At 37.9% G+C, this 62161-nt stretch overlaps 9 protein-coding genes and 1 long non-coding RNA gene across 13 annotated transcripts; 4 read left to right on the forward strand and 6 right to left on the reverse strand.

The window, feature by feature from the left end:
- Positions 1 to 1894: 1894 nt before the first annotated feature.
- On the forward strand, positions 1895 to 3085 carry LOC112293238 (18.1 kDa class I heat shock protein). The gene has a single exon (XM_024542436.3). It carries the CDS (start codon positions 2152 to 2154, stop codon positions 2737 to 2739), a length of 588 nt encoding a protein of 195 aa, XP_024398204.1. The 5' UTR covers positions 1895 to 2151; the 3' UTR covers positions 2740 to 3085.
- Positions 3086 to 6053: 2968 nt separating this feature from the next.
- Positions 6054 to 11122, forward strand: LOC112293183 (uncharacterized). Of its 2 annotated transcripts, none has more exons than XM_024542348.3 (11): positions 6054 to 6482; positions 6950 to 7021; positions 7354 to 7487; positions 7695 to 7823; positions 8236 to 8481; positions 8677 to 8889; positions 9080 to 9309; positions 9507 to 9748; positions 10154 to 10353; positions 10527 to 10652; positions 10798 to 11122. In XM_024542348.3, exons 2-11 carry the CDS (start codon positions 6994 to 6996, stop codon positions 10894 to 10896), a joined length of 1647 nt encoding a protein of 548 aa, XP_024398116.1. In that variant the 5' UTR covers positions 6054 to 6482; positions 6950 to 6993; the 3' UTR covers positions 10897 to 11122. The 2 variants fall into 2 exon arrangements, with proteins under 2 accessions (XP_024398116.1, XP_024398117.1); XM_024542349.3 differs by having other exon boundaries at positions 6079 to 6268.
- A 4428-nt stretch (positions 11123 to 15550) lies between these two features.
- LOC112293184 (translocon-associated protein subunit alpha) lies at positions 15551 to 19276 on the reverse strand. The gene is made up of 8 exons (XM_024542350.3): positions 19138 to 19276; positions 18027 to 18179; positions 17549 to 17599; positions 17205 to 17293; positions 16913 to 16987; positions 16436 to 16639; positions 16248 to 16325; positions 15551 to 15961 (listed from the first exon to the last, which is right to left on the reverse strand). The coding sequence occupies exons 1-8, from the start codon at positions 19214 to 19216 to the stop codon at positions 15854 to 15856; spliced, it is 837 nt and encodes a 278-aa protein (XP_024398118.1). The 5' UTR covers positions 19217 to 19276; the 3' UTR covers positions 15551 to 15853.
- A 5700-nt stretch (positions 19277 to 24976) lies between these two features.
- LOC112293151 (uncharacterized) lies at positions 24977 to 27074 on the forward strand. Its single transcript, XM_024542300.3, has 6 exons — positions 24977 to 25156; positions 25266 to 25320; positions 25803 to 25853; positions 25968 to 26059; positions 26420 to 26497; positions 26698 to 27074. The coding sequence occupies exons 1-6, from the start codon at positions 25092 to 25094 to the stop codon at positions 26828 to 26830; spliced, it is 474 nt and encodes a 157-aa protein (XP_024398068.1). The 5' UTR covers positions 24977 to 25091; the 3' UTR covers positions 26831 to 27074.
- Positions 27075 to 27203: 129 nt separating this feature from the next.
- On the reverse strand, positions 27204 to 28509 carry LOC112293150 (UPF0643 protein PB2B2.08). Its single transcript, XM_024542298.3, has 3 exons — positions 28217 to 28509; positions 27737 to 28050; positions 27204 to 27620 (listed from the first exon to the last, which is right to left on the reverse strand). Exons 2-3 carry the CDS (start codon positions 28016 to 28018, stop codon positions 27402 to 27404), a joined length of 501 nt encoding a protein of 166 aa, XP_024398066.1. The 5' UTR covers positions 28019 to 28050; positions 28217 to 28509; the 3' UTR covers positions 27204 to 27401.
- A 1091-nt stretch (positions 28510 to 29600) lies between these two features.
- LOC112293454 (putative GTP diphosphokinase RSH1, chloroplastic) lies at positions 29601 to 38311 on the reverse strand. 2 transcript variants are annotated; one of them, XM_024542890.3, is made up of 23 exons: positions 36215 to 38311; positions 35888 to 36081; positions 35236 to 35406; positions 34997 to 35062; positions 34704 to 34796; positions 34410 to 34541; positions 34217 to 34318; positions 33998 to 34075; positions 33819 to 33890; positions 33562 to 33669; positions 33372 to 33469; positions 33124 to 33184; positions 32912 to 32974; positions 32770 to 32826; positions 32549 to 32650; positions 32242 to 32439; positions 32002 to 32133; positions 31596 to 31754; positions 31313 to 31399; positions 30778 to 31216; positions 30518 to 30579; positions 30308 to 30376; positions 29601 to 30154 (listed from the first exon to the last, which is right to left on the reverse strand). In XM_024542890.3, the coding sequence occupies exons 1-23, from the start codon at positions 36237 to 36239 to the stop codon at positions 30014 to 30016; spliced, it is 2709 nt and encodes a 902-aa protein (XP_024398658.1). In that variant the 5' UTR covers positions 36240 to 38311; the 3' UTR covers positions 29601 to 30013. The 2 variants fall into 2 exon arrangements, with proteins under 2 accessions (XP_024398658.1, XP_024398657.1); XM_024542889.3 differs by having other exon boundaries at positions 35236 to 35430.
- LOC149987638 (uncharacterized) lies at positions 36815 to 38340 on the reverse strand. The gene is made up of 3 exons (XR_016507069.1): positions 38305 to 38340; positions 37941 to 38034; positions 36815 to 37043 (listed from the first exon to the last, which is right to left on the reverse strand). It is a non-coding gene; the product is annotated as an uncharacterized LOC149987638 (long non-coding RNA).
- A 1378-nt stretch (positions 38341 to 39718) lies between these two features.
- LOC112293455 (uncharacterized) lies at positions 39719 to 42308 on the forward strand. The gene is made up of 5 exons (XM_024542892.3): positions 39719 to 40486; positions 40671 to 40916; positions 41199 to 41280; positions 41490 to 41707; positions 41893 to 42308. The coding sequence occupies exons 1-5, from the start codon at positions 40050 to 40052 to the stop codon at positions 42011 to 42013; spliced, it is 1104 nt and encodes a 367-aa protein (XP_024398660.1). The 5' UTR covers positions 39719 to 40049; the 3' UTR covers positions 42014 to 42308.
- Positions 42309 to 47077: 4769 nt separating this feature from the next.
- On the reverse strand, positions 47078 to 49255 carry LOC112293504 (protein yippee-like At4g27745). The gene is made up of 2 exons (XM_024542993.3): positions 48654 to 49255; positions 47078 to 47628 (listed from the first exon to the last, which is right to left on the reverse strand). The coding sequence occupies exons 1-2, from the start codon at positions 48780 to 48782 to the stop codon at positions 47401 to 47403; spliced, it is 357 nt and encodes a 118-aa protein (XP_024398761.1). The 5' UTR covers positions 48783 to 49255; the 3' UTR covers positions 47078 to 47400.
- Positions 49256 to 51728: 2473 nt separating this feature from the next.
- LOC112293503 (F-box protein At2g26850) lies at positions 51729 to 55005 on the reverse strand. Of its 2 annotated transcripts, XM_024542992.3 has the most exons (7): positions 54887 to 55005; positions 54406 to 54541; positions 53510 to 54184; positions 53208 to 53287; positions 52927 to 53105; positions 52689 to 52763; positions 51729 to 52402 (listed from the first exon to the last, which is right to left on the reverse strand). In XM_024542992.3, exons 3-7 carry the CDS (start codon positions 54083 to 54085, stop codon positions 52215 to 52217), a joined length of 1098 nt encoding a protein of 365 aa, XP_024398760.1. In that variant the 5' UTR covers positions 54086 to 54184; positions 54406 to 54541; positions 54887 to 55005; the 3' UTR covers positions 51729 to 52214. The 2 variants fall into 2 exon arrangements, with proteins under 2 accessions (XP_024398760.1, XP_024398759.1); XM_024542991.3 differs by lacking the exon at positions 54406 to 54541.
- Positions 55006 to 62161: the final 7156 nt, after the last annotated feature.

The following is a 62161-nucleotide window of genomic DNA, read 5'->3' on the forward strand; positions in this document are numbered from 1 at the left end:
AATAGCTTCATTAAGTGTTTGAGGATTAGATAATAATAATAATAATAATAGGTCTTTCATATCATTCTTTAGGTCTCGAATATAATTGATTCATAAAAGCTTGTTCATTCTAATTAATATAACAAGCTAATTACCTAAAATCAAATACATAAATTGTTATAGAGCATGACATTTCACATAATGAACAAATCTTTGTTGTCATCTATTAGACCTTGTGATGTTCTATAAATGCCTATGCAAATACTTCTAAAAAAGCTTCAAAGTTGTTCAAGATTAGAGATTTCTTTTCAAAGAAAGGAGCAAATCAAGATAAGGCTTGTTTTATAAGCAAGGCTCTAAATAAATTAACTTTTAATTCATTTGTTGAATATTGATCAAGTTGTAGAAAAATTATTAATAGAATTTGGTTAACTAATCATCAAAACTTGAACCATGTACCATCAAACTTTTCTACAAGTCTAATCCAAGCCTCCTAATATTATTAAATAGGTAAATTTTCTTATTGTGATACATGTGCCACTACCTCTTTGGATGTAGTAGCTTGAGAAAGTCGTTGCATCACAAGCTGAACTGCTCCAAGTCTTGCATCATCATAAAAACTTATAAAAAAATCCTTCAATTTTAGCAATTTTCTAAGATAAAGCATCCAATATATTCATGATAGTATCTAACTTGGACTCAAGACACTCAACCATACTAACATTTTCTCTTTCAGCCATCTTGAAAGATAAAAAGAGAGTTTTTATCTCTTTGTAGAGAGTACTTTGCAATCTCTAAAGCGCTTAGATGCTTTCAAGAAGATGAATAATCCACTTTCTATCAAAAAGGATCAAATTCTAATATTGATAAGAAGGCAATTTTGACAAATTATTACAATTACAATATATATGAGATCAAACAAGAAGTTGAATAGAATAATTTCAACAAGAAAGGTGATAAGAATTTGATTAAATTAAATGAAGATAAGATCAACACAAAGAAAGGTGAAGTAAAACTCCAAGAGATATATTGTCGAGATTGAAGATCTCTTTAGCTTTGACTCTAATATATATTAGATATTAGGAAGCTTCTCGAAAAGTTTTTGTGTTGCTTGAAGACGAAACAACCTTAGAAAACCTCTTTTAATGGTTTAGATATCTTTCAACCTTAAGAAGCATTATTTAGTAGTTTAGATATCTTTCAACCTTAGGAATCTTTTAATAGAATGAAAGATATCTATACTAGGATAAAACACACATTTATTATATGCATATATATATATATATATATATATATATATTTAAAATATTTTATATATATTTTTATACATTCTTTTTTAATATCTCTATGAAATCATAAAATTTTATAAATTTCAAATGAAAAATAAAAAAGTGAAAAAAATAATAAGATTATAAAAATATTTAAATTATTAAAAAATAATATCTTAGTATACATTTTTAGAATATCTTAGTATATATTAATAGAAAATATTTTTTATTTTTGATAAAAAAATATATGTATATTTTTCAAATTTTTTTAGAAGTAGAAAAATCAAATAATATACTTGATTCAAGACTTTCATAATACAATAATAATTATAAGTGTCGTAAATATTAACATAAGGAACTAAGAGATAAAAAATAAAATAAAAGAGGTATAAGATATCTAATTAGAAAGGACACAACAAATGGCATGAAATAGCCACGCGGAATGACGAATACTCATGCAGCCATGCAGCGACCCGCATCCATGGAAGCCGTGCCGTGGATTCCTGCTGTGCGCACTGACCGCCCTACAGCTTCACCGTCTAGAAGGGTCGGCGCCACTTACCGACGGTCGCCCGATCATTCCAGACTCTTCACCCCCCTTCTAGTCTGTTCTAGAGCGTCAGAGTCTAGAACGTTCAGCCTCATAAGTAGTGTATAGAGGCCTCCGCTGCCTCCACTCTCCTCATACCTCCACTCTCCTCTCCTCATATTTTCTCATCATCGATCTCTCGATTTAAGATTTCTGTGATTTCTTCATTGCCGTTTCCTTCATATTTTGCTCTGAATTCCCTAGCCTTGAGCTAGTATCGCTTCTCTAGTAGCAGATCATTTGTTGCCGGTAGCCCCTCTGCTCGCAAATCGTGGAGTGATTAGTCACCTTTCGGTGGATTCTTTGCGCATAACAATGGCACTCTCATCATTCTTCAACCGCCGGAATGACTTGTGGAGCATGCCCGACCCAATGGATATCATTGTGACTATCTTCGACGATTCTCCCGCCAGGTCGATTGCAAGGGATGCCCATGCCATGGCGAGAACCAATGTGGATTGGAAGGAGACCCCGACGGAGCACGTGTTCAAGGCTGATTTGCCTGGGTTGAAGAAGGAGGAGGTCGTGGTGCAGGTCGAGGACCATAGAACCTTGAGCATTAGCGGGCAGCGCAAGAAGGAGGAAGTTCACAAGACAGATACTTGGCATCGCGTGGAGCGTAGCAGCGGGAACTTCATGAGGAAGTTCCGGTTGCCTGAGAATACAAATTTGGATCACATCACGGCTGAAGTGGAGAATGGAGTGCTGACGATTGTTGTTCCCAAAGTGGAGAAGAAGAAACCTCAAACGCGCAGCATTGAGATTGGTGGTCACGATGAGCAATCGGAGCAACAGGCAGTAACTCATCATGATGAAAAGGCCCCCTCTGGAGTTGCTGTACCGATGGAGACCACCGATGCTACCCCAGATTCTAAAAGCACCTCATCAACTGAAGAGAAATGAAGTCGTTTAAAGGGGATTGTGAGAAATCCAGCGTTTAGCAGTGGTTTGAAGCGTGGCATATGTGCATTGAGAATCAATAATTAGCAGCTGTGTACCCTGAGCATAGTGAAGAATCCGCACTATACCCCCAAGAATGCGCACGGTGAAACGAGAAGTCATGAGGTTTTGTTTAGTGATAAGCGCAGTAGTCATTAGTTTGTGTGCATGTGAATGTGAATAAATGCTCGAGCATGTAAATATAATGAGCTCATAGCGACAGTATTTTTATTTACTAATAGCCTACCAAGATCTTCAAATTTACATGGCTGTGATGTAACTTTGTTCATAATTAAATCCCGTGAACGCAGCGTAAGTATTTCGACTTTGTCATAAGACATATCATGCAAAGAATAAAACAGAAGATAAGACATCTTTCTATTGGTTTAATGAATCCCACTTCCCTTCCACTTCTGAGGCATGCAATCCTTCTCATTTTACTTTAGAAATACACTCAATATTCATTCAATTGATCTACAAAGCTAAGCGCTCAGCAATTATAATACACACATTCAAGCAAATTGATGTGAGCAGTGAAGCGGAAACTAAAAGAAAAAGAAAAAGAAAAAATCGACTAAATGGTTGTAATAAAATCATGGATGGTGCAATTACTAAATCTGTGCCCAAGTATGCCAGAGTCAGCCACGCCCATCCATCCCCCACCCCCCCGTTTTGTTCGAAGGCCCTGACGACGGCGACAGCGACGGTGAACGAGGTGTGGAAGATCGCCGTCTGGCATGGTGTCATCAGCACAGAGGCGGGGATAGGGGCTCCGGTCCAGCATACTAGTCTATGACCGAGCGAGGGGAAAGCACAACGTTGACGAATGTCATCCTCTTCCCCATTGAATTGCTTCTCCATTCATTCTCCCTCTCACTTCTCCCTCTTCTTGTTCTGAAAAAATTAATAATAATGTAGTTTTTTTAAGGTAAAAATTAAATAAAATTTAAAAATATCATTATTAATTTCTAATACTTCAATTTTTTAAATTTCAATGAATTATTAGTAATTTTGGAATGTTTCTTGTTACGTGTGAAGTTATTGTGAATTATAATTTTTAATTTAAAAAATATCACATTGATTATTTTTAATTTAATAAAATTTTAAAATATAAACACAAAATACAATGAAAAAAATTAAAAATTCATAATAAATAATTTGATTCCTTCAATTCTTTCGATATTTTAGATTTGGATATTTAAGCATTTAAATATAAATAAATTGTTGAGCCAACCTTGACAGCTAGCCAATTCACCAAAAATCTTAGCAAACTAACTATTGTTAAAGCCAACTAATTGTCATGGACATATGCATTAACACTAGTATTTACCTAGATAAAAGAAGTTATGTAGAAATTATTAAATTTGAAAATATTTAGTAGAGCAACTTCTCAGAAGCTTCATATACACAAATTTGACTTTCTGAGTGTTTGTAGGTGCTTGATAGGTTGAAAAGTTTGCCAACAAGTTTGCCACATGTTGCACATATTGATTACTTGCTTTACAAGTTAGCCATGTAGCACACATGTTGGAAACTTGTCTTGCAAGTTAGACACATGTTCCACATCTTGGGCATGTGTTGAATGACCTATAAGATATTGTGATGTAGTTCTTTAGTTAGATATATATATAGAGGCAAGATTGAGGCTTTCCTCATTGTTTTCAATTTCTTTCTTGCTTCTAGTCTAATTTTAAGAGTTTGTAGTTTTTTTTTCTTTGAATTTCTTATTGAATATATACACTTTCTCATTTTCTTTGTGGAATCTTTATTTTGAGACATATTTTACTTGTTTAATTACATTTTTCAAGTTCTTGTCCTTGACACCTATTTCTTAAGTTTCTATTCGACAATCTTTTAAATTTTTGGCTTGTTGTTGTATGTATTATTTTTATTGTTGTATACATATATTTGATACTCTATGTATTTGTTGTTTTGTGTTAAGACAATATAGATAATTGTAAGACTAGTAAGAGACCATTTGTAAGTAGTTGTGCAGATATTCTAATTGGAATTGACAATGAATTAAGCAATATATATAAAAAAAAAATAGTATACTTATTTTTAATGATAATCTAACCAAATATGTATGTAGTATAATAGTTTTTTGAGCAAAATTCAATATAGAAGTTAAAATCCTTATTGTAGATATGGAACCATTTAGAAGTTATCTATAGTCACTCATATGCATAGAATGTTGATCAAAAAATGCTCAATTTGTTTTAATTATATGCCTAATTGACTTTGTAATTTGTCCATCATTTTAAAGTTATTTATAAGATTGATAAAAAAGGTGTTATTTCTCAAGATCATACATAGAAAAAAGTTATCTAATATTAGAGGTTATAATTAGTATAGTATCATAGATAATGACCAAGATGCCAATTATCAATATTAATGCTTTGAATAAAAAATGACAAATAATTATTTGTTGCTATTGAAAAGTCATCATTTAAGAATCTTGTAAAGACATTCTACCAACCTTAAAAAGTCTATTGTTGTTGCATGCTAAGAAAAGTACTTAAAGATGAATTTACTACTACTATTTTAAAATTTTATTTATTATTAAATAGTATCACTTCTTATTTTGAGTTCATTTTATAGTATTAGACATCAAGAGTATTTTAAGGCTATAGTTCTATCACTACCTAATAATTGAATAAAGACTAAGAGTTGTATTAGGTAGTTGTAGCATTCAAAACTTTCCACTTCTATATAATGCCATAATTATTGGTGATATTATAAATAACTTACTACAAGAATTTGGCATGATGATGTGAATTATAGATACTACCAATAGCGGCATTGAGATGCCAAATGCAATAAATTATTCTAGCAAAATATCTATGATTTTTTTATTTATTTATTCTATGTGTCATATCATCAACTAAAGAATAAGTACAAAATCCTTCTAATAAAAATAATTATTATTTAAAGTAGTTAATTTTTATAATTTTTTATAATTCAAACTAAAAATAATGTGTATAAAATCTTGTCCAATTTTTTCAAAACATAATAGTGATGGTTTAAGGCAAGTTAAAATCATGACAATATTGAGGTACAAAATGATTTTTATAATTTATACTTGCATGTTTAAATAATTCTATTAATAAATTTGATATATTATATTTATAATAAAATAATATATTATATAATATATGTTTATTATTTTAAAAAATCTTCAAATTATTTCTCAGATTTTTAATAATTGATTTAAGAATATTGATATTTTTTAAAGCTCACCCCCCCCCCCAAGCAGGCGGAGAATGCAACACTTGTCATAGTCACCAACGTTGCGTTGCGCTACGCACTGAGCCCACTCTCCTCGAGCTCTGTCTCTCTCTGCCTCGTTCCTTCGATTCCATGCCTCCCGTCAATTCCAGCTTCGATTTCGTTTGTTGCGCGCTTGATTACAGTCCATTTCATCGTCGTTTCTGCTGTACCAATCCTTCTATTGCAGAGTTGTAGCTTTTCCCGTCGTGGAGGAATTTTTCCGGTGGGTTTTGGTCGGTGTTTGGTAACGGTTTTGCCGCCTGAGTCAATTGTGAATTGGTTTTGATGCTGGATGTTGTGGTTGAATTTCGGATAAACCTGGAGGAAGATTGCGTGTCTACTTGTGGCTGGTATTGGCTTTGACGAATTGGCATTCGGTGAGGTTGGAAGTTTCGGTGGAATTCTTCATCAGTGTGTCTTGGTGCTGGAATATCTAGGTACTTGGTTTCTAGGGCTTTCCAGTTTAATTGTGTATGTGGTATACTTGCTATAATTTTAGGAATAGATTTTGGAATTTAACAGCGGCGATCAGTCTGTCCGTTCAATGTATGAGGTTAGAGATTCAGTACTTAAATTTTGTAGCTACGAATGTTTTCAACTGATTCATACCTGGTTTAGTGGTCGAATGAGTGATTTAAATCCTAAGTTCTGCTTGTCTGCATTTTGGCATGGTATATTTGAACCTGAGACTGTCCCTGGCTACCTGATGTGTCTTCCCTGAAAAATATTAGATTTGTCGAATTTGTTCTTCATTTTTTCAGTTTTTCTGGTTTCTCGGTCCTAGATGTAAGACATTTTATCAAAAACTAATCAAAAAAGCACAAATTTATATATATATATATATATATGCATTAATTTTTTATTTCTTATTTTTATTATTACTATTATTATTATTTTGTGACAGAGATTGCAGTATCGCCTTTGAGGTGGTTTCAGTCTTAACGCATTATGGGAAATTCCGAATCCTCCAGTGCAGGTATACTTGGTATCCAGCATGAATCAGAACCTTAGTCTAGATGATGAATTTGCTTTTGCATCCCCGACAGGCTCAGGTCATACTGAGCTGCACGTATGAAGTACTCCAAAGAGTATTTTATGACTTTGCAGATGACATCTTCCGGGAGAAATCTCATACTTCATCATTCATTCTTGTTCCACTTCATAATCTAAAACTCAGTGTGGTTTAAAGCCTGCGCTTACATTGATTTGAGTTTACAACAATAATACGAATAGTCCGCTCATCGTTGTAAATACCACTTCTTGTAAGCTTCCATTCGTATAACTGATTAAAAATGTGTGCAAGAGCAGGGGGTGAAAGCCAAGAATACACTCAACTTGAAAGAAAATTGCAATCTGAGCTGACTTATCTTAAGCGCTCTTTCGCTCATCTGAGTACCTTTAAAGATGGCAATCAACAATCTATTCCCCTTTCGGCACTTGAGGCAAGCCCTAATACTTTGTCTGTTGAGTGCGAATACTGCACACAGATGTTTCAATAATTTTCTCTCTAATCAACTGAGTAACTCACGGCCTTTACATTTTTTTTAACAGTTACTTTGATATCCTCTTAAAATTCTGTAGCAACCAGCTTTAAATAGAACAGATGCATGCGTAGACTGAATTTCATTAGCATGGAAATGGCTGTGCAGGAGGTTTTCAATCTGGCTCCACTAAATGTTGGCAATGTGCCTTCTGCCGATAATTCCTCCCTTCCATTGTTCATTTCGGAGATTGGACCAGCCATTATTCGAACATTTTTCATCAGCAACTCGGGACAAGTAAGAATTTCCGAGTCTTCTTTTTAACCGCTGTAGGCTGCTAGCTTCTTCCTCAATTTAACGATTTTCTCCCATGTGTACTTCATTCCATCTCCTTTACCCACACCTTATTCAATTTCCATTTTTTTGAACTTCATCGATTTTCTTTTCTCTGATGAGCTTAAGAAAATATCATTTTTTGTATAGTCCTGATATGGCATGTCCAACTTCCCATTAATGTCGCTTGCTAATATTATCAAAGTATTTTCCGCTTACTATTTCTCTCCTCATAATTTGAAACTGAGCCTGCAATGAAAAGCTGAAACTGCTGCCCTTCTGTTATGATGATTACGCCGGATTCTTACATGCTAACAGCAGATCACACTGGGAATGCTTATGTTTTGCTGCTCCTAAATTGTATTCATGCTGGCAGGTGGACTGGCCTCATTTTCTCTCAGGCTTTAACATGTGTTGTAAGGAAGGATTGGGTGCAGTCAAGTTGAAAATGCTCTTTGCGGTGTTTGTTAAAGGCAAACATGACCATGATTTACTCCCTAAGCTACAAGTTGATGGAGATCAAGATTTAATTGGGTTCGTCACTATGAGCCAGCTGCGAGATGTTTTCTTGCTTTGTTGGTTACTTATGTGTCATTCAAGACTCGATAACGTGCAAGATAAGGTTTGCGCTCTGATCTCACACGTTTGAGGATTTCATATTGGATTGTGATATTGGGGACTTAGATTTTGTGACCATTCTTGGCGCTTCATAGAGACCTATTTATTACACCTTGTATCTCTTAACCGCTGCTTAATACACCTGCATTGATATCCCTTAAGAAAACTGGTCAGCTATTTAAACATCCGGGTTTGACAGGAGGTGCATGTGACGCTTCCAAATTTGCATCCTCTACTTGCTTCCTGCTACGCTACTGCAAGTGAGGCGCCCGCTGAGACAGATTGGAAAGGCGACGAGGAAATACCAGTGGAAAAACTCATATCTTGGGTTCTAGCAACTATTCCTGGTATTACAGATTGCTTTGCTGAATATGTCAAAGCTCATCTGCAGCGACTCGGTTCAGAACGAAAGGTGTTCTTTACAAGCCAGTTCAATTTTCCTCATGCTGCTGGTTTCTAATTACAGTAATGACAACTGTACCTGTTTTAGTTTTTCTTGATTTCAGTACGTATGAGTAAGTGCATACATTGTATGTATATGTTCTTAGTTCGTATTGCAATTTTGTGAAGCTACTTCTGATAGTATCATTTTTTGAGTTCAGACTATCAAATCGGAAGATAAACCTTCACCACAAGCCACAGGAGTAGTGGACCAAGAGGGAAAAGCGTTGGGGCATTCACGAAATGGAGAAGCTGTGGAACCAGGCCTGCTCACATTGGAGACAGCATGGGCTGTTGGGCTGTCACAAAGGGACTCTAGCGGTTCAGATCTTGTTACTGCTGCCTGTGACCTAAGTGGCTCTTCTAATAGCCATCCAACACTCTTGTATAGGTACTTCTAACCAATGTTCACATCTAGGGTGATTTTGAACCTTGTTTGTTCTAAAATCTGTGAGCTTGCATTGACTTGTGCGGCGAAATACCTGGAGCTAAGTCTTAGGAACACACTTATAGTACGGTACTTGTAAAACTAGAAGAAAATGCCACACGACACCTTCATAAGATGTTTTTTTTAACTTTGTGTTGCAGATCTTCCAGCCATGGAAGAGGACTCAGCCGATTCTGGACACGTGTGGAGGGCTACAAAGCCTCCGTGTTGATGTTGATCTCAGGGACTTCTATAGGCGGTGATAACGATGAACTCACTGGAAAAAAATGGGAAGTAGGAGCTCTGGTTCCAGGAGGATTTGAAAACAAGGAGGTCTTTTATGGAAGTTCTGGCTGCTGCCTATTTGCGATTTCGCCGCTTTTTCTACCCCTGCGGTCAACTGGTATTCTTTTATTCCATTTTGAGGCATAAACATAGAACTCGTAGATCCTTATCTAGATTGACATGTGCAGACTGCTCTCAAAAGTATCACAATTTTTTGTCCAAACTGCGTGCTTTTTCTGAGGCGACATGACCTTTCCTTTGGTAATAGTTTCAGTCACCATCTTTGCACGTTTAATTTTGAACAGCGTAGTCCACGAGGAAAATAACGTATAATTTTACTATCCGGTTGCTGGTAATCAAGAGAACCAAATCTGTAATAAAAACGTTTCTTCTTGCTTCCAACTGGATTATTGGTTACCCGAATCTGCTACAAATTTAAGAGCCCTAACTTCGAATCTCGTGCAGCCCATTCTATTTTTCTAAGTGTTTATGATTCACTTAACCCTTATTTGCTGACTTGTAGGTAGGGAGACCAATTATGTCTACAGTCACAAGCGTACTCCGGGAGTTGCATACGGTTCACATCCAAAACCAGAGGGAGTTGGTTTTGGCGGTTCAGACGGAAAAGAACGTTTGTGGTTAGATGATGAGTTTTTGACTGTCACTGTTCAGCATCATGCGCTGGATAAATCTTATCATTCTGGGGCGCTTATTCCAGGCCAGGTAACTAGGCTCCACTATGATTTTCTCTCATTATCTACTGTATGCTATATTGGAAATACTTTGGAACGATTCATTCTCCCTTAAACGTTCTGAAAGTCGTGCACAGACCAGTGGTCGGCTTAGTAAACCAATTATATATCCATTTAACTGATAGCTCGGTTCCTTTTGGACAGGGTTATTTGGCTGTGAAGGGCAGAGTCAGCAAAGTCGAAGTCTGGGGACTCGGAGGATTTAGTGCTGATGAGCAGCAAGCTGTATATCAACACAGAGAAAATCTGTTCTCTGAGCAAAGACGGAAGGTACATCATTAGTTTTTGAGTTACAAAGCGAATTCGAATATTAAAGAATGATATTTCAATATTCCTTCACAGTTATGAATGAAGATATTATGTTGGTATGATATCCTCTCTCGTAATCGGTTATTTATGATCTGTTCGATGGCAGGTTGACTTGAAGAACTTTGGCAACTGGAAAGATTCACCTGATGCAGCGATGATGGATTTGATGTCCGACCCCAACAAAGCGGCAAGAGAGGAACGTTAACATTGTCTAGCGAATTGTAAATGATATCATATGAGACCAGTTACACCACTTGGATTCCGCTCAAGCTTGCAGATAACCAAATGAAATTGTCTATTGAGCTGGTGTGAGACACGAATATCTACGCCTTATCTGTTGAACCACCGTATGTGGGTCTGAATATCATAGTGCACTCAAGGGCATTATTGTAGACGTGAACTGATTCGAAAAGAAACTATACATTGAATCATGCTCTGAGTACCTTTTGACTTACAACTTTTCAGAAGTTTTGTTTGCACAGCTCTCAGCGTCGCGCGCAGGATTTACAAGACAGCAAAACAAAACATGCTCGGACGCTAGGACTAGATCGTATCAGAATGCCTACAAACCCTGGCCTTCAGAATAAGAACGAGAGATTCATACCTTTAGAATCCGAAAACACTTCTCACATCGAGCATCGACATGCGCACCGAGGAGGATCTAGAATCCCACGGGAATCCCTACACGACCTCGAAGCCACGGTGGAGGGGGCGGCAACGGTCGAAGGCCCTGCGCCATGGCCGTGTCTAGATTCCAGAGCCCGGCGCACACGGCGTGGAATCCACAGCCAGGCAGGAATCGAACCAGCTCGATCGACCCCATTCATTTCCTCCTGGAATCTGGCCTTCGCTGCTTGCTTGCAGATCCACCACTGCAAGCAAGCAGAGGAAGTCACGGCACGAGGAGAGTATCTTTGCAGAAAATCGACGACGACGACCATCACCACGCTGGATGCAGCGCTGTGGGTCCCGAACGCTGTGCATTGTTTGGGTAGGCGGCCATTTGCTTAACTGGGGATCCGTTCGTTCATGGTTGTCGTGAGGCCATTCGTTTCGAATCCACTGTACTGTTGTGTCCTTTCCGGTACGGGAGGACGATTAGCCTAAACACAGCACTTTCGTCGCGGGAGGGAATCACGCGCGATATGCCTTGACTCCTGACGCCGCCCTCAGTTGCAGCCTGCTTGATCTGAGACTTTGTGCACTGCGACGCAAGGAGGCCCTGATCAGATAAGTCTTGCCAGGGACTCCACTGGACCCCGGCATTGTGTAGAGATTTGTTTTGTTTTGCATCCCCGGTTGTAAAGTCCCAAAAATTCTGGAGCTGGATTTACTTTGACCATCGAAGCTTGACATCGAGGGCCGGGCATTCAGGGTTAATAATTAGTCGCGTAGATGAGTATGTCAGGTTGCACGTGCATTGCAGGGTAAGAAGTGGCCAAGTTTCTGACTGGGACTTGTTGACCATGTTGCTGTCTCCGAATGCGCTAGAAGGTGCCAGTTTCAATATCATACATTCGCGGCTGGGATGAAAAACAACCGCAATTCCGCAAGTTCTTCCCAGATACGCGTCTGGATACTATTGGGAGCGACTCCTATGGGTGCACCACTTGCAATACTGACGACTTCGAAGTGCGGAGCAGGCGAGGAGCTGCGAATTCGTGTGTTTGTTTGTTTTGAGGTACCTGAGTCCACTATGATCAAGAGCTCGTCTGGGTTGACTCGGAGTCACGGGTACGCCAGCTTTTGGGCTTGCAGAGGTGGGTTAGGGCGAGGGTGTTAATGAGATGGTGTGTTTATTAGCTTGAAACCGGCCGATATCGTACAATTTGATGATTTTGGTGACAGCGAAGAGCGAGTGAAGTCCGTTTCGAGGTGATTCCAAGCGGGTTGTACAGGAGAAGATTTCTGGTGTTAGAGGTTGGACACTGAGTTGCAATCACGTCACGCATATTAATGATTTGAAGAGATGGATAAGTGTGAGAATACGGTTGTGGGCGTAGCTTTGAGAGAAGCGGAGCGGGGCGCGGCAAAGTCAGGGAGGGAGGCGAACTTGGAAAGGGTGCTTGAATATGCGCAGAAAGAGATTTCATCGTCGAGTTTGAAGTCATTGTGGCAAGACGCCGCGGAATTTAGAAAAAATTCCAATGACCTGCCGAGAGATGTCTACGAGCGTGCAAAGCGAAGGATGGAAGACGCGCTGGGTCTGCGGGGACAAGCCGTGGAAGGACACATTGTGGGGCATGCGCTAATGCGCGGTTCTGAGGGTGGGTGTTTGAATGTGGTCCGACGGCTGCGGAAGGGCCAAATGGAGCTCAAGTGTTCGGTGCTAGTTCCCCGGTTTCTCGCTTTCGCGATGCTGAAGGCCACGGAGCTCGGCAACTATGAAATTGTGCAGGAGCTTCTGCGGATGTCGAACTCTGCGCACCTTGCTATGGTTGGGTTTGAGCTCGCCAACAAAGTGAAAGACGACGGCTACCCTTACACCGTTGTGAGCTTGACGAAAGACTGGCAAACAACTGTCCGTCACTTCAAGTCCTTCCTGCCGCCGGCGACTTACGTGCTGTACTCCGACAATCTGGAGCTTCGTAGATCCGGTTCGGATCAGGAACCCGTGCACGAAGTCACTAGGTCGTGCTACCAAATGTATTGTCTCTGGCGGTTCATGGTTGTGGCGGGGGCCAATGGCCATTCGGCTGTTTTTCAAAGTTTCCTCAAAAAGAGGGAAGAGCTTATTCGAAGCGGTGGTGCTACGAGAAGAAACTCAATGGGATATGAGCATCCGAAGGTAGCGGAGGTAAGTAAGCTGAGGAGCAAGATAGACGAGGAATTTTTACGCTACACTATGAAGATGACGGCGAAACTGGGACGCGACATGCTTCTGTGCGAGACTTACAGAGCTATGCTGGGAAACGCCTTGGAGGACGCGAAGAAGGGTAGTGACGCGGCATGGCAATGCACTGGTAGAGCTCAATTCGGGTTGTGGGAGATTGTGATGGAGGCTCCAGTGCTGCTGATGGAAGTCGAGGGATCATATCAAGACGCTGACAAGAAGAAGCTGATGAGAAACTATCACTACATCAAGCCTATTATTCCGCAAATCATGAAGCTCAACGTGCAGTTCAAGGTTATCATCGACGTGCAACCGAATTACATAGAGATGACGGTGGGAGTGAACCATGTGCGCGTGACGGTCGACAATCAATGTTGGGAGGAGTCGCAGACGGGGCACTTTCCTACGCGAGTATCCTTGGCCGTGACCCCAGTTGCGCAGACTTTGACATCAGTGACGATGACGGGCTCCTCCACGAACACCACTTACAAAGTCGGAGTGGCCGAGAATGTACGAATTGGAGTACAAGCTACGCTAAAGGCAGCGCCCACGGCTGGAATTTCGTTTCAGGCTGGGAAATCGACCATTTCGAAAGTGGAAGGGAAACCATGGCGGATGGAGCAGCTGCCGGCGCACAACGAGCGGGGCGGCAGCTACACTTGGACTTTGCAGAACCTTCACGGGGCGACCTTCGACCGCATGAGCCCCATGCTGCAAGAAACTAAGAAGTCTATATGGCAATTCGGAAAGAGAATCCCCGTCAACCCGTTGCTGGTTCTTCCTTTCGGCACAAATGGCGGTGTCAATTTCACCGGGACCGAGTTCGAAGACACACTCTCCTGGAGATTTTCCAACGATATGGAGAACCAGGACGTGCAGTTCAACATTGAGGGCCAAGTCCACACAACGCACATCACCCAAGATACATTCTGGGAGACGCGAGTTGTGCCATTCGAGGTGAAGCTGGAACAGAAACTCGAGCCATGCGGCGATCCCGCAGGTGCTGACAAGAAGAAGAAGAAAAAGAAAAAATAGTTCATGTTTCAGCCTCCCTTTCACTCTTCTCTGGCTTACTCTCGGCTGTGGCTCCACATTTCAAGCGCCTAAAAACTGACTCCAACTTGTCCAGTCACATGATCTTGCCAGAATTCGCAGTCGGAATTCTGAAATCTCATTGTTGTTACGATATGTTGGTTGAGTTATGACTGGGGCAGGAAGTATTTCGAGGGTGGCTCACGGAAGTTCTGCTGTGTAGAGGGCCGATTAAATTTCAGGATCAGTTCACTACTGGTTAATCTCGGATTCTTGCATTTTTGTTTCATGATTTAAGTAGATAGGAATTGGGAAAATTTGATGTAAACTAGAATTTCTATTCAGCTTGTTGAAAGTTTCAGAGGGCTCAAACCTCAATTGCTCGTGACTGCAATTCTGCCATGCTGTGTACCTGCACAATTTTGTGCTACGTGGGTGTGTGCAAATCCAAGTGCATTCTATGTATTCTAGGAATTAAGTTTAAGATATTGCTAATATCACCACAGTATTTGTCATTGTCACCACAACTTGTTCACAACATGCTGTTACAGTCTTGCCATTCACCACAATCCATCATCCACTCAATATATTTCTTCGGTTTATTTCTTTCAATTAGACATATTGCTGATCGACCCCATCAACAAGATCAGGATCAAAATTGGCTGCATACGAAGCAGATCCTTTGGGTCAAATCTCAAATAGCTGCAGTGTTAAATGAAGAGTGACCCCGAACTCACATAGGAGCTTGAAAGCAAGGAGCTCAAAGCAATGCCACTGAAATATCTTTACATTGAAGCTGCTTTACATCAGTAACCCCAATGCAATGAAGCAACAGAAGGCGATTCAGTTTCACACGTGCAAAACGGTTTGTGTGGGATATTAAAGGTGTTACTGAATCGGACTGAAGTGACCAATGCGTCCTCCCAATGCAGACCACTTGGGAAAATGACGTGGACTCGATTGCGCAGACAAGTTTCACATACACAAAACAGCATGCTAGTAAAACTTCAACTGTTGAAACCTTGCAAAAAAGCTTCATGTTACACTGCTTAGTCGTATTTACGATAACGACCATCACCATCGTGTAGATAGCACTCCTCTCCAGCAAAAGAACTAAACAGTGACTGGACGAGCAGCCGTGTGTGGAAGTAGCACTCAACTCGGTTACTGATTTCGGAACTCTGTTAAAAATGCAGTAAAGACGTCCAAAGAAGCAATCGCTATGGACCAGGGGCGCCACTTCGATGCAGTACACCATGTGATATTCTAGGAAGGATACTAGTGCAAAATTGACTGTCTACGAGTCCTTGGAAGCGTCCTTGGAATCTTTTGATGAGCTCTTTTTCTTGAACGACTTTCGCTGCTGCGAGATGTTCTTCGACAATTTCTGGGTAAATGAGGTACCCTGTGACAACAAAGCAAGTACGAATAAATTAGAACAAATACAAGGAAATCATCCTTGATAATAAATTTCTCCTATGGGTATGACAAAACTTGTACATCACAATGCTTGCCAAAAACTATCCTCATTACTAGAATGATCTGTAGATCTAAAACACAGAAAGATGAATGCTGGTAGGTTGCTCGTCTATAAAAAGTAAAAAATAAAAAATAAAATAAACTAACAAAAACAACGATACATTGTGCTAAGCCAGAAATTTACAAAAGTTCAAGAGCTGAAGGGAGCTTACTTGAAGCCATTCACTGGCATGAGCATCACTGTTGGTACGGGTACCTGTCTCAACTTTCTTGCTGCTCCTTTTTTGCTTCTGTGAAAAGATGGTAGAACACGTCAAACTACGTAAAATATCTAAAGTTCAAGTAACTGGTATGAAATAAAATAAAAAGAAATGCAACGATCGGAGAATTTGATAAATACCTTGATAAGATCCTGGACTTTAGAATAGACCCACATGCCCAGATATCCCAGCAAACCCAAGCCCAAAGTGGAAAGGAAAATCGTTTCCCCACTCACAAAGCCGCCAGATTCCACAATATCAATAGTGCTATTGAAGAAGACATGCGTGTAAGCTTTGTTATCCAGCTCGTAAATAAACTTCCCAACGAAGTCATAGTTTCCTGGCTGCAATACAACTGTATATTATCCATCTGAAAAAAGGTTACAGGAAGTTCAGAGCAAGCACACATTAGCGCTTGTGCTGATACTGAAATCCCTGATGGACATGAAAGTAAAACAGTTCCATCAGTCCTCTGAGAACACTAATGCGCATTCGTATCATATACACGATAATATTCTAAGTATTTCAGAGGCTGTGGACCAACAATTTAGCAAGGAGGTATCGTAAGCACCATAGGACGATATTGAGTTGCTTGCTCAGTAAACACCAAACTCTACCTGGAGAAACTTGACAACACCGAACCAATAGCTGAAAGTCGCCTTGTTGCCTTGTGGGATACTGCTAGAGTACTCCTACAATCATCACCCAGAAATAGCCAAGCGACAGTAAGAGGAACTTCCAAAAAGTGTCCAAGTCGTAAAAAGCCCTATAGATGTCAAAGCTATTAAGAACGACACTTTACATTATCAACTGCAATACATTACAACGAAATGAAGCTCCCGAGTACGTAAACGCGGAATACAGTGAAAGAAAGAAACTTTACCACTGTCACAGAACAGCAAGACATACCTGAACGGTAAAGTTTTGAATGATAACACGATGGTCATGTGGAAGGTGAAGACTGGCACGGACATATTGCACTTGCATGGGACCAGCTCCTGCAATTTGTATCGTAGATTACTGTTAATACAAAAATTCTGTCACTGAAATGAAACGAACATACAGGTTCAATCTGACATCATTTCCATGTGCGACAAAACCCCAGACAACAAACTCCAATATGTTTTAACCCGTCGATCATGACAACTCACCTAAAAATCTACATAAATGTTATTTAATACCATGTAATTTCGAATAATCAAAAATATCTTAACACATGAATATATGACATCCTGGAAAAGTGTAAAGATTACCGTCATTGGTTATATTGATAAGAACTTGCGTAGGCTCGCCTGCTTTCACAACTGTTAACACCAGGCCAGCATCTCAGAAGTCAACATAGACGAGTGATTAAAATGGTCAAAAAATGATTATGTTTAAATAAAATAAAATAAAGGGTAATATAAGCATAATCAGAAAATATTAGTGACTCTATCTGCACAAGACGTACCGTATCGGCAAAAATAAAAATAAAAACAAAACGTCAAGGAAGACTGACTGTATGAGCAGTATTCTGCAATCTTACCAGTGAGAACAGTAAATGAGTAAAGATCACTACAAGAGCATTAAACTTCTTTGATTTTCCACTGAGTTGAATAATACCTACATGATTAACTCTACCCCGAGCAGTGGAAGTTCGTGCAACCTTACTGTTCACATAAAAAAGCATCACAATCCTCCAATTTGTCGAGTTAACATTGTAGAACATAGAAAAAAGTCAAAGACACTGACCATTGTTTAGATTTTTGGGAAAATAAACAGCTGCTACCACTCCTGGAGCAGCTCCAATATATTTATCCTCCGTAAAAGATTCTTTTACAGGTTCATCAATAGTCTCCTCGCTTGTTTGTGGTTCTGGATCCTCACTGCTTGAAACTGGAATTACTGCAAAATCAAGATTCAACAGCATATCCTCAGGACGACAACCCCAACTTCGATTTCAGCAATACACGTGCTTCAGCACAACTCACGTTCAGCTATGCAGGGATGACGAGTAATGATTTATACTGAAAGACTAATTTCATCTGGCTGGTAGGAGGAAGTCTATCCCCATCTAAGCTGTAGACTAACTGGCAACACTCCTCAAAAGGCAGGCTAATGCACGGTGTAAGATCATCAAACAATCTACGGTATTCGCACCATCCGCATCGCGGAGGAACACGAATTCAATAGTATTCACTCCTTCAAGCCTAAACCATTACAGAAGCGAACGGTGTACATGAAATGCAGGCATTTCCCAGGAAAACACAGAAAACGAAACCCTACGACATCACCATATAAGACCGAATAAAACACTTCAGCCAGGTTGCATTGTAAAACATTTAAATCCCATTCACATTGGCACCAAACCATATTCAAAAGATCCAGTACAATCAAAACAAAGCGCACCAAATAGAACAAATTCATATGAACGCAGTATCGTGAACCAACAGTAAACCAGTAAACCCCCAGGGACAAACATGTGCAACAATAACGATCCCAAGCTCAAACAAAATTCCAACAAAGCCTCTCCTCGCTCTTGTGATACCACCCAGAGCTCAAGCCTACAACACCACCCCTAACGCAACGTAAAAAAACCACAGGAAAATATACATATATATATATATATATATATATATATATATAGAGAGAGAGAGAGAGAGAGAGAGAGAGAGAGAGCGAGAGAGAGAGAGATGAACATGTATCCACACACAACAAACGACTCACTTACACATTTACGAAATATCCACGCACCACCATCCAATACTCACCGATCCATCCAACGCTCCCCCGAAACCTGAAACCTTCCAATTACGAACACAAAAAAAAACACTAAGACCGGCGGAGGAGCCAACTCACGCACCGAATGTTGGCATGAGAACCGCTGAGACCAGCAGCAGCAGCAGGACAGTAGAGCTCCAGAGTCCCTTGGCCATCGCCATCGCCGCTCCTACTCGCTCCCAACGCCTCAAAGCTCGACGAGAACACGAAGAGGACGACGAAGCCAACAGTGCGAACAAAAAAAATCCTTTCCAAAGCAAAAGGAAAATCAAAACCCTCGCTTACTCTGCCCTCTGGAACGTGTATGTACGCATTTCGTACATGATTCACCATTTTGAAGAATCTAGGAACGAGGCTGAATATTAAGGGAGAAAGGTTGGAAGGCATGCAAGTATTATTGAGGTTGACTTTAGTATTGCCAAGTATTGACACGATTTTGGTAATGTGCATGAAATGGTATCTGGGGCATGCTATGTTAGGGTTTCAATAGTTCATCCATCCATTTCGGTCATTCATCTGGGTTCCGGGAGCGCTTCGTTCATCCATAATTGTCACTAATGTAGGTGCCTTGTGAGTGTGAATGTGTGAGGAGTTTTAATGCTAATGGACGGGAGAAGACAAATAAATAAGTATTCATTGATATATTTATATATATATATATATATATATGTATATATATAATATTATTAGCTTATAAAAGTAATATGAGGGAGTATTATAGAGAGAGTGTGTTAAAAGAGCTTTACATAGAACTTATAAGGAGATTTTTTTCTTTTGTTTTGAAGTAATTTTTTTGGATTTGTTACATACATCTTCAAAGTCATTTTTTTTAACTTGTATTGTGTGCAGGCATATGTCTATATATATATATATATATATATATATATACATAACCGTAGTCTGCTACAATTCTACACGCTGGTAAGCATGGTTTTTCTTTTTGCTCATTAGAAATGGTCCTGAGTAGTTTAATTGTGAGTAGGGAAGTAGAGGGATTTTTATAAATCAAAATTTACAATCCTTCACTATTTTTTCATTGAATTTTTAATATCTATTTATGTTTATTTAAGTAGTATAAAATGTTGGAATTTTTTAACTTATCATTTGTAATAGCAAACAAATTATGTCAAATTATTACCTACAAAATATAGATATTTATATATTAAAATATAATTTTTGAATTAAAATAAAGTTTTTTATACTTGTAATAATCTAAAAAATTATAAATATAATATCTTAAAACTCATGTAATATGACAAAGAATCAAGATTGGTTTTTAAATTATAAAAACTTACTATTTAGTCCTAAGGTTTATTTGGGCTATAATAGTAGACTCACCATAAAAAAGAAAGGAATCTATTTCTTGAATTTTCCTAAATTTTATAAAAAGGAATAAGCATGATATCTTTAATATATTAGAAATTGGAAAGAGTTTTCTAATTATTAGTAAAATGAAAAAATATGAAATATAAATCCAACATTAAAATAGAAAATTATACTATAGAAGACAATAAAAATATCATCAAAAGTGTTGGATTTGATACCTTGTATAGTATATTATTTTCAACTAAGAAAAATAACATTCTAATTTTTTAATTGAAAAACAAAAATTCAAAAAAAATCATTTTTGGTCTGAATGACTTCATCAATTTGACCTATTAGGCTTTAAGAAATTACAAGCAAAGGATTTGGATTTAGGCAAACATATAAAGTTAGAATTTTGTTAAGACTATGTTAATATATATATATATATATATGGTTTTCTTAAAAAAAAAAAAAAAACAAACAAACAAACAAACAAACAAACAAACAAACAAACAAACAAAACAAATAAGTCTAAGTTTTTAGAGTTAATATATGTTAACTTAAATGGTCCAATGGTGATAATATTAAAAAGAAGGGAAAATACTGTCATCTTTGTTAATGATTTGTTTTACAAAATATTTTTGCCTAATTTGGAGACCAAAAATTAAAGATTAGGATTGGATTTAAGATTTTCGAGGACCTAGTTAAAAAAAAATAGATCTCGATATTTAAAACCATAGAATAATAATGGTAGTGAATATAATTCCAAGGCTTTAATTAATTAATTATTATGTCATAGCATTTAAAAGAAGCTTCAATATCTCATATATCTGAATAAAATGAAACAATATATCAAAAAATCATATATTATTTGAGAATATATGTTGCATGTTGCAACATAAGCAATTTTTAACTGCATTTTAGTCAAAATCCATTGATGTAATAAAATATGTTCTTAATTAAGTTCTATGTATGATTGTAAAAAAGAACATCACTTAAAGAAGTATAGTCTGGTAAGCAGCCTTTACTCCAACATGTTTTTGCTTTTAAATGTAATAGTTATGGACATGTTTTATATTTTTAAAAATAAAGAATAAAGAACAAACTCTATTATAAAGATTTACGATATCAAGTTCGTTAAATATAACAACATTAATTTTAAAAAATAATTTTAAACATTTCAATTAAAAAACTTTACAAACAATATTTGAATTTAAGTCAATAAAATTTGTGTTTAATTTTTTTTTTTTTTTTTTTAAAAAAGGAAGAAACTTAGATATTTACAAAGGTTATAATTACTTTTATATTGAAAAATCATCTATGAGTTGAAAGATATGATCACAAGCTACTATAATCATACTTATATTCTTTCTTTATTTACTTCTACCATCACCAACATTGATTGACTTTGGTCGTAGAGGAAGTAAAAATATGCATAAAAAATTTTATTCAAAACTATGAGAATTTAGTTGTAGTAGCAAAGATGACTATAGGTATTATACTTCTCATAATTTTTATATTTGAAGCTAAGAAAATCTATCAAACAAATGTAAAAAACAACATTCTTAAATAGAGACTTTAAAAAAGATATATATATATATATATATATGAATAAAATTTAATATAATATTTTGAGAGGTGAAGATTACAATTGTATGTGAAAAAAACTATTTTAGACTTATGCAATCTCTAAAGACATTCTATAAAAGAAATAAATAAGCACCTTCTCTCACAAAGTATAAAAATAAGTCTTGTGGATCCTAACACCTACATATTATAAATTGATGGAAGATTCAGTGTTGTCTTGTTTTATGTCATTGATTTGATTTTAATTTGTAAAAAAAAATCTATCATTTTTTAAAGGAAAAGAATTAATTTTCCAAGTAATTTTAAATGAGGGATATTAAATAAATTTATTATATTCTTCATTTAAAAATTATTAGAGATTAAAGGAATTGTACAATTTTCTTCAATCAATAAAAATAATGTGAAGGACATTCTTTAGGAATCTTGTATAGAAGATTACAAATCTTTAGCTTTATTTTTAGATGTCAATAAAAAAATTATTAGAAGATATGAGAAGAAAAATCCTTGAAGATATTAAAGCAATGGAAAATATTTCACTTAAAAGTACAACAAATAATCTTGTATTTACAACAATTGACATAAAAGTTAATATTGTGTATGTTGTAGAAATTATGAATCAATACATGTTATGGACATAAAAAGTTATTTGGATAAGCAATGTGAGGTAGAAAATAAATGTAGGTAGATTTGATAATATCTTATGAAGAAGCTTTATAGAGGCAGATTTGACTTTATATGTATTTGTAGTTGATTGATAGGTTGGAAACTTGGTCAATAAGTTGGTTATGGACTGTACATGTTGGCAAATTGTGGTATAAGTTGGCCATGTGATTTACATGTAGGAAACTTTTCTTGCAATTTAGACACGTGTTAGAGGTCATATAGAACATCACCATGTAGCTCTTAGATAGTATGTATAGAGTGGATCCTTCTTCACTCTTATCAATGCCTTTCTTATTCTTAGTCTAGTTTTAAGAGATTTTATTCTTCTTGTCTTTGGCAAAGCCATTCTAGTTCTAATACTATGCTACTTTTGAATAAATATATATTCTTCATAAGTGATACAAGAGTGTATTGAGGTTTTCATTGTTTGTCATTTATGTCCTTGATAATACATGGAAAATCTAAGCTCACAATATTGGACTATTCTAAAGCTAGTTTTACAATATTTAAAAGACATATTGGTTTATGTTCAATAATATAATCAATGTTCTTTAAATTTGCAATTGGTTAGTTACTACAAAATAAATTAGGTTTTTAATGTTGACACTTAACATTCTAATATTGGTTATACATTTGTGTTGGATAGTATTGTTATTAGTTAGAATAGTACAAAATAAACAATAGTCATATTGTCTACAATTAAAACAAAGTGTATAGCCACTACTTATGTAACAAAAGAAACACTTTTGCCTCACAAGCTATTCAATGATATTTGATTTTTATATGACAATCCTACAAGTATTTTTTATATAAACCAAATTAGTACTTAAGTTTTAATAAATCATACATTCTATACTTATACTAACTATGTTAAAATCCAATATTACTTTGATCTTAAAAATATTAATAATATAATTATAATCTTAATTTTTTTTTAAAACATATGACATGATTGCAAAATATTTTGACAAAAGGTCTTATTTGAAAAGAACATTGTTGGTTCAAGAAAATATATCATAATTTAAAAATTTGTATTTATATAATTATATTAAATATCTTATTATATTTTTTATATTTTGCATTTCATGTTTTTTTCTTCTTCTAAATATATATGTATTTTTTTAGTTTAAAAAATTAAATAATTGACTAATGTAACTATTTTTTATTATATTTATGTATTTACTTATTTTGCATGTATATATATTTTTTTCCATTATTTTGTGTTGTTCCTATAGAATATCAACAAAAAAGTTTATATTAGTCTTTAATATATATATATATATATATATATATATATTACACATTAATAATCTATTTTCAAAAAATATTTTAATAAAAATAAAAAACTCGAATATTCTCAATATATATATATATATATATATATATTTGTGTCTATATAAGATAGCTTGGATATAACACAAAGAGAGAAAGAAGTCTTCTAATTGGCTGTGAAAAAGAGAACCTAGGGAAGGTGGAAATGAGAGAACATGGGAATCAAGAAGCATGAATAAACAAAGGAATAGATAGATGTGTCAAAAATTGCAATGCCCAATGGCACATGTTTCCACTAGTTTATGTATGTATATATACACACATATAAGGGAATATTAAATAGATCTAAGTTTCTACTAAATCAATCCATCCAGCTTAACTATCATGGAAAAAGAAAATGACATCTAGGTTCATTTTTCTACTATTGGATCTACAACCATTAAAAACCAACCACATTCATTATGATTACCATATTCTTTATCAAGAACGGGTCTATTTAGTAAAACTATGGGTCCATTTAACATTCCCCCCTCTCTCTCTCTCTATATATATATATTCACACATTTGATACAATATTATAATAAATATAATAATATTATATAATTGAATTTATTTTAAAATTTGTTCATAGAATACTAAGTCTTTTTCCTTCTCTTAAGAAATTACTATATTTTTTAGAAAAATTATTTTATACTTTTGAATTTATAATTACAATAAGTAAAGTAAAAGCACAATTTATATTGACCTATGTATATATTTCAAAGAGAACATTAAAGAAAATTGATTGATTTGAATAAGCATGTAATTTTACATGAAACTATTATCATCATTATAATTAGTATCATTTCTTCTTCTTCTTCTTCTGTCTGGATGCACCATCCATAAGGTTGAGCCAGTTCAAGAAACAAGAGCTAGCCTTAAATTTGCCAGTTTTAGGGTTGCGGTTGTTTTCATCGTCGTCTTCGTCGTGGACCATGCGGGTGCACGAATGTCGGAGATCCTGATTCGAGAATTGCGAGTTCAACTCTGAGTTGAGACGGAGTCGAAGACGAAGAAGACGCAGGGAGGGGGTTTAGGGTTTAGCGGTCTCTGGCTGAGTTTCTCTCGGAGTCGTCGACGCTGGCTGGCTGATTCCCTGCCTGCCTGCCTGCCTCGATCGCAATCAATTGATCAGCGCGGCGGAACCCGTTGCATTACAAGTGCATCACCATGAAGCACCGTCATTCCATGCGCAAGCTGGGTCGGACATCTGCCCACCGATGGGCGCTGCTTAGGTTGGCGTTCGGGCCGTGATCACTGGCATTTGGGTGCTGTGGGTGGGGGATTGGCTTGTATGAGAGGGGAACCGGAGTAACGTACGTTTTTGGTGTTTGATGGGTGCAGGAATCTCGTGTCGCAGCTTGTGCAGCATGAGCGAATCGAGACCACTGTTCCTAAGGTTAGGGGCGGTGCAACGCCTCTCTGTTGCGTTGTTGCGGATTTGGGGTTTTCTGTGGGTTTTGTTCAAATCATTTTGGGCTTTTGAGTTCGGAGTATATTGCATTCCGGGCGTTAATACGCTCGTGGCTGTGATTTGCGGGATTCATTTCTCTTCTCAAGGTTCTCTTTCGTCTAAGCCGATGGAGGATGAGTACTGGGGATAGTACATGCATGACTTGTCGCACTCTATGACGAGCCGCGTTCCTCGATGATGGGACGTAATTTTAGGTTTTGGTTGTGTTGAAGAAGGATACTCTACGAAGACCGGGGCACATCTTTTCGGGAATCTGTTTAGGTTGAACTATGAATGCGAAAAAGCCAGTGTAATCTACTTCTATGCACTTCGAATCATGGATGTGTAGGAGAAATTTTCTTTAATTCAGAAGCAAAATTCTTTTTTCCTTTGTTTGTTTGTTTGTAACGATGTCAAGGGCGTGGCAGGCGAAAGAGTTGAGGAGAGTAGCAGATAATATGGTACAACTTGGAAAAGAGGTAATGATTCTTCGAAGTATTTCTATCTACGAATAATCTGTCCTGAGCCAGAGAATGTTAACTGAATTAGTTTCCTTTTTAAACTCCTCGAAATTGATATTTGTGCTACTTCAGGGCACTTTAGCTGCGCGACGAAGAGCTGCCGCGGTTATCCACGGAGATGAAAACCTGCACAAGGTCTTTTCAGAACTAGCTTTTCGTTACAAGTAAGTTTTTGGGGCAGGAATCCTGATATTTGTTCTGCATGTAGCAGCCATCTTCTTGCACCTATTGTTTTGCTTAGCAACGTGTTAATGCTTTCATATGAATCGAAGGTTTTCAGAAATAACATCCTGTAATAGGACTTTTATAGTCAATATGACAATCTTTTGTAATTCTGCCTTCTGCAGCGTATTTTGTTTTCTGCTTAACAAACGCAGGTCTAATTTGTAACATGCATTTAGGAGGTTAATCTTGTGTCCTGATTATTCTGGAAAATTACTTTTTGCTCCAAATTTTGATGTAAGTAAATGACACTCCTACTTCACATTTGAGGTTCCCAACAATTGTCTGTTTGTCTCTTTTAGAGATAGAGCAGGCGGGTACACTCGAGTGCTGGCTACGCGGTCTAGGCAAGGAGACGCAGCTCCTATGGCTTACATAGAGTGAGTACCACCACTACCTCTGTCAAACCTTTTCCTTCGAAGTTGTATGTTTCAGAGAAAATGGCACATAAGCTCGGGATGTTGTTTTGATGGAGATCTTTTTTTTCTCTTTTATTGTCAAGGAATGATCACCTTTTCTAGCTGACTTTATGTTACGTGAGTTGATCAAGTTACCCTTAACTGAACGTTCAACTGTGCAGGTTTGTTGATCGACCGAATGAACTTCGGGAATCTAAGCCACCAGTTACACCACCTGCCCCAAGGGTCCCTTTACCTCCGTGGCTACAAGCCCGCCATGCTCGCTGTTTTGCTCCTGCGGACTCCGGTCTATAGGCTCTCGAATATCAACTGCAAAGCTAATGGAAATAACGAATTAAATGAAGAGGTTAGGCGTCTATTGCGGAAAGAGTAAAGCATTTGGCGACCCAGACGCCTGGGCATTCTGATAGTCTAGTTTCTGTAGGCCCTCGACTTGCCCTACTAGATAATACGACATTCAACATCTTGTTCCACCAATGTGAGTGAGTGAACTCGCAAATTACATGAAAACGACTTGTCTGAAAAATTTGACCAGGAATCGAGTATTTATATATCCTTGTGAGATTTAGTAGCCTAACTTTCAGTAGGATAATCCCTTGTAGACTTATAAATCTTAACTTCAACGTTTTGGCTTCAAGAACGAGATCAGGATTTTGTCAAATCAGTATGAACGAAATACAAATTGTTGAGATCTCGAGAGAAAAAATTATTTACATAATGCCCTGGTTTTGCACATCATGCAATTTGCAGCAAGGAATTGGCCTTGAATCTGTGGATTAAGTTCACATCGAACACTAAAATTACTGCAGAGTACTATGCTAGACAAAGAGTCTACAATTGGGAAGTTGCTGCCAACTTGACCAGATCAATAGGACAGGCTTCCGAGAAGCGTGAAAGTGGGGACTAGTTTCTCATCAATTTTGAGGCAATATCGCTCCAAAGTGTACATGTCATACATGGCGGAGGCCAGCTTCATGGCCACACGGTGCGCTGGCTTGTGAATTGCCTTCACCGCGTCGTCCCGACTCGCCCAAATGCACATCGCTAAGCACTCGCGCCGCTCGTTCAGAATTCCGTACCAATACTACCAGCACAACCACAATGCAATACCCATCAGAATTCAAGTCAATGCATACCAACGAATCATCCCAATGTGAAGAAAATCAGTGTCCAATTTTTGAAGTCATGCACGGCATCCACCTTGAGCAGCCCGCCGCTGATGCGTGCCTCCTCCTGTGCTGCGGCATCTGCCTTGTACAGCATCTCAGAATTGGCGGTGGACTTTCGGATGGAGCGGAATACCACCAAGTAAAACTCTCTGCCATGACATTCCACCAAGTCTCCCAGCTCTTTTCCCCAGTCGAAGCATTTCTCGACAGGGGTAGTGAGCGGGTCCGTGTGCGCATACTCGTTGGCAGCCAGCTGCTTCACTGCGTACATTTCTGACAACTCCACCTTCCCTGCATTCCGATGGATCGTCATGTTTCGCCTCGAAAAACCGCCAAGCAATCCTCCTGCACCCGGAGCAAAAACCTCATAAACATGTAGACAACGTCACTCAATCAGATCCAATACAACACTTCACCTTGTCAAGGGTCGTTGAATCCATGGCGTGGGTGGACATAAACTGCGCAAATCCCCACATAAGAAAACAAAGAAATCTCACGACTGACTGCATACTCTCAGAGAAAAGCTCCAAACAAGCAGCTTTCTGATGGATGAAGCGCCGTCTCTCTCTCTCTCTCTCTCTCTCTCTCTCGCTCTCTCTCCCTGGGCCCTCCTCTTCAATCCCACACGACTCTACCAGCACTATAATGGTGATACAATTGACACTCCGTGCAGGGCATAGAAAAACGAAAAGAATGAGAATGTCGATGTTCCACCGAGGAATGCATTCAATGGAACAGTGCCGATCGGTTGAGGAATTGCTACAAGGTGACAATTCCCGCAATATGAATTGGGAAAGGAGGTCAACTCACACCGGCCGAAGGAATGTGGACGCCTATGGCGTCCACATTTAGGTCTGACGAGATCGTGACCTCGTTCAGTGTACCGTGCAGTGTTCGGCAGGTATAGTGAAAGTCTTTGCATGTAACAGAGGTGCATTGTAGGATGCATGTGGGTTTAAAGTTGAGTCTCTCGACGATCTAAATTTGCTCTTGGTTGTTATTTTTGAAGAAAAAAAAGCACCCATCTGGTTTAACTGTTTTGTTGCACAGCTTATGGTGGTGCTGCTGCTTTTGAGCTCTAGAATTTTCATCAGGTTGGAATAGTATTGCATTATGAATGAAAAGTATAAATACTTCATTTCAGAGCTCAAGGTAGAGTATGACACTTTCTAATTAAAAATTTGCTACTAAAGAGAGACCGAAGTGATAACCGTTGAGCATCCGACACGTTTTCTGTGATTGTTGTAAAAAGATGGCTATGGAACGTTAAGAATAGCACCACAGTTACTTCTTGTGTAAAACATTCGCATGGGTTCGATACGTTCCTTTCCAGTGCAGGGTACAATTCCAGCAGGCGTGGTTAAATATTGGCCCGTTACGACATTATATTGCTATAAGATGCTTTCAGAACTGAATGAAACTTGGGATGGCACATTTTAGGTAACCCATTTGCAAATGATCGACCGCCGTTCACCAATAGCCCTTCGGTACCATACACGTTTCACATATCGATTTCTGCCATCGATCCTTGTTTCATAAACTGGTTTTCGAAGGAACATTCTCGGTGCAGAATGCTGGTTCTGGGAGAACTATCGGTTTGTATGTTCGATTGAACATATTTCAGCACAATGATAATTGCTCTATAATGTTCGAGGAGATAATTTTCTCATGAGAAGTTGTTTCACTATCCATCAATAACAACTCTTGTATATGGCTATCTAAAACGAAGCATACCAAAATTCCTAAAAATATAATATAATTTTATGCTATCTAAGATTTTGGGATGCATAAAATTAATTCTTTGAATCTGTGGACCTTATTGGCATGTCTAACACTCATCGGAATGGGGACTGAAGGGGAAAAGGTCAAGAAATAGTGGACCAATACCACACCCATTAGAATCAACTCTGTAAGAATAATTTATCATACAAAAATATGTTCCACAAAGTCCTCATTGCTAGAGAATACTTCGGGGCAGTGCTGAATAATAGAATTCAGAAAGGATGTCTAAACGTATGGCTTTTATAAGGCGAAAAAATCCAAAGCTTCGCCCTCTCTAGGATACTCTAAACAGAATAAATTATGCAATGAAAGGATTCAAAGTGAATTGGTATACAATACGGCTAGATCAGAAAAAGTTGACCCAGCTTTTGGTATCCATCTAAGACATTTTCCTCTTGGTCGTATCTAGGCTTCTGCAGTGTGCCGAGACAGAAGTAGCTACAAATTCTAAATGTTGAACTAACTTGCTAAAGAAGCAACATCAACACATTATGACTATGGAAAACTAAGTGAGACTCATGGGGTGTTACATGGTTGGAGGGTACCAACAACTAAAGAGATTTTGAGGGTTGTGCCAGCTTGAGAGGTGGGATGAATTTTGCCAACTGCAACCGACGGACAATTCGAGCACTCCTTCTAGTGATTCAACTTCGGAACAACTCTGAGTCTGCATGAATCACAACCAAACTGCTTTTGTCATAAAGAACTACACCATGCCTCACTTGATACACTTTTGCAACAATTGACCGACTCCTACAACGCTTCTCTGGTCCCAAATATTTCTCAAAGGCCTACTGCATGAAAAATATTCCGTACTTACCAGATTGGCAACAGTTCCCTCAATATTAAAAAGTATAATTCCAAGTCCTCTTATCTTATCCGTTTCAGCCTGCAATTAACAAGCATAAAGCTCGGACGTAAGAATATGTTAAAAATTGATAATCCTTGATGAAAAACTATCCAAACTAAACATTGTATGATTTTCAAAGACATAAAATGATATATTGCTAAAAGTTGGTACGTGACATACTGCACAGGCCCTTATTCGAATCCCAGCGGCAACGAGAATGGCCGAAACTTCTGCAAGCATACCTGTGGATCATACATACCAACATTCAGTATAATATATCAACTGCTACTACAAATCAAAAAAACAATGAATTCTTTACCAAGTTAGTCCATACCATCATAAGTACCAACACTCACTTACAAACAAAAAAATCAGCGATATGAGAAGCACAAGCCCAGCTGTTTCCACATTAGTTTGCAAAGCCAGTTGAAGGGAATTACTATTGCGATCATGACAACAGACGCTGAACCATTGCACAGGGCCACCTCCAGAATTCTGCCATGAAGCTATCCTGTCAGTTTGCCAGGCTTGAATACTAGCTCTGGCTTCATCCTGAATGTAGCGGATCTTATATTTCGCAAAGCCATTTCCTCCAGCTACTTTTGCAACCAGATCCCCTGCTAGCTTAAAGGCCGCTCCATTCATCGTCCCATGAGACTTTGGCTTCCAGCTCAGTGAATCGTACTGGTAAGAGTTTTGAAGGAAAGGGTCACCGTTATTTGTACTGGATGATCTGCCATTGCCATTAGAGATGGTTGCACATGTGTCGGAAGACGAGGACTCTTCTTCAGATTCATCCTCATCCAGATCGGAAATAAACTCCTTTACGCTGTCTGCTGTTATTTCTGCAGCAGATAATGCAGCTTGCTCCTTCAAAAACTGCACAATACCATGAAGCACAGGTCAAGATAAGCATCTGTTATAACAACCACTGAATTAAGCACGATGCCGAGTAAAGGGGGGTAAATTGCTTACTTTTGTAAGTTTGTGTCGGGCACTTCGAGTCATTGCATACGCCAACCACTGTCTATGCAGCTGGAATATTTTCTTGGTGGAGACACCCTACACATTGCAGGGAAGGTTCTATCAAGAGAAGAGAACACCTAGGACAAACACAATCTTCCAGAAAAAGTATTTAGCACACTAAAGGTATCATTGAACAGGTAAAGGGAACCTCCGTCTCCCCGATGAAAGCCATTGTGAATCAGGAAACCATTGTAATTGAATGAGAGAGCTTGTGCAGAGAAAGAACTCTCACATCATAAGTTACAATCTCCACAACCTCTGCATTTGCAAGGGTATGTGTTGGTGAAACCAGGATACCATTGACTTTGGCAGCTACCATCTTATTTCCAACATCTGTATGGATCTGATAGGCATAGTCAATAACGGTTGCTCCTTTTGGCAGATTCTTCACCTGAAATAAAGTTGAAAATTGCAAAGCATGAGAGCAGCTGATACAAATGAAGTCATAATTAGAAGGGAAAATATATACAATTGTCGGTGAGGCTTGCTACAAGTGAAAGCCGCATGAGTCAATAGTTTTGAGCACGTAAATACGAAAACAGACGGTAATTTCCTTAAGTTAGTACTTTCCAAAAGTAGATGGAAGACGGACGATATCAATAATCCATCGAGGTTACAAGAAAAGACCAAGTAATTACCTCTCCTTTTGGAGTAAATACAAAGACCCTGCTTGAAAGCAGATCACCGGTCACTGTGTCAACAAATTCTCTAGATGACATGTTACCAACGAATTCTTCCTGCCAATCTCGGATGGACTTGAGCCAGCTTACCTGCACAATAATTCGGACAAAGAATTCGCTAAGAAATATGCTACATCCTAGGCACAAATTCATGGACAAGAAAAAACAGATGGATCATCATTATTCGACTCTACTCACCCTTCGAGCAATATCCGCATCGTTCAAGCAGGTGTTCGAACTTGGCGGATTCGAAGCTAAATTACCAGCCGCAGCACCATTTGTTCCCTTGCGAGCAAAAGGTCCCATCGCATCAGACTCGCGTTCAGCCACCCATCTCCCGCTATGATGAGCTGCAATGCCCCATTCTGCAAGTTTATCCATTTCTTCCGTTCGAATCTGGCCACCAGCACGACCACGTTAATAAAACTGCAATCTCTCACCTACAAAAACCACAATTCAATCAATCAACTAATTAAAAAAAACACTCGTTATTTAGTCACAGAACCTGAATTTCGATGGGGAAGTAAGTCTGTGTGCCGAATGGAATAACTGTGGTGTGCAAACTTTGATAACCATTAGGCTTTGGTGTAGCAATGTAGTCTTTCATCTGCACAGCCAAAGTGAAGCCTAAGTCACACGACACTATTGCAAACTGTAAGGAACGGATAAAACATAAAGTTAAATGCACCTCATGGGTGTACCACAACGAAGTTAGGATCTGCGCACCGTTTGAGGAAGTGGAGGCCACATAGCATGAACCAGTCCCAACACATGATAGCAGACCTGAACAGGAAACAAGTGAAATTATTCGTACACGTTCCTGCAATGGCGAAGCAAAGGGAAACTGAGAGCGACGAACTTATTTTACCTGCTGTACATTACAAAGGTGACCGACCGAAGTAGCTGGTTTTAATTTCAAAACGATCCTCAACTGCAACAAAATACCCAAATCAATCAATGTTAGATTTGCGCACCCATTTAAAATTGAGGCAAATACACATGACGATATCATTATTTCAATCGAAGTGTCTCTCGTGAAGGCTCAATAGGATAGCCAGACATTGAGATTCCAACCCATACCTGTGCAATATCTCGAACCTCCTCTGCTGAGATCTTTTGATCCGCAATCTTCTTGTAAATACTGTCTCAATAAGAAGAAAATAAGTACTACTGTAACCATTAAAAGCCATTGCACTTCTGAGTTCGAGCATGTACTCCTGCTACCAGTGGTAGGATTAGTGAAAACTCAGTTACCTAACAAATTAAAATCAACATTTGCATCAAACTTCAACGCATATTTCACAGTATATGGGTTAATGGTGAAGTACCTATACAGCTGTTTGGAAAGAGTGGCAACTTTTATGTCTTCAGTCATGTAGCCCAGGAACTGATCCCTTGAAATTGTTTCGTAGAGGACTTTTTTGGCCTGTATCCCCGACATAATCGTGTTCAGATATCAGATTTATGGACACAAAACCTTTAAGCTTGATCTATCGGTTTTAAGAAATCGTCGGTTACCTCTACAACCACGTCTTCCTGCGTCTTCCGAAGTGCCTCAACTCGAAGCTTGAGCTCAGCATGCTCCTCTGGATAGGCGAACATGAATGATAACTCTTCCAACTCCGACTGTTTCGAATTCCACACGGTTTTATTAAAAAAATATCATATCAGTACAAAAAAAACAGTAGAAACACACTTGAAGCAATTTGAACTTCCAAAGTAGCGAAAAGATCAACATATACTGTCAGGGTATTGCTTTCACGACAAATATGTACCTTAATACGATGCATTCCCAGCAACTTTGCAAGAGGTGCAAAAACTTGAAGCGTCTCCATAGCAATGTATTTCTGCAAACGAATTTCAGTGCCATGCAAGTTAGAGAAACTTTGTACAAGAAACAATGACTAAGACTCGATCAGCAACCCCACATGTAATATCTTCACTTCGTACTAACCTGTTTGTGCGGAGGCATGTGGGACAAAGTCCTCATATTATGAAGTCGATCTGCAAGTTTCACAATGATCACTCGTACCTGCAGGGTAGGATGTTTAGTTGCGCAAACTCCCACACAAAATAGCAGCATAAATGCATTCAGAAAAAGAAAGCTTCATACAAACACTTGCAATGAGCGTCACTGCCCCAGCAAAGGGGTATTAAGAAGTAGAGAGTGTACCTCCTCAGTCATGGCTAAGAACATTTGTCTCAAGTCATCAGCTTTCACATCCTTTCCTAATGAATCTGAATTCTGACATTGCATCTTTCCAAGCTTCGACACCTGTACGTCCAGCTTGAGCTGTGTTAGAAACTGCCAGAGTGACATGGTAAGTCATTCATTAACCTATTCTCTACTGTAGAGAAAAACTTGCCTTGGTTTCTCCTTCTACGATCCTCCGTACCGCAGGTCCAAACTGGTCCTCAATCCTCTCAAAAGTAACATGTTCTGTGTCCTCGACTGTGTCATGCAATAGACCCGCCACTATTGTTTCCCAATCCATCTCCTGCACATAACCGACCAGATTAGATTAGGTGACAACATGCAAGAACTGCAAGAAATAAATCTGTAGTGATTATATCATTTTCATTGCAAGATCCTACGGTTTTCCTCCTGAAATCAGACACGAATGACGAGACACATATAAGGGTAACATGATTTGCAGTACCTGCTCTCCCAGAATTCGGGCAACTTCAACAGGATGAATGATGAAAGGTTCCCCACTCTTCCGCTTTTGACCATCGTGAGCTTCGAATGCCAGCTGCAAGAACGAACAGAAATGAATTAGCAGACTGAAGACTGCAAATTCTTTTTTGAAAACCAGAAATCAATTGTTCCCACACTCCACAGGCTGTGTCTAAAACCAGTTGCTTAAGGATGAACTCATGAACAAGTCATACACCGAAAAAAAAATTAAAAAAACTCACAAAACTCAATGGCAGTATAGTTAAGCGAATTGACCTTCAAACCATCCTTCACCATTCTTAGTTGAGCTTTAGTGAGGTAGCTGATGGAAGGCTTGAGGCTCTGCACAGAAAATTATTTATAAGAAATTCTGCTAATAAAAAAATTCAAATATGGTCGCAATTTTACCAAAGAATTCATAAGTGCACAAATCTGCGAAACCATATCCAGCCTGCCGAGGGTTGCTCATGACAAGGCGTTCAGTCAAAGTAACAGCAGTCGCAACGCAAACCTACCTCCCACAATGTGATTGGAGTGATATTTTTGTCGGATAAGTACAACTCCTCGGCACCAGCACAACAAGTAACTCTAGGCCTTTCAGACCTCCCAGATTGTTTGTAATTCTTGTTTAAATGACCTCTTCCTCCTTTTCGCAAGCACTGAATCACTCCCACCTTCTGGATATGCTGGCACCAGGAAGGGATACACTTCTTTGAGGGTTCCACAGTTGTGAAATAGCCCAAATGATTACAAATGAGATTTAAAAATTACAGTTGTATGATTTTGTAACCAATAACTTTGAGTGTCACAATTCATGGGTTTGTGAATATCCAAAATAAAGTAAATCCGCATTCCGAAGAAAACAACTCAAATATAAGACTTAAATGCCCAGAGCTTCATCCTAGATCAGCTGTATGTAGCAATCGATCTGTATCTATAATATGCGAATCAGAGTGTCAACCAAATCGTACTTGAAAAATCGAGACAAGAATTTTGATTAATATCTTGTTCAAGGACAAATTTTCGTTTGCTCGTGTTTTGCGACTCACTTCTTGTCTTACAAAACATCTTAAGAGACTAGAAAACTATGATGTAGGAACCCTGTGAAGTCTATTTGCCACCAGCACAAAAAGTGCCTATATTCGATTTGAACTGATTTGAACTTACATGGCTGCAATGGATCAGAATCCTGCTCCTCAATCTGGACGACAATGCACAGTCCCCTTGAGAGGATTGTGGTGTACTCGCTAAAAAGCCACTGAGCGTCCTCGGCGATCTCCATGCGCAAGAGCTGGATGTGCACTCAGTTTTCAAAATGAGTGGCTGAATGAAGTTACGAACTCCAATTCCCTCCAGGTGCCCTGAAACCCAATTACGGTTGTTGTCAGCAATTTCACCCAATTACCCAAACCTTCCACAAGAACACTAACAGAAAAAAATAAAAATAAAAATAAAATCGAAGGCCCAAGGAAAGCGGAGGGAAAGCACGAAAACCTGGGAAACCAGCGGGCGTTGTCATATCGCCTCAAGCAGTAGTGCACACAAGCGAGCACAGGTGATGCGTCCACAAAGGACCATACCCACACTAAAAGTAGAATTCCTCCACCTCCGACTGATGCCCTACAATCCCAAATCTCCTGTAATCCTCCGTAATCCTCTTATGCGCGCCTCTCCCACACCCAACGCGCAAGAAAAAACACTGCCCTTCACCAATTCTCACCCAATCCTACCCTGACCCCCACCCGAGCTGTGAAACAGCGAAGTTCTAGTCCAAGATCATCACTCCCCACACGGAACTCCAGCAAACTACCACAGCGCCTCACACCTCCTCCGTCTGCTCCAATCCCCTTTCCTCCACCTGAATAGCCTCTCTCCTGTGAATCTTCCTTCTCGTTCCTCCTGCCACCACGCTCAATCCACAATCTCGCAGCTATTTGCCCGCATCGAATCCTGTGACTTTTCAAAGCGAGGTCAATTCGTCATTTCAGCCAAAGGATGAATTCGGTTGAGGTGGAGCGAGAGAAGGAATCGCAATGCTCTCCAGTCCGTCGACGATTGCTGCACTAGCGGCAGATTTTTGTGGTCCTTCCTCCTTCACAGAAAAAGTGATCCAAGCCACATGCGTTGTGGTTGTGAGGGGATGGCAGCACGATCCAACCGCGCGTCAAAAGCAGTTGCTGTCCATGCCCGCCCTACGACCTGGTGCGAACCGTGGTGTTGAACCGCGCGTCCCACTGCGCAGACAACCACGCTTGGTCTACCCTTGCCTTTAGGTTCTTTCATTCCACAACTTGGTTTCCGTTTCACAAAAGGTCTCATAAGTCTGCGGCACGTCCTCACTTCAAAAATTAAAAGATATTTCACTAATTTCGGAAAAAGAAAAACGAAATAATTTGTTTCAGAATTTGGATTACATGAACCCTATTAAGTTACACCCTTCACCATTCCAATCAAATAGCATTTATCCACTCATCAACAGACTCTTGAAGGATGCCACTTCGCTCATAATGGATGAGACTCAGGTGAAAGTTACTTCAAAACTCTGGCATCCGACGATGATTCATCAAGTTAAAATTGAAATTACGATTTCCTCTTGCTCATCATTTGAACCAGAGTAAACCTACTCCCATGAGGTGGCGCAATCCTAACTGGATCAGAAGGTGACCTTATCATCTGCTAACAGTGACGAATTGATTGCTGTGTCTCAATTGCAACACACTCAATTGCGGGAAAACTTATGATCGCATCGATCTTCTGCTTCTACCGTAACCTAAGCGCCCACTCGAAGGAAATTGAGTCCAACAAAGAACATCAAGTATTTTCTGGGATATGTAGCCTGCGTCAAACAAAACCAAATTGTCCTACAGCACTCGAGCTTTCTCACCCTTCTAAACCCTAAACTTGTACTTTACCAATCTGCGCTTCTTCCAAACAGGTAGAAGGATTACCCGAAGTACCCTCAGACCCCAACTTACGTGCCAGTTTCAACTTCATCAACACTACAGCGTTGCCAGAAAAGATGAAACTAGCAGTACTGGGTTTTTGGTGATTCAAGACTAATAGGGCGTATCTTTCATAATTTTCGCAGATCGATTCAAAATTGCAGATGAAGGTAACATATCTAACTATATTGTCAACACTATATACTGAGCCATCAGTTTTGTAGACTGACATGAAGCTTACGTCAATATCTGTTGAGTAACCAACATGGAGCTCTAACCTTTTGACGATGACATTGAATTGCATTGTTGAAAGATTTCGATGTAAAGCTTTGGTGGCAATCAATCTGTAGGTACATTTCGAAGTTGGCTTAACTGTACACTCCCATGTACCAGTTTGATGTTAACGAAGATCCGTGAAGACCAAACACTTTCGTATCCTACTTGAGAAGTCCACACGTAGCTCGAAATCCAATTGAGTGCAGCAACAAAGAATAAGCAGTGCCATTATATATTTCTAACAAGCCACTTCAAACAAGCCACAGACCCCAAATTGTATGATAAATTTAAGACTAGTCATAAGCTGTTAAGATTAAGCCGGGAAATGACACCACTAGAATTTGAATGAGCAGGAGATGGAATTACATGCTTTTTGCCCGCTGATTCGAGAGGATAGAAGTAACGGGGTTTCTTCTTAAGCCCAGTTAAAGCACATTCTCTCACCTTTCTGTTTCTCCCTCTAGTATATTTAAAGGAAATTCATGTCGTAATAGCTGATAACCTCTCCTATTGGCAAGGAAAGAAGTGTAGAAATCAAGCATCATTCCGCACGCATATCTCACTACACTAATATGTTGTTTTGTATGCTATGGATCTGTTTACAATCCTATCAGAGTGTGATCTACAGCGCCTAAAATGACTAAAGTTGGAGTCCATCATTCAAGGTCAATTGACGCTTAGCCAACGCAACAAGGTACGACTTCTAGATGACGCTTCTGACAATATACTAATGACCTTATACTATATGAGCAAAATATGAAATAACTTCTGGAAGAATTAATCATCCAAGTGTATCACACTTATTCTTGAGAATCTTCCAGAATCGCAGCCTTCACCACTTCCGGATACGCACTGCTATTTATGTTAGATCAAACTAGGGAATCACATCCGGATACCCTGGAGACAGTTGGAACATCCAGATAACCTGCAGAAAGAATGTTGGCGGAGCATACGCATCTCCCTGTTCTACATCAAGATCGATTCTAACTGTGAAGCTGTTGTCACTCATCTTTTTGTAACTATCACAGAAGATAATAGACCCTTGAATCCTTTCTGCACTTCATTTGTGCAAATTGACTACTAAAGCACCCAGGTATGGAGAGAATACTGTGACGAAGCAAGACTCTTGATTGAAACTCCCCTGATAAAAGACAATAACAGTGAGACGACCACAGGAACAGAAGCCAAGGATTGAATCGACCCCCAGAGTCCAAGCGCATTGACTGAATGAACCAAAAACATCGCACGAACAAATGAACGATCAACGGTGAACGTAGAAAGACAGAATGATCAAAAGGCCACCTCCGAAACTAAATTCAAGGAAGACGAAATTCGAAATATAAACTACACGTCCTAAAATTTAGAACACCCTTAACCCGATCACGCGAAATTGGACAGCTCTGCCTTACAGCTACGTGATGAATCGTAATTTCTAAATACTCTTAAGTCCAAATCAGTAAGCTCATGTCATCCCTCACCACACCGCGATCCATTTCATACAATAGCCGATGCAAATCTCGCCTCTCCCGAAGCAATGAAACAGGAATGCAGGTTTAAAAAAGTTGGGGAGTGTGATTGGAGCGGTGGAAACTGGGTCCAGCGATGCTGCTGCAGAACGGAGCGTCTGAGATTTTCAAATTCAAAGGAATCGTCGCGCTCACTTGAGTCGCGCTCTCGCTTGAGTCGAGGAAGCGCCACCCCTATTCCGGGCACGTCCTATTACCGCGAAAATCCACTTGGAAAAGGACGCTGCTGATTCCTCAGGAGAGCGGGGCTGGCACATGGAGTGGTCGTGTCACTACAATCCAGCAACGAAAAGTTTGCCGGATCGATGTGGAAGCTGCACGATTGTCAAACACATATTCGGTTGCAGATTTCAATGTGTTGCACTGCCTTTTGGGTGGCTCACAAGAACCAGTGAGGATTTTGTGCAGATTATGGCACATTCATTTACTTGAAGTGGGAGGAGAATCAGAAATTTAAGGTTTTCCTGAACGCTGTGGGATTCTGAAGACTGGAGTTCAAATTTGGAACCTAGGAGGATATTCAAGATTGTGAAGGTGAGGTGCTGAAGGATTTGTGGTGATTGTGGTGGTGGTTTAGGAGTGGCAATGGCTGTGCCTTGGCAGGCATCGTCCCTGGCGTTGATGCGGGACATACCCACAGCCCTTGTGGTAGGATTTCGTGGAGCTCGAGACAATGGGGCGAAGGTGGATAGCCGCTGTCTAGAAAGAGATAGTTTCGTGATGCGAAGTGGGTCGCAGAGACAGGAATCAACGTTGCGGGAGGGGTCTGCGGAAGAGAACATGACCCATAGTTTAGAAAATTGGAGAGTAGAGATGGTCGATGGGATGAAATGGGCTTTCAATTTTGCACTTACGAGTATTTGCTGTTACGGAGTTGCTGCGGCTGTGTCAACTCCCGACATAGAGACATGGCGAATTCGAGGTTCTCCATTCTTTGATGTCCCTGACGTGCTGAATGTGGGCACCCCCTCTGCTCATGCTTCAGGATTGCTGCAGATGCCTCCTGTTCGGCTGGTTAATCGGTAAGCTCTGAATCTTTTACAAGAGGATCTAGTTGGGATTATGAAATCAGGGTTTAGTGTACGTGCATGAAATCTGAGGTTAATGCTGATCCCTCATTTTAAGAACCTCTTAATTTTCTAAAGCTTTGCTGCCTAACTGTAAGCCTGAATGCTGGTATTTTGTTGACTTGGATCTCCTGAATAGTTATTACTTGGTAAGATCGGGAGAGTCCGAGTTCGAGACGAAGGGAGTGATAAACACCAATCCTGTGACAAAAACATCAATGGATAGTGGTCTTTCAGAGGAGGGCAAGAAACAGACAATTCAAGCTGCGAAGAGCTTAAGAGCGCTGGGTGCTTGTGATGACAGCTGCTGGATATGGCCGTCTATCACCCAAAGAGCCTATCAAACAGCTGAGATTATCGCCTATGTCAACAATATTAATCGCAGGTGACAATTCTGTTGCCACCCATTTCTGAGTTCATTATGATTTCATCTTTGGAGGTATCAGGTTGGCAATCTGTTTGTCTCATGATTGGAAATTCTGACCAGGAAGCTAATCGGTTCTTAATTAACAACTCAAACTACACATAAAAGGAAATGTGTTACGAGAGAGGTGTAACATCTTGCATCTATATCATATGTAAATGTTACATATAGTTCAGTCCTTGACAAGGTAGAGCGATATTTTTTAAAAAATGGGTATGACATCTGGGGTGGGGGGTTTTGCAGTCGGATAGTGCCAGAATATAGCTTCTTGGATGCTCGTGGGCTAGGAGCGTATGAAGGTAAAGGACTTGCAGAGGTGAACGAGGTGAGTAGTTTGAAACTTCAAATTTTGATTTTAAGCATATTGAGTCTGATTATTTGAGCCTCTACGGAATCTCTAATCCACAGAAAACTGTCATGTATTATGTTGTTATTTTTTACAGCTCAAAATCAGTTCAAGCGTTAGCTTCACGGGTTGGTGCTTAAATCCTTTAATTTGTCATGAAGTTCTGATTGTTAAGGTACATTTTGCAGGTGTATGATACTATAGATGCAATATCTGCGAATTTACGGCCCCCTCCCTTTACTGATGGCACAGTGAACGAGAGTGTAAGAGACGTATTTGTTAGAGTCACACAACTAATGTCAATCTTGGAGACCCAGTATTTTAATGAGACTATCGTAATAGTGGCGCCAGACTCCGACAATCTGTCAGTTCTCGAGGCTGGACTGACTGGGCTTGATTTACGCAGGTATTACCTCAAATCCTTGTCGCTCTTCGTGACGATCGCTCACAAGAAAAAGAAAATCCACTACCTTCTTTACGTCATCCTTCTCTAGTGTCAAGTACAACCTTGGACTTTAGCTGTTGGAACTATCAATTCTAAATCACGAATGATACGATTGAAATATGTGAACTGTGCTTGCTGGTTCGCAGACACAGACAATTGGCGTATACTCCAGGAGAAGTGCGATATGTAGATGCAAATAGGCTACCTGCTCCACGACAAGCTGTTTCAGGCTATGTCAAGTGCACTGCAAAACCTCCCAACTGCTGATGTTTTTGAGATAAAGAACTATGTGTAAGTTTAGACCTCATGGGTCTACTTGCTTAAGTAGAAGAAAATCATTAATTTTCCGTCTACAGTGTTGTGCTGGATGGCGGGCGGTTCAGTACCGTAAGAGTTTTTTAATTGCCTCGCATTTCAATTTTCTAGTCAAAGCATACGTTCTCTTTATATTTGGTTTCAACAACAATAGAAGGTATGATATGAACTTGTGTAGGGATCTCGATGTGCTGCTCCTGATGGGTGTAAATTTCGTCTACATTAAGATTTGCATTCTCTTTAACAACTGCTGTCTGCGATTTCATCTTAAACCTTGATCACACACAGGTGGTAATTGTTGGTGTTTTTCAAAGATGGAAGATTGCTTTGTGGTTCACAATTGTGTCAGGGTCTTCGGTACATTGGTATGTGGAAAATTCAGAATTCTCTTTCCTCTACTGGTTTGGATTACACTAGTTCTGATTAAATCACTGTTTTAACTAAAAGTTTCTTGGGCTTGACCCACTCCTATAGTTTAGAAAGTTAGAATGAGGCAATCACCCTATTTTGTTTTGCAAACTCAATATTCAATCAATCCATTTCTATCTTTCATTCCACCACACTGAAGACATTGTAAGCAAAATACATTTGGTTTCTTGGGAGAGATTTACTAAAATGAGTGGAATTCACACCAAGATTTTGCATAAATTTTAGAATTTTAGAATTTTAATATTTGGTTGTTTTCTTTCTTTAAATTAGAAAAAGTAAAACTTCCCCAAATTCAGGCTTTTTAGAAAATTCAATCAAGACTTGTAGAACCAAATTAGAACCGTAATTTTGTTTTGCTGTGAGTACATATTGTCCTATTTCACTTTCAATTCTACATAAATATTTAGAAATTCTTCTTAGTTATTCAACAATGTTGCAAGAGGGATGTAAGAACATCAAAAATAAATAAAATAAATAAATAAATAAAAACCTGTACTTTTTTTATTAGCTTCAATAAATGAACTAAGGCTTTTCTAAGATTTCTTTCTGTTTTTCTTTTCTACTATATTTTTAAATTACAATCTTTTGAAACTCATTCTTTGATTTTTTGTGATCATATACCTCTCAATATGGCCATACTTCAGGAAAGTTGATACTTCATATTCATCTAACATAAACAAATATTATAAACTTTGTTTGTCTCATTCCAATAAATTTGTAGATTATTTTGTCTCTTCAGATAGACACCACTGTCAAAAAAGAGTCTACCAACCTTATTCCATTTAATTATTCTTACCTTAATAAATTATATCATTATATTTTCATAATATATGTAGTTAAGTTTTTATTTTTATTTTTTATGCATATTTATTTCGACTTACTCTTTTAAATTAATCAAATAATCTTATTTTATAAGATCTTTATCATATTACATACATAATTATTATATGAGCAAAAAATTTCTATTTTTCATAAAGCAATTTCTTCTCATTAATATATGTATGTATGTATGTATGTATGTATGTATGTATGTATGTATGTATAAATATAAATGTATATATATATTCTTTGATATATATATATTTTTAAGTATTTAAGTTCTTTTCATAGAAAGCATACCACCAAATTTTTTAAATAAGATTTTATATAAATATAAACATATACATACTCACACATATGTGTGTGTATATATATATAAATGATGTTTTTAGCATTACAAATTGTGTCTTTAGAAGGGCAGAATAAAATAAAATAAGTATATACACCAAATTTAGAATTAAAAATATAAAAAATAAATAGAAAATTTAATTTTAAAAAAATAAATGATTTAATTAAAGACTTGTGTGAAATGAAAGAGAATATTATGTTTATGTTTTTCTACAAAGTTACATAAGGCTTATATTTGTTCTATTGTTGATACTACAATTATGCTAAATATGTAAAATATATGTTAACTTTATAATAATACAAGTATTACAAGTTTTATGCAATATATTACAAAACATTATAAATGAAAAAATCCAAAAATTGTAAGATATTATTAACTAACTTTGCTATTACTACCACAATCACCCATCTAATTCATACCACTATAATTTTTAAAAATAAATAAATAGATAAATAACAACAACAATAACAATAACATTACTAATCTCTTCTTAGTCAAATAAAAATAATCATTCTATGAAGATTTAAATACTGTACTTAAAAATAGTTGCTTATAAAATAAACATGTAAAGATTGCCTCACATGGAATGTAAAGAAAAGTTTTAACAAACTAAAGAGATTTTGATATTTACATACCTATCTTGTATAGCCAAGGTACAAATGTCTTACAAAGGTTCCTTCATAAAAGAATAAAAATAATTTGTCTTTTAGAAGCATTAGTATAAGCAATAAGTATAAATTAGAAACAAACTATAATATAATTCAATTTATTATAATTATTATTCTTTCAAGTTTATTAAACTCCTAAATATGATAAAACTATTATGATATTTGTTAATTTATTTTTGTAAGATTTATAATAAATAATATAATAATTTTTGATATAGATTCTTAATTTTTTTGTACAAATTAATACATGAGATGAAAATATTACTACTATTAGCAATAACATGAACTTTTGGTGATCAGCATTTAAAAAATAATTCAAAAATTTATGAATTTATAAAAGTATGTGATCTCTTAACATTTAAGATGGTAGAGTTTCAAGAAAAACTTTCACAAACATAAAAAAATTCAATTATTTTGTAGTAGGAATATATAATATAAGTTAATAAAGAAAACAACATAAATTGTGAGTACTAGAAATAAACCTATCAATCACAAATTTGAAGAAATAAAAATATTCATGTCTATCACAAGCTTTGAAGGATGTGCATCTCATTTTTTTTCTTCTAAAGATTAAGACCATATGTTGCAATAAATGATCATATTCTATTATACCATTGTACATGTTTAATACTATCTTATGCACATGATAGGTAGAATTCAATTCTAATTACCTTGTAGCAACAACAAAAAAAATAAAAATTGATTCATAATCTCTTGTGGTTTAATTGTCTAAAACACATCATTTGAATATTCAAGAGAATGTTCTTACTTTGAAATTCAAGCCTACTATCAAGGCACTAGCTACTATGCAGATTAAGACCACTAATTGATAGGATTGATTGAGAGGTAGTGAAGGTGTTTGTTACAATTCACAATTAAATTTGTGGGTCTTCAAAGTATCTTTGTTTGTCTCATTAAGGATTAGAAGAAGCAGGCAATCTCAAACCATCAGGTAAAAGAACTGCTCTATAATAGAAATAAGCTCACTTGAGATCCAATTACAATTCTAGCTTTAATGTCTATGAAGTCTCTCAAAGACTTTAGTTGAATGAAGAGTGTAGTAAGTGGCATTTTTTTTTTTTTTTTGAAATAAGTAAAAAAAAATAAAAATAAAAATAAAACTCATTATTGTATAAGAACATAAATACAATCAACTTAACTGCAAGCAGATTGGGCAAAACTAGTGATAAGATATACTAAACAACTAAGACCTAGACTAAATTAACTCATGACAGCTGAAGGCCGTCTTTGAGTTCCTATTGTTAGTCAAGAGGTAGTGCCAAGCTGGATACTTTGTTTACAAGGGCTAAAAAGCAAATCCTGCAAATGGTTCCAAAAGCAATCACTTTGGCTTTCCATTTACCATTGCTACAAAGAGCCCTTTACAGCACTAGCACTTCTCAAAATATTGCATTAAACTTATTCCAATTTTGGCCTTGAACTTCCAAATGTTATATATACCAAACCATTCAATCCATCCATAGTCTATGATCACTAACCAAATACAACAGAATAGCTCCTTTGGGTGCCACTTAACATTGTTGAAAACAACATTATTCTATATATTTCATAACATCCATAGGATTATTACTCTAATTTGAGTCGACATGAGACTAAACTTCTTAAACTTATGCAAAATACTTTTGAAGAATAGACCTTAGTACCAATGGAGAGGTTGTCAAAGGCCACATGCACTAGAACCATAGACCAATAACTTCATAATATGTGTATTTTACTACCAAGCTTATTGATTAGAAATATATTTTCAAAATTGGTGAAGAATTGATTTGTTAAATCTCCAAAAGCAAACAAGACAATTAAGGGGTTTCAAACATAGCACTTTTGTAAAATCAAATAATTGAGATTCAACAATAATTGAGATATCACTTGATATCTCTAAGATCACTAGAAATATCAAATCCAAATTATCACCATTCAAACTATAATATCCCTTTGATATTTTGGTGATGTATTAAGTGATATCAAATCGACCAGTTAAGTAGTGTGGTATGGAATCAAAGAGGAAAGAGAGTTGAGATGAGCAACACTATTTTTGATATTTGACCCACCTCTTGATATTTCAATTTCAAAATCATCCACATTATGAGGTGGATGATTTGGTGAAGTATCAAGTAATATTTCAAAATAGCACATGATACTTCAAGCAAACTTCCTCCGCCGTGCAAGGCTGCACATATTGTAGCTCCTTCACCAACGATTTCCAGTCTGTGCCAGTTCGGGACCAACTGCAGCGGGTGTTTCAGGCCTCGCCCAGTGTATCCCAATACTAGGCTGCTGGAGATTCGCTTACAGATGAGGCCGATTCGTAAACCGAGAGAATACACCCATCCCTTCAGTGACTGTCGAGATTGTCAAAAAGGAAGTCAAGTCCACACCTAAAAGATGGTTTCAGCATGGCATGCTGGGATAGGTGTCAGACAATGATCTGTACTAATCAATGGAGGGTCATCAAAGCGAGAAAAAACGATCGGTCACTCTATCTTTTGCAGGTAACATGACTTCTGTGACTTGATCATCAAAATGATGTGATCGAAACAAAGTGGGTGTCAGCAATCAAACGTATTTTTCCATCTTCTACGATCAACAGAAGCGTTACAGATGGTTGTATAGCATTCAAACAGTTGTGGAAACAAGTTCTCTACTCATGCTGAACATAGCAATGCAGGTATCCACAAAAGCCAATTCTATCGTGCGTTACAGAGATCTTTTTCTCACTCCAGGACCAGTATCATCGTTTCGCAAGCAAGCTTTCATGCGAAGATTTAATGCCTTGAAAAAGTTGGGCCACAATTGCGTAGCATTGCAACAATGTGCAGACATGAATGTCAACCACCTGAGTTTACACCTTACAGCGTGCTCAAAACTCGGATCACGCATTACAGGACGCCGTTGTTAGACGTCAACACCATCATAGTACTAGTAAATATACTACACCTCTACAACCATTGGAATCCACTGACCTGCTTATTTGTGCGACTGGACAACTATCCAAATTACAGAGCACGCTTGAACAACCGTCTGAACCCACATATGTACAACAGTAAATTGATTTCTCACCAGTTCTCTTTCATGACTTTGGCTTTCTCAAGGATATACTTCCCTTCCTTGTACTTCTGAGACTCTTCAAACGCTTTTTCATATTTCCATCCCAGAACTTCTTGGCATTGAAAGCAACAGATGTCAGCCACTGTATGCAGGCCTGTCAATAGTTCCCGATCTTCTTTTGCCCCAAGAGTCACATTCACGACATTCGTGAATAAGTAAGCCCTCCCGTTTCTTCCCTGAATACAAATGTTCCCGTTCGTAAGTTTTGCTTACAGCGATCTCCTCGTATGGAGCTAAATTCAAGTTATGACGTATCAACTGGCAAACATATGCAAGTACATATATGCCTAGTCCGTGCTTTCACTTAGTGTGCGGGTATTTTACAACCCCTAAGTCAGTCTTCATATTAGGTGGAGGAGACTCTTCTTGCAACTCAAACAGATATTGACAACACAATTCGTGTCCCCTTTGCACTGTAGATTCCAATCCAACTGCTAGGGAAAAGTTTACTTTCATGGATTGGGAGTACTGGCTATAATTTAGATGACCAACCTGCGGAAGAGGGATGTCGAAATTTCCAAATTACATGAGAGCGAAAGTTGCCATAAAACGTCATTATGAAGTTGACTTAAAATTGTTGTAGATAAGATTTATTCCAAAGAGCGAAGGGGTCATCTTTCTTCTTTCTTCTATGATGCATGGCGTGGAGGAGCATACAATAGCATACAACTGTAACCTTCTCTTTATGAGGCTTTCATTTACATTAGCGAGAACTTTTGGGACATCCTGTCACACGAGCGCCTGTTGGATTCATGATGATAAAGTTTGGTTTCAGAGCGCAATGCTGACGCTCAATTAAACAATTAAAGACGAAGTAGCCAAATCTGGACTTAAATGAAGTAATTGCAAAACAACCAGCAACTGCAGACAGTATCAATTGACCCTAATGACTTCCGAGACAAACACTATTACCTGATCCCCAAAACCGGCGACGAGATTTTCTAAAAACCAACCCAAAATCTGAGAACCAACATCCGACACGATTCGTACGCCAATCCGAAGAGGCATCAAATACAGAACCACAGAAATCCAGGATAACTTCACACACCGACTGTCAAGCACAACAATTGCCCTAACCCAGGCAACAAAGACCAACACTCCCCTCCCATGTTCACAAACCGAGAAAATCATCTACAGCACAGGAAAAGCAAGAGCCCATTGAAATCGCGATCATTATGGTCCCCCTCCTAAAATTGCCCACCTGAAAGCACTTGGAGATAATCTCGTCGTGATCCGCCACATGGCATCGGCAATTACAGCAGCTGTAAATGCGTGGACCAGGAATCGCTGATGCTGCTATGAAATCGGTCTCTCCATCTCCCTCCCCCATTCCCCTCGCTTAGTCTCTGTTCCTGTCCTCTTTCCTCCTCGTCTACTCACCTCCCACAATACTTCTCCAGCAACAATCACTCTCTCTCTCGTCCACCTCAACAGCCAAACAACATAACCCACAAAGGCTTGCTTCTTCCTACGAAATTCAACCCACTCCACGCTTCTTCTACGCCTTCGTCTTCGTCTTCAAAGTCCACCTCCTCGCCTTCCTCACCTTGTCCGTAAGCTCTCCTTCTTTTCCTTCTTCTTCTTCAAAACAAGGCTGGCACGACGACACACTATCATCCTTCCACGTCACTTACAGCGGCAGCAGGGAGCCAGAAGATGGGAGCAGGCAGAGGGAGAGAAGAGCAGCAGCAGCATGCAGGAGAAGAAGGGAAGAAGGAATAGTGAAGTCAACAGGACGCTTGTCTGTCTGTCTGTCTGTCTGAGTGGTGTCGCATTCCCACGGGAATAAAGAAAGGGAGGAAGGAAGGAAGGAATCACAAGGTGGGGTGGGGGGTGGGAAGAAATATGGAAAGATTCCCCCACATTCCTTCCTTCCAGTTGGGGTTCATTCATTTCTTCACTCTGCCGCTGCCTCCCCTGCTGGACCCACAACCGCCATCCCCTTTCCTCACGCAGCATAGCGAGCCCAGCTCTTACGTTGCGCTTGCGCGGGGGGGGGGGGGTTGGGTGGATGGATGGGTTAACGGATGAGCCGAATGACGGACGGATGAATGTGTGGGTTTTATCTCATGGAACGACTCCTCACTTGCTTTCGTTTTTTGTAGACTTTGCGAATTAACGTTAATGTGCAACATATTCTAATTTATAATAATGTCGTTTTCATTCATAATTTGAGAAATTTTCATTCGTGTTTTTATTATTATTTACTCAATACATGAGGTGGTGATGATTTCGTCTTTTTTTAATATGTTAGTTTTTTTACGATTTAATATTATACAAATATGTAAAAAAGATTTTTTTGAATACATAAAATTATATTCATTCTTATAGATAAAAATAATACATATATATATATATATATATATATGTGTGTGTGTGTGTGTGTGTGAGAGAGAGAGAGAAGTACAATTTTTTTTTAAAACAGGGATTTCTACAACCACACTTTAATGCGCAAAAATTTCAACACTAAACTTATATACAATATTCTTATTTTTTAATGGTTTTCATTTTATTTTTTTATTGAAAAATTATTACTAGACTATTTAGCAACCTTTGAAATATTTTATAAATCCATCTCAAAGTTATAATATAAAAAACATAAAAAATTGTTTCTAAAATTTAAGAATGTATTATACTTTTACAACATTACATTAAAAAAAAATTAATAAATTAATAAATAAAATATATTTTAATATTTTATATTTAATAAATTTTGGTTCATAAAAATTTAATATTATTATATTTGAAATATCAATAATATTAATGACATATTAATAAGTATTATGTACAAATAATATTGAATAAAATTATTTATTATAATATTTGTCATAAAATACTCTTTAACAAAAAAATAAAAATAAAATAAATGAAAATTTTATTATTAAAAAAATCCAATGATTTATCATTAAGTTATTGGAAATTATAGAATAGTAAATTGCAAATTTAAATTAATTTTTTCCTGTATACTTTAAAGCAACACTAAACATATAATAAGGGGGTTTTAATTTGGCAATTTTGCAAAATCTAATAACTAGAATTCAGCACCTAATATCTCCTAGATTACTCAAATTACCAAATCCAAAATATCACAATTCAAACTTCATTACCCCTTCGTATGGAGAGTCAAAGAAGGAGAGAGTTAAGACAAGCAATACAGTTTTTGATATTTCACTTGCCCTTCTTTTGATATTTCAATTTCAAAATCACCCACCTTACAAGGTGGGTGATTTGGTGAAGTATCAAGTTATTTCAAAATATCACAAGATACTTTGAGATCTCATCACAAGTGAAATATCATCCAAAAAGACATGGTTGAACACCCCTAATAAAAGTCTTCCAACTTATAATATTCTTTTTGTGTTTACACAACAATTTTTTATTTAATAATTTTGTTTGGAAAAGTTTTTTAAGTGCAGCAATAGAATGTAGTTGTAAAATACCATATTTTAGTTCTAAGGGAGATGTTAAACAGAATTAATAAGATCAATGTGATTTGATTTGGGGTTGAAGTAGGCAAAAAATTCTAATAAATTTGAAGATGTGAGAATATTTTATTTCTCTTAAAGAAGGCCTTCTATAACTCTTGTTTTGTACAGTGAATTTTGTAATTTAAGATTATAATAGATGTACTAATTGTGACTTTTGTGTTAATTGTATAATAAAACAATTCAATTTAAGAAATATATAAATCTGTATTAATAGATTTTTTTTCTTTTCATAAATCTATTTTTTGTATACAAAGTTCAAAATTTATATGTTACTTAATGAGAAATTAGAATATAGTAAGTAAAAGAATCTATGAAAACAAAAACCATGATTAAAAAACTTTAATCATGGTTTTTGATAAAACAACTTTCAAATACATGCTTTAATATTTTGAAATAACTGAATAAATAATGTTTAAGAAGTGTATGTTTTATTTGTTAGATTGGTTATAGTAGTTAAAATGTCTGCATGAAAAAAATTAATATTGCACAATTTTTTCCTTGCAAGTTGTAAGAGGATTCATGCAGACTCTATAAACAAAACATGTTGTGTTCGGAGTTGGGATGGACCCACTTAACCTTTCAGTGCAGAAGCACAAAGAAAAACCAATCAAAGCAACGAACATACAGTATATTCATTGATGAAGGAAGAGTCCAACGATCGAATGGCGCAAGGCCTTGCCGTTATTACACACAGGGAAGGTAGGATCAAACCGACCCAAAGTGGATGAGGTTGCTGCGACAAACTGATCTTGACAGCACGCAAAACGAATTCCACATTATGATCTTGGTGGTTGCAACTGGTGCATACATGCACACCAAATGTAAAGGCCCTCTATTACCAATGTTGAAAAATAAATAAAAAATAAATAAAAGTTTCAGGAGTTGGATACTCTCACACTGACCATCAATCGCTTCAACGTCCTACCCTCTACTTGGCATATGAATCCTAAACGATACTGGATCGACTTTGACCCTAATGATACGTTCTAAAATAGTACAGGGTCTAAATGATAATGGATGCGATAATTACCGAAACAGAATACTATCCTAGAAAACTGAATATGGCGCTGGCTCTTGAATTAAGAACCACAGCATTCTGCCACCACTTTAATAATATGTGAACCGAACGCCAACCTATCATCTTTGTGTGGAATGATAAGAAAATAATAAATGAATTGGGCAGCCAGCTATTATCTAAATGTGTTCTTTACAGGTGCAAACTGGAGCCACCTCATTATAATGTCTATAAGTACAGTGAAATAATCGAGGTCAACTTATTGCAAGTCCTCAGTTGGCCACAACTTCTTCCAAATTTCAATCTCTTCCTTGGTCTTCAACTTCCTGATGCCACCATAGAATCCCTCTGCCTCACTCCCCTCCTCCTCATGAGATTTGCGGTTGATGGGAGCACGTCTCCATCGTGAACCGACTGCGTACTGATTGAACTCCAACCACAAAGTCTCTGGAATACGAACATACAAGTGTCAAAACAAGCAATGCAGTGGTACACGATGAATGAGGAAATGATACTTATCAACAAAGGGCGAGACAAACTCAGCAACTCTTAGAGGATCCCCTAAACCAACCCCGACAAGGAATTTGAAGAAGAGAAATCCAGGAATCTTATTCAGAACAAAGTGTTAATATGCTTACGCATAATCATTCTGAAACTCCTTACAACAACAGACAAAGAACCAGCATGTCAATCACATTCTGCCTGGGAATTGCAGTCAACTAAACCGACATACCAAGCGAATAGCAACGGCAATGTCGAGAGCTCCCTTCGCAACCCTCAGAATGTCCCACTACACCGTACCACCACCCTGCAGTGACAGGCATAAACATAATTAGAACAGTCGTCCACCGAGAAGGGAGGTTTGGAGCAAGGAAAGTGAGGATACGAATAGATTTATTGAGCATTTGTTGTACATCACGAGAAAGAACTTCAACAACAAATGGGTGGCGAATAGAGAGGCTTGAACTTACCGTAAGGGAAATCTTTGTTCCTACGCCATTGCACCTCAACGCAATCGCCTGGTTTCAAATCAGCCAGACAGTCTGACTGATGCAGATCATGTGCAGGGGTTTCCACAGGTGGGGCACGAAGGCGCTCCCATTGAACCCCTTCTTCAACTACTGCTGTCCGCTGTCCATGAGGTGGGTACCTGCGATAGAAGAATCATACGTTAGAAATTTCGCATGTCGACAAAATGTGGGGAGTAGACGATCTCACTTTGCAAGAAAAGAGTCCAAAATGCAGACAGTACCTTGCTTTGAATGTGTCCGTTCGACGATCGTAGTTCAGTTCCGCATCATAACATGACAGCATGAAGCCTACATGTCCATTCTGAAACAGTAGAAGAAGTCGTCTTAATGAGAAAACCACCGTCACAGGATGCAATGCTGTAAAGAGTAACCAAGCATAGGCTCACTGGAAACGGCATTTTAGCGCAATAATCGTAACCAGGAATCAAAACTATCAGGTCGGGAAATGCATCCAGGCTTGCATTTCGAGGGCGAGAAAGATCAAACAAAGAACGGTGACAGTGATATCAAACAAAGAACGCACCTCTCGGTTGTAGACTTGGGCGGGAAACCAGAAGCTGCCACTCTCCAAAGCCCAGTACCAGGCCATAAGGGAATCCGGAGGTGGAATGGCAGAAGGCTGACCCTGCAGGTTGAGCCATTTAAAGGGCCAGAGGCATGAGAGAGGCCATCCCCAAACCCGAGGAGGGCATTCGGCGGCAGGGGGACCTTGCTCTGCTTGCAAGATCAACTGACGCTGCCACTCCTGGAAAGCCGAGGATCCCACGACGCGTGCCCATTTTCTTTCGAAGAGAGATTGCCAGAGGTGGTCGCTTCGGCAGCGTTTCCGCAGATGGTGGCACACGGCAGCCATCTGACAGAGAGAAGCAGGAGGAAGCCGTCCGAGGATTTCCTCCAGTGCTAACTCGGGCAGATCCAGCACCGACATACATTTGAGCTCCTCGCTCTTGGAGCACCTCCGCTTCTCAAACATTGTTCCCAGCCCCCACTGAGGAATGCTGTTACCGTCGTGTTCGAAATAAAGGCACTCGGGCTGCCTCATATCGCCACTATCCAAAGACGAGGAGCTCAGCGCAAGCCAAGCAGCCAAGATACTCATGTTGACTTTCAGAAGGAGGTCGATCAGCCCAAATTATTGGGTTGCTTAGTTTCCTGTCAGCAGTAGCTAACCAGCATTGCCCGTCCACGCCCGAGATAACTACAATGCAAACAACAGGTTTTAGCAAGTAGGTGATATGTAAATAAAGCAGAGCCGATCCCTCCATTTCAAAATACCCAGGTGTGACAACCAAGTACATGCCAATGAGTCGACAAGCCACCATTCTCAAAAAACAAAAAAAAACTGAAAAAAAACAAAACAAAACAAAACAAAAGTAAAAAAGCCAAACAAGACTTGTACTCTTCCAAACAATCACAAACCTTCCTAAGTCTGCAGCTCATCACCATTACTTTCAACACTCTCTGATGTCGGCTGCCACTACTCTTCTCTGGCACTCTAACTGTGGACGTCAAAGATCGTGCACGCTTCACCTCGTCGTTGATGGACAAACTTTTCCTATTGTAGAAACAACAACACAGAGCAAAACAAATTCCGACATAAATTGCGACTGTACGCCATTCACGTGACATATCGGCTACCGCAGCAAGCCTTCCACGACCAGAGTGCAACCCACACAAGACAGATCCCACTCCACACACACGAGAAAAATCACGCCACTCGCAGGAAGTGGAGATATAAATCGTAATCGACCATAATTGCGCCCTCGGACGTCTAAGAAAAGCACAACGTCACAAAAGTCCATATCCAGAGACCTCCAACAACAATTGCTCCACACACACTATCTCGCAGACAACACCCCATTCCCCCGCTCCAACAACAAGATCGGCCAAGTATCTTCACCTCAGACTACATCACCACAACCATCGTCCTCCTCCTCCACACCCGACCCACAATGCAAGACGCCACTGCACTCGCACCAACAGAGGACGCCCCTACTGCAGCGACAAAGGAATTGTAGGAAAACAGGAGGCAGGAGAATGCACACCCAGGCTGCCCTCTTCAACCCACAAAATTCCCCCTCTTACTGCATATTCTGCTTCCAGGGTGAGTAAAAGAACCCCGGATGCGTGATGGAAATGCGATGCGTGAGCAGCCGGCAGGTCCGGGCCCAATTGCGCAATGATGGATGGTGGGGGACTGTCTGCAACTTGACTCTCGGTAGGGCCGGCGCTGCACGCAGTCAGGCTTGATCTCGCCAATCACTCCACTCTGCAGCACATTTTCATAATTGACGAAATTTCCATGAGATCTCAAGCTGTCCAGGATTCTGCATGATTCCGCGTGGGAAGCTGAATTACGGGGGGGAGGGGAAGGGCGGGACAAGACGGAACAGGGGAGGAGGAGAGGAGCTTCCCCCTCGCCTCCCTCACGTGCTTCGCGTCTACGCCGCCGATTGCTGCACCTCCACCTTTTCCAACCACTGATGTATGTTCATCTACCCTCGGTAAAAAAAATCAAAAACAACACTACCAACCCAACCGCTGGTGACCCAGCTGGAGCAACGATCTCGTGGGCGAAAGCAGGAAAAAAAGGGAACAAACCCCACTTGGGGACAGATCGGATGGATGTGCAGCGCGCGATGGACCACAAAACCCCCGGTCCGTCAGGCCGTTCTGATAAGGTTTTCGAGGGTCTATATTTTATTCCTTCCTTGGATCGTTGCATGCAAATGCTGACCCCGCAATGTTTGGAATGGTAAGTTTTTTTATTATTATTAGTTTATTTTTGGGTCGAAGGAATCTGTTGCATTGCGGATAGCGCACATCTAATGTGGGGCGTGAATTGTCGGTCAAGGCTCCGCTACATACGGCGGCATCCTCCTCCTCCTTGCTCCGTCTTCTTCTGCATCTCCAAAAAGCACCCCCTTACCATGAAAAAGGAGAAATTGAAAAGAAAAAACAATTTCCCTCTTTCTCTCTCTCTTTCTCAGCCTATCAGTCTGCAAGTCTCTATACCGATCTGACGTCGTGCGTCGTTAATTGGACAATCATCGCATTGAAGAAGCTTCACTCCTACGTGGTGATAGGCTCGGACGTAATCCAGCATCTCGCATTCCACGCCGCAAACGCACGCGATCCTCCTCCTCTTCCCTTCCCTTCAACAAAACAATATCGTTGCTCAACCCATGACTCACGACGAAAACCCACGTCGTCGTCGTCGAATTCAGTCTTTCAGTTTGGCTTTTTTGTGTTTTATTCTTATGGGGGTTTAGTTTTAGTTTCCTTGTAGCTGTGATGTTGTTGTTGTTGTTGTTGTTGCAACAGCGAGGTGGTGTTATGTTTTTTTGCTATTGGAGGAGTAACATAATACTTGGGGAAGAAGGAGAAGAAGAAGAAGGCAGTTATTTATTACTTCCACCTTAAGTTGTGTTGAAAAGGGATATTCCATTCATGCTGTTGGGAAGTGATGGTGTAGCTCGCCATTCCATTCTATTATTATTGTTATTTAATTTAAAGTTGTTTTTTTTTTATTTTATTGGTTTGCGAAAGATTTTTTCTTCCTCGACTGAAACGGGTCAACGTTTTGAATTATGTGACCCATTTTCAGGATTATGAGTTTTTAGTACATAAAAAATATTATTTTGTTTATGTTTATGTGTTTTCTAAGGAAGTGCAGTTTACTATAGTTGATGAATGCTATCATCGGGGGATATTCGTCGTGGCCTTCAGGTCAAATTGAGTTGTTGAAGACCTTGTCGTTGTGTGGGATCCTAGAACGTCTATTTTTCATCTGCCAAAGAATATTAATCCAAGGCATGAGAGTATTTAGAAGGAATATCACAAAATAGGGTTTATCAAATATTGCTTTGTTGAACAGCAAAATCTAGCTATGATCTTTCCTTGGATTTTTTTTGTTACACTGTCAGTTGGGGAAGAACATGTTTCAAATTTCAGACCAAACGCCTGAATTTTTATATTTAAAACTATTTGATTCACCATTATCAATAAAGAGTTCTTCAAATCATATTCAAGGTTTCAGAGTTAGCATGTGCTGTTCTTTTGTTAACAATTGAAAAATAATAAAATGTCATAAAAATCCAATAGTGAATTGAATTTTGATATCTCTTAATTCGTTTTTTTTATAATCTTTAAATTAACAAGAAAAAAAATTACAGCTAAATGTTTAATATTTAAATGAATTTCTATACATGAGTGTGATGTTCAAATTTTACAAATCACAATTGAACAAAATTATAGTAGTATCTATTGTTGTTATTACTATTGCATTATACAAATAATTTGAAAATATCATATAATCATATAAGAAATAGTCTTCCAAACCAACTCAAAAAGAATTCTCACAATATTTGTTCGATTTGAGAATACCGATAATAGTCGTGCCAACCCATATATCGTCAGAGTGGATATTGGAAAACAAAATATTCATTCTTCTCTAAAACTAGTAAATGTGGGCTGGAGTAGAAACAATTACGCAGCACATACTTGTTGGTAGTGCAACATGTCACACCTTTGTAATCTTTCTTTCGTTCTTCAGAGTTTGAAACTATTTTCAATGGTCAAGGGAATGCCTTTCTCACTTGTTTAACTTATTGAAAGAGAAATAAATAAATAATAAAACACACGCACACACACACACGCAGACAAAATTTCACCTTCTGAGGTAAGAACAAAAACTCGATGTTTGCCATAATAACAACAACAACAACAAACAGTAACAGGGAGAGTACGAAGGCAATTAAGCAGACTAGATTTTTTCTATTCAATATTGATTCCTAAAGAGCTGGTAGTAGTTTACCCAACGTTGCGTTATTAATATCAACACATGGGTAGACCATAATCAGCTCCAGCATACACATCGATACTCTCCATATTTAAGTCCAACGGTGAACCAGTTACATTCACTTGCGCGTGCAGATACTGGAAAACACCATCGCAGTTCCGGCATCAACACATCAACAACACACGACTCGGAACGTGTGAATCTCGAAACACGGCACCGAAAACATTGGCTTCGACGGAAGTTTCTAATTCCGACTCACAGCCGAAGCTCGACACGAGCCTATCGAGTCGACGACCTCAGTAACTAGAGAGGGGACCATGCCTCCCCCAGTTGGGCAAGTCTGTGGATCAAGCCAACTTTGTCCCTTGAACACCTTATCAATCGGCAGAGTGGAAAATAGAATCCGATGACGGAAGGGAGAGCAATCAATCAACAAGAGGGCGAGGAAGGAACAGACTCATAGAATTAACTGGTGCCAGAAAATCAGGCGAGTGAGGCCTGAATCGAATGCGGAAAAGAATCGGTCCACCATTCTTCATCGAAATCAAATGGGCCCAGTTTCTAAGTAACGGTGACAGACGGGATTGGATTGCGAGGCCGCCGCTTGCGACCCAAGTTGGGTGGGTCTTGTCCACGGCCTAAGAGAAAGGTCGCAAAGGAAGGTCGCTAACAAGGAAGAAGTAGGTAGTAAGTAGGGTGGCAGGTAGGTAGGGTGAATAGTGAGGTAAGGAGGGTGGATGGTAGTAAACGTGGAGTGGGCAGGTACCTAGCGGGGCCGGCAGCGTTCCCGGCCTGGAATCTGGGTGGGGGGACTGCGCGTTCCCCATGAAGGAGAACTCGTCGTTCATTGAATCGGGGATTTAGGGTGTCCTTTTGCTTGAATTTAGGGTTTGAATCTTCTACACAGAAACTATCTTTTCATTGCGAGCTCCCTTCTGATTCATACAGTAGTCAGATTTTAAAATATTTATTTATGTCTAAAGCAAAAGGACAAAAGAACAAGTCGCTGATTATTTCTGGTTTTGAGTTTCTGTGGGAACCAGTCAGTGAGGTTTGTACAGTATTGAATGTGAGTGTGTGCAATTGGGTTCTGAAAAAATCGTCCATTGCCGACTTCCAGTTTCGTAACAAAACCTTGCAATTAAAAAATAATTACCATTGATTTAGATTTATTGTTCTCATTTCGGTGGCGAGTTAGATCTGTTGGTTCAGTTGAAATTATCCAATCACTTCTCACTTTTTTAATTTTTACATTTAAATCCCCATGTTCACATGTGGATTTTGGATGAACAATTGAGGGTGGGGGAATACAACCAAGTTTTGAAGGTCTACTTGATACTGTTCTAAGACGTTCTTCAAGTTGCAAGACAGCTGCAATGACCTACAAATATATATATATATATATATATATGTGTGTGTGTGTGTGTGTGTGTCTCTTGCAGTGTTTACTTTCATTAAAGTAATATCAAAGGTAGATCCTTACAAGTTGAAAACGGAAGGCCTTATATATATATATATATATATATATATGTGTTTCTTGCATATATATATATAAGGTTTTTTTTCGTCAAATCACTTTGCGCAGTTATGCGCCTGTGAAGATATATATATATGCAAAGGAGGGGTAGTCCAACCCATAAAATCTTCCAACTTGAAGATTTCTCCAATGCATCTGTGTTGATTCTCTTAATCTAGGTGCAGAAATCGTTTTAATAATAACTATAAAAGTAGTAACAATAATGGGCAAGGAAGGCCTTATATATTTATATATATATATATATGAATGAGGTACACATACTTCAGTTTTGTATGATCTTACACACGAATTTTCACAATATGGGCATTAATACCAATGCAGCAAAACAGGCTCACAGATATAATTTTAAACTAAAGATTTAGCTACTATTTAAAGGCATTTGAAAGTGTTTTGATAGCGATTCACTTGCAACATTATTAATAGAGTAATATCTAAAGTAATATTTGAAATCTCTCTCTCTCTCTCTCTCTCTCTATATATATATATATATATATAAATATATAAGGGAATGATAAAGCGACCCACTCTATTTTAACCATCATTATATCCTTGCAACTCCCATCCCTGTCCCTAGCCATTTTTTGTTTCCAACCATTGTGGAGGTGGGAGGCTGGAAACATTAGAAACATGAGCAATAGTTGGAAATAAGAGAATGGTTGAGAACATGGATGAGGTTGAAAGGATACAATGATAGTTTAAACATGGGGATCAATTTAGTAAAAACTTGGATTGCTTTATCAATTCTCTCTCTCTCTCTCTCTCTATATATATATATCTTAACATCATGGTTTTATAAAGAAATTATAAATTTTGTATATGTTGTCTATTTTAAATATAATTAATTTGAACTATGTAGAATTGGTATTTTTTATACAAAGCAACTAAGTATATGTAGTAATTAGGCTTAAAATACTCATAAAGTTACAAAGATTAGAATATGTAGTTTTTACAATACATATTTATATTTTTTTCTCATTTTTTCAATAAAATATTTATAATTTATGTTGATATATCTCAGTAGTTATTGGATGAAAATACAAAAAAAAAAAGAAAAAAAAAAAAAATTGACAAATAATAGTGAAATCTTTCCAAATTTTTCATAGTTTGTAAAATCTCTTGAAACTTTGACTTTGTTTAACTTTTAAAAATTTATATACATTTCAAAAAATATATACTATATGTTATTCAAAAAATATAAAAATCATATAATTCTAAATTGAAGTAAAATTAAGCACTATTTACTATTATTTTTATTTTTAAAATTTTATTTTAGTTTAGTGTACTATTATTATCATTGATTTTCACTTTGAATTTGGAGTTTAAAGTTTTAGATTGTTCAAAAATAGCTTGTACACATATATCAAGAGTGAAATATTTTTTTGATTGTACTTTCATAATATAATAATGTATATATATATATATATATATATATATATATTAAACTTATATTTCAATACATAGTATTATAGATATTATTCTAAAAATAATTAATGTATTTTTTTCTAAATCAAGAAAATTTCAAAATAAATAAATTTATTTGTAAATCAATATTTTATACTAGTTTTCAATACTCTAATTTGTTATCTACTAACTATTTTATAATTATAAAAATAAACTATTTAATTATAAAAAAACTTTAGATTTTAGATTATTGATTTATTAAATATATTTCAAATCTATTAACCTGACTAAGATTACATGATTTTAAATAATAAAAATATTTATATCTTAAATATTTTTATATCAAAAGTTAATATTTAAATTTAATTGAATATTTTATTTTTCATAAAATTCTTAATTGATTCTTAAAATTAATTTTCTTCAATGAAGTCTTAATTTAATTTATTAATTTATTTTTGTATAATAACATTAAATTTTTTTCTTTATTTTCTTTATTTTTTTTCATTTCAATATTTCAAAAAAATATTGAAATAAAAATTTATTCAATTCTACATTCTATGAAAGTTATTATAGATTTTTCACACTACATTAAGAATTGGAAAATTGAAACTTTTATTAATTTGTCACAATACCATTTTGCCATTGTAGAGAATCTAAAAATATAATAGCAATATTTTACATTTTCATCTTTATGTGTATTATTATTATATTTTAAATCTGAAAGAATTGCTTTAAACCTAGTCAATTGATTTTGAATCTAATTCTAAGTGAAACAAAAATACAGTAACAGTTTTAAAACTTTTGAATCTTCAAAACTTATTAAAATATTTTAAACAAAAAGATCATGCAATTGAAGTATAAATTAATTTGCCAAACCATGACTTTAATTTTTATTTATTATCATTAACTATTAATTGAATCTTGTTTATATATATATATATATATATGTGTGTGTGTGTGTGTGTGTGTGTGTGTCAAGACAACTAATATTTCTTAAACCCTATTTGTTATGATATGTTTTAATTCTATATATATATATATATATATATATATATATTCAAAGCACATGTCACGGCCATAATCATGTAAGCTAATAATTACATATAGAAATAGGTAGAAGTAAGTAAAAGTAAGTTAATTCTATAATATTTAATATAGAAGCTTCCTAGAAATTTCCTAGACACTGCTTTGACTTCATAGGTGTCTTTAATTGACTTTTTGGATTAGAAACGTGGTCAACAAGTTGGCCATGTGCCACACATGTTGTTAGCTTGAAGATCAAGCTAACTATGTGGCCTACACGTAGAAAAACTTGCTTTGTAAGTCAAGGCATGTGCCCTACAAAGTCAACACATATTGGAGGTCCTATAGAACGTCACCACGTAGCCCCTAGTTAGAGAGTATATATAGAGACAAGAGTGAAGGCTTCTTCACTC

The sequence above is a fragment of the Physcomitrium patens genome, chromosome 16 (assembly GCF_059467195.1).
Source record: "Physcomitrium patens ecotype Gransden chromosome 16, ASM5946719v1, whole genome shotgun sequence".
NCBI classification, from domain to species: domain Eukaryota; kingdom Viridiplantae; phylum Streptophyta; class Bryopsida; order Funariales; family Funariaceae; genus Physcomitrium; species Physcomitrium patens.

Excerpts from the sequence above, each read along its gene's own strand:
- LOC112293238 (XM_024542436.3), top strand. The coding sequence starts at position 2,152 with ATGGCACTCTCATCATTCTTCAACCGCCGGAATGACTTGTGGAGCATG.
- LOC112293183 (XM_024542348.3), top strand. The coding sequence starts at position 6,994 with ATGGGAAATTCCGAATCCTCCAGTGCAG. Across the intron at positions 8,482-8,676 it reads TCGATAACGTGCAAGATAAG|GAGGTGCATGTGACGCTTCC; the intron begins GTTTGCGCTCTG and ends CGGGTTTGACAG. Across the intron at positions 9,749-10,153 it reads TCTACCCCTGCGGTCAACTG|GTAGGGAGACCAATTATGTC; the intron begins GTATTCTTTTAT and ends GCTGACTTGTAG.
- LOC112293184 (XM_024542350.3), bottom strand. The coding sequence starts at position 19,216 with ATGGCGATGGCCAAGGGACTCTGGAGCTCTACTGTCCTGCTGCTGCTG. Across the intron at positions 18,180-19,137 it reads GGTTCTCATGCCAACATTCG|TAATTCCAGTTTCAAGCAGT; the intron begins GTGCGTGAGTTG and ends TTGATTTTGCAG. Across the intron at positions 16,326-16,435 it reads AAGTCCAGGATCTTATCAAG|AAGCAAAAAAGGAGCAGCAA; the intron begins GTATTTATCAAA and ends ATCTTTTCACAG.
- LOC112293151 (XM_024542300.3), top strand. The coding sequence starts at position 25,092 with ATGAAGCACCGTCATTCCATGCGCAAGCTGGGTCGGACATCTGCCCAC. Across the intron at positions 25,321-25,802 it reads TCGAGACCACTGTTCCTAAG|GCGAAAGAGTTGAGGAGAGT; the intron begins GTTAGGGGCGGT and ends AGGGCGTGGCAG. Across the intron at positions 26,498-26,697 it reads GCTCCTATGGCTTACATAGA|GTTTGTTGATCGACCGAATG; the intron begins GTGAGTACCACC and ends TCAACTGTGCAG.
- LOC112293150 (XM_024542298.3), bottom strand. The coding sequence starts at position 28,018 with ATGACGATCCATCGGAATGCAGGGAAGGTGGAGTTGTCAGAAATGTAC. Across the intron at positions 27,621-27,736 it reads TCAGCGGCGGGCTGCTCAAG|TATTGGTACGGAATTCTGAA; the intron begins GTGGATGCCGTG and ends TTGTGCTGGTAG.
- LOC112293454 (XM_024542889.3), bottom strand. The coding sequence starts at position 36,239 with ATGACAACGCCCGCTGGTTTCCCAG. Across the intron at positions 35,431-35,887 it reads TTCTGATCCATTGCAGCCAT|AAGTGTATCCCTTCCTGGTG; the intron begins GTAAGTTCAAAT and ends GAACCCTCAAAG. Across the intron at positions 31,217-31,312 it reads CCCGACACAAACTTACAAAA|TTTTTGAAGGAGCAAGCTGC; the intron begins GTAAGCAATTTA and ends GGTATTGTGCAG.
- LOC112293455 (XM_024542892.3), top strand. The coding sequence starts at position 40,050 with ATGGCTGTGCCTTGGCAGGCATCGTCCCTGGCGTTGATGCGGGACATA. Across the intron at positions 41,281-41,489 it reads GACTTGCAGAGGTGAACGAG|GTGTATGATACTATAGATGC; the intron begins GTGAGTAGTTTG and ends TACATTTTGCAG. Across the intron at positions 41,708-41,892 it reads ACTGGGCTTGATTTACGCAG|ACACAGACAATTGGCGTATA; the intron begins GTATTACCTCAA and ends GCTGGTTCGCAG.
- LOC112293504 (XM_024542993.3), bottom strand. The coding sequence starts at position 48,782 with ATGGGGGAGGGAGATGGAGAGACCGATTTCATAGCAGCATCAGCGATT. Across the intron at positions 47,629-48,653 it reads TTATCTCCAAGTGCTTTCAG|GGAAGAAACGGGAGGGCTTA; the intron begins GTGGGCAATTTT and ends ATTTGTATTCAG.
- LOC112293503 (XM_024542991.3), bottom strand. The coding sequence starts at position 54,085 with ATGAGTATCTTGGCTGCTTGGCTTGCGCTGAGCTCCTCGTCTTTGGAT. Across the intron at positions 53,288-53,509 it reads CCCAAGTCTACAACCGAGAG|AATGGACATGTAGGCTTCAT; the intron begins GTGCGTTCTTTG and ends CTACTGTTTCAG. Across the intron at positions 53,106-53,207 it reads ACGGACACATTCAAAGCAAG|GTACCCACCTCATGGACAGC; the intron begins GTACTGTCTGCA and ends CTTCTATCGCAG.